Source organism: Puccinia triticina, chromosome 5A (assembly GCF_026914185.1).
Source record: "Puccinia triticina chromosome 5A, complete sequence".
In the NCBI taxonomy this organism is placed as follows: domain Eukaryota; kingdom Fungi; phylum Basidiomycota; class Pucciniomycetes; order Pucciniales; family Pucciniaceae; genus Puccinia; species Puccinia triticina.
Genome location: NC_070562.1, coordinates 6,456,817 through 6,527,953, shown reverse-complemented (window position 1 = coordinate 6,527,953; position 71,137 = coordinate 6,456,817). Strand labels below are relative to the sequence as shown.

Genomic DNA, 71,137 nt, shown 5'->3' with positions numbered 1-71,137 from the left:
GTTTCACAAGGTTGGATTTTGTCCCAGCGCCCTTTTTGTAGACTTTTGCGCACCATCGGCATTTGAACATCTGTTTTTACCCCTGAAAGAAAAGGCACATTTGAGATAAAGTTTTTAATGTGATTAAAGATAAGTTAAACATGAAATCATACCTGATCATCTTCCTTTGCATGAAATGGGGCCTCAAAGTAGTCGAGGATGTCATTGAATTGAGTTGATTTTTTTTGGTAGGACTTCCGAACCTTTGAATTCTCGGCATCAGAATCTTGAGTGTAATCCATTGGATCATCAACAGTGTTATGTGAGTCAGAATCATCATTGGTAGTGACATTTTGAAATTTTCCGCTTCCACTTGGTTGATGATTTGCGCTTCTTTTTGGCTGAAGATGTAGTATTGGTCTTTTTGCGGGTTTGCGATTGAGATGGTTGGGAAGGGGTGTTCTGAGTTTGAATATCGCCAGAAGGGTTGGACTTGGAGTGAATAATTGGATCTGAGCTAGAATGTTTGGTAGGAGTAGCTGGTACCAAGACAGATCGGCCGGATTGGATGTTGGATTGAACAAAGTTTGAATCAGAACGGATGGGGGTTCTGATACAAGTAGAGCAACGGGAGGGTGCTTGAGATGGAGTTTGATGTGGTGTCACAGATGGTCTTGCCATTTTTGAGAACTTGACGGATGGGGTGATGAAGGGAAGGGTGGTGGAGGGTGGTGGTAGTAGTACTGGTAGTGGTAGGGTACACGATTGGCAGTCACTGGAGTGGTAACGTAGCTACATTATCACATCCACACCCCAAACACCGGTGATAAAAAATACACCCTGATGTGTACTGATATGTCAGCTGGATTTTATTGCGCTGCCTGAAACAGACCGGCAAAATCCGGGTATTGAATTGGGCACCAAATACATAAACTAGATATACAAAGTATTGTATTGGGATAATGATAAAATACAGATCCAATGTATTGGGTGGTATTAAAATACGATACGGCTCAATACTGATACCTGTAACGTATCACTTTCACCGTTGCTTCTTTGGAGGGAATTTCCAGCAGAAATTCTTTTTGGAATTTCCAACTTGTGTGTATCCAACAACAAGGTTGGACAGATGGATATCCATCCCCACAAGCGCAGTCGTTTAGAGGATGCTACTGGCCAAGCTGTTTGGTAGCAAAAAGAAATGCTGGCTGCGGGGGGACCAGCATCTTGACACCTGGGTGTGTCCATCATGATGGCAGACTGGGGTAAAAATTGGTCAAGGATTCCAATTCTGGAATCAAAAAAGGGTGGAAATGAGTATAAGTCAGTGATTGAGCTCACCTTCCCGTGATATAGGTGCCCTGCATATACCAATGATGTAGGCATAGATATCCAAATGCCCAACCTTGATACATACTTCTTTGCATACAAGGTTGGAAAATCCCACTGGAAATTCCAGCAAAAATTCCTTTCAAAGGAACCAAGCTTTTTTGAAATGGCTGTAGTCTGGCAACAACTCATCTGCCACCACCAACCCCCCTGGCCACTATCACTTCTGCGCTTGGACAACTACACACCCCCCATTCAACCTTCAACCAACGGTGAAACTTGTATTGTATCAAAATAGATGTATTTTGGATGTATTGGTTATCAGATACAATACATGGTTTTCCAAAACTGTGTATTTGGGTGCCCAATACAATACAATACAATATACCATGTATCAGGGGAAATACATGCTGTATTGTATTGAAATACATGTATTTGTGATGTATCTGATATCTGATACAATACACAATTTTCCCAAAACTATGTATTGCCAATACAGATACAAACACACATATCATATCAGTTTCACCATTGCTTCAACCCACTTATTAGTTTTACTCTTAACATGTATAAAAACTCTTCAATTTTCAATACTTGTTACCCAATTGAATCAACCTGAAAAATGGTTGCACCCCATCCACCCCACAAACCCACATCACAACTCATTGTCCCTAGTTGTTAAGTAAAGATTTCATCAGGTACCTCTTTGCGGGTACCTTGTGTCCGTGGGCAGGTACCCGCCAGCAGGCAGCAGGTACCTGTTTGCGGGTACAGGTGCGGGTGCGGGTGCCTGGCCTGATGAGCTACAGGTACCTCCCAAAATACCCCCCCCGGGCACCGGTGACCCTGGAACATGTCACATGTATGTATGTGGCCCCCAGGGCCCAGATATCCACAGCACCCACCCACTCTGTCCGGACTCCGCACCAAATCATAATACACACCTTCGCCATGGGGAACAGTAGAAAGCACCGCAAGGAGACCAAATCATCACTATCCAGTTCCCCAGCCCCATCTAAAGAAACTGTCAACAAGGATCGCAATCGAGGAGGACACAATATTGGCAACGATTCCAACGTTGAACATCTGCCTACAGGTTCCGAACATGTCGCAAACGTGCTCACGGACGAACAAGAGCTCAGTAAGCCACTCGCTCATCTAGTATACACATTCTATAAGCATAATTTGATTTTTGTCTGCCTTTGAATGTTCCAGGAAAGGCGCGACGGGTTCATAAGAATCAACTCAGCGGGTGCTATGCATTTTTTGATCCCCCTATACTTGCCGACCAAAAGGACAAAAATGGTCGCCCAATGATCGCTTATCCGTGTAAGACGTCAGTTGGTTTTTTATTTTTGTTTTTCTCCTTAAAATCTTTGTGAATGTATCTAACTCTATTGGTGTACCTTTTCCTAGCTGTGGCAGCAAGATCCACCGACCAATTTACGAGACATCGCCAACAAACCTAGCAAAACATGTTGCCAGTTGCACCAAGAGGGAACGTGAGTCACAAGGGAATCAGAAACTTGGCGCCATGGGGGTATCAGGAACGGGTGATATTGACCCACGCGAGGTGAATACATCATTTGATTTTTTCATTCTTCCTTTCATCGACTAAAGTCAATTATCTGGTAGGTCCCCCAGCTTTGTGCCATTTGGTGTGCACAAGCAGCGCGACCATTTACTTCGCTCGGAGAAACATCACATCTTGGACTCTTACATCCCATGGTCGTCAAGAATCTTCCAGCGCACAGAACAGTCTTGAATGACATTGCAAAGCTATATACGGCTGTACAAGAGTCACTAATTGAATCATTCAAGGTAAGCTTGATCTCTTGTGCCTGCTCTCGGATTTGATTTGATCAAAATGACTCGTAACCTTTGTCTTTTCAGCATCATAAGGGTGCCATGTACCTCGGGCTTGACGCTTGGCAGTCTCCCAATGGATTCAACATCTTAGGAACAGTTCTATATCGGTTGGTTGAAGAAGACAAAGGTGGCTTGCACTTGGATGCCGTGCCGCTTGACTTTGTAAGGTTGCAGAAGAGCCACACTGGCATTTACTTGGCCGAGACCGTCCAGCTTATTGTCGAAAAGTTTGGCCTGAAGGACAAGGTAAGTTCTCAAGACTCACACATCTATATACTCATCCTCTTCTGTGTAATTTCACTGATTGATAATTCTACTAATTTAGATTCATGGAATTGTCACGGACAATGCATCAAACAACCGCACTATGATCAAAGAGATCAAAACTTACTGGTGGCCTCGCTTCAAAGGTGAAACCCAATGGGTTCGTTGTTTTTCTCATGTACTCAATTTGATTGCCCAGATCATCCTGAGACCCTTCAGAAGCCACAAGAGAAAGAAGAATGTCAATCCAGTCTTAAACTCTGATAGCGAGGCATCAGACGAGGAGGAAGAAGAACCTGAGGATCGAGATGATCAGATCCAACTGTAAGTTTTTCTTATCCGCTGATAATCCTTCAGTGATTTCTAAACTGAAGGGACTGGTCACCGGTTTGATAGCTTGACCGACAACTATCCAGATGGCAACGAAGACAACGACCATGATGAGGATGATAGTTCAATTGTCAACGATTCGGTACTGGCGGCCGAGCTCATTGATGATGAGGAGGTGGAACTTGAGGATGACGATGTAAATGACTTAAGTGAGGAAGAGCATGATGATCGATACACATCCAAATCATGCAAGAAAACGTTAGCCAAGGTAAGCCCATCTTTCTAGTTTCTGCTAACAAATCAGCCAATCACTTATATTTATTCAAATTGTTTAAATTTAGTTTTGAGCGATTTCTAGGAAGCTGAACAAGTCACCAAATTCAAAGGCTAACTGGATGACTTCCCGTGGGCTAAAAAGCCAGAGCTTTCAGGCCAGGTTAAACCTTACTGGCTGGTGAGCACTTGATCTCAATCACTTTTCACCAGCCAGTAAGATTTAGATCTGTGAAATTTTGGTCTGTACGGGGGGCGTAGATCCTACGGGAAGTCTTCCACTTTGTGGAGATATGCCAAGATCTGGAGTGCTTGAGGCCGCATAACGTTGGCTGTGACGTCTGTACTAGGTGGAATTCAACCATGACTCAATTGGCTAGTATTGTGCGATGCTCAGAAGCAATGTAAGTTCATCTTTTGCTGCTCGCATTTCCAACCCAAGGAATTGATAAGTGTGCCTTTGAAGCCTTGAGTGGCAAAAAGACAGAAGGCATGGCCTATCTCGAGAATACCACATCAATGATGATGATATTTCCTTAGCTGCCGACCTTGTTGAGGTACTTGAACCATTTTATGAAATTACGCTGCAAGTATCAGTCCGTGGGGCCGCTCGAATATCGGACATTGTTATCTTTATCGACCAAATCACCTGTCATCTCTCTACCGTCATCTCTGATAAGAAAAAGTACCCGCCAGCTTTGCGGAATGCATGCCGTGCCGGTCTCCAGCTCACGAATAAATATTACACACTGACTGACAACTCGCCTTTGGACCGAGTTGCTATGGGTATGTTTTGATTTCATTTTCTCATCATGAATCATGTAGACTGACTGTAATTCATCAGTCCTTCATCCGTCTTTCAAAGACGAATACTTTAAGCTAGCGAAGTGGAAACCAGAGTGGATTCAGGAATCCATCCGACTCACGCGTGAGATGTGGGAAGCCCACTACAGGCCTTCACCTCAGGCAACTAATTCCCAACCCCCAAATCCTCCTCCAAAGGTAACTGAAACAACAAAAAATAAACTGTGTAACTAGTCTCATGCTAATCATTGATTTGAAAATCACAGCAGCCGCATGCAGGTATAGTCGCAGGTTTGGTTGGCGCCTCTGAAGCGCGTGGAGGTAGCGTCCCTACAGATCCGCTCTCTATGTGGCTTGCTGGAGGGTTGAGTTTAAATGAACTAGGAGGGCCGGTGAACCCCCTCAAATGGTGGATGCGACAACGACGCGCAGGTAACACTCATGGGGGTCTGTCCCAGATGGCCCTGGATGTTCTTAGTTGTCCAGGTAAGATTTTTCATCTTTCATCACTTTCTGATTGCAATACTCATTGATTTAATCATATACATATTAGCAACAACTGTTGACGTGGAGCGTGCTTTCAGCTTTGGAAGGGATTATGTATCTCTCCAAAGGCATTGACTTAGTGCGTCCTCAGTTACGAGAGGAATGGCTGTTGAATTTTACGCGAAGAACGGGGCAATACAGAGTGGTGTCTTACGTAAATGGAAGACCGATAAGAGGAACAATGCAAAGTTCAAGGGCAAGGGCAAGGGAAGATCAACAGGAAACTGAATTAAAGAAGGATGATAGTTTCTTACTTATTATCTTGAAATGAATTGTTGGCTGGCATTTTTGCCTCAAAAAATGCCAAACACCCGCGGGTACCTCCCCCAGGTACCCGGGTACCTGCTCCCTGCCCCTCAGGGGGGTGCGGGTGCCAAGGATTGGTGGTTTTTTTGGGGAGGTACCCGCACCTGTGGCGGGTACCCGGGTAACAAGTGACATCTTTATTGTTAAGATTACCACACCATCTAAAGAACTTGGCCAAGTAGCAGCCCCACCCCTTGCGCTACCGCTTTTTGGGTTGTATGAAAAGCAGAAACCCGCTAATTTCAGTGGTAGCGCAGTGGTGGTCCCGCTGTGCTACCACTATTTGGCACGCAGCAGTTGCACTCTCACTGCCACTGCAAAGCAGCAGACAGTTTTACAATCTGGACTGGAGAGAAAACCAGGGTCAACCCACATGATAATTTTTTTTGCAGCTTAAGTGTTGGGGTGGTGGCACCAACAATCCAGTAACACCACATCCAAATTGCTCCTATCTCTCTTGACTAGAACCATAAGCCGGAGCATTTACTCCCTCATCCTCCACCAACAAGACAAGGCATTCCTATATTGAAATAGATCAAATTATTGTTCTTTTTGTTTAGGAAAATCTCCAGGCTGGCGGCTGAGCCACAAAAAATTGTATCACCAGAGCTGGATTTTGCATTTCTCATCAATGATAAGTTTTGTGGAATTGATTGCAGTCAAGTCCCCTTTCTTTCATTCATGTGATTTTTCTTCAAGATCCTCAAACCAAGATCCTATAGACCTCTGGTCAATGACAACTTCAATTATCCATCAGATCATCCAAAATTGATAAAACAATCCAATAAACATGTGTGAAGAAGGATTTGTGAAAGTATTTCTGCTCCATCACTCAGAATTTCTGGAAAATACTGCAAATTTCCATTGTAGATATCTGGGCCAAATACTATTATTCATTATTGCAAGAACCTGTACCATGATTTGTGGAACAGTGGCTGAGATATTTGCTATCTGAGGTGCCATTTTTGGGCCAAAAATATTGACTCCTGTAGGTAGGCCACACCAAACTTTTAGAGGCCACACAACTGAGGAAACGATGAGACGTGGGTACCTGGGGCGAAGCACAAGACCAAACTGCCCGCTACATGACCGGAAGGTCCCAGCCGGCTTCTGCACTCGCAGGCAGGTACAGCATGTCACCAGGCCACAACAGAAACATGAGAGGCATTTTTTATGTAGGCTTGTAGCATTCCTGGCCCTCTTAGCCAAGGGCGCTACAGCCTCAAGATTCAAGGCCCCGTTTGGCTGCCACGTTACACGTCATAAATGGTCAAATCTATGACGCGCGATCCCCGGGGGTTTCAAAGTTTTGGTGGCAACGGGGGGCGAACTTTGGGTCGCGGCGTCATAAATTCAACAATTTATGACGTATAACGCGGCAGCCAAAGTTTTCTCAGCCGGGCTTCCGTGTATAAAGAAACAGGACAAAAATCGGTTAATGTCCGCGACTGGTTGATGAGTGCAAGAGAGATGTAAGATTGCATGTGAGAGAGACAAGGAATACAAGAAGATAGATATGATAAAAAGAGATAAAGAGAAACAGACCTATAAAGAAACAGGACAAAAATCGGTTAATGTCCGCGACTGGTTGATGAGTGCAAGAGAGATGAGGAAATCATCAACCAGCCGCGGGTTAGACTATATATACACAAAGTTATGGACTACTGAGATATGATAAAAGATGAAACGTAGATGAGAAAAAATAGATGAGAAACAAAGTAGATGAGAAGATAGAAGTATAGATGTAGATCTAAACAAAGTTCGCTATGTTGTTAACCCATAAACTCTACAGCCCTCCCCAACATAAAGAACTTTAACTGGCCACAAAAATAATAAAGAAAAAAAAAGAAAAAAAACAAAAAAATCAAGAGAGAAAAAAATAAAAAATGGCAGAGGGATAGAGAGAGAGGAAAAAAACGGAAGGGAATCAGGCAGGGGAGTCCGTGAAGTCACGGATGTTGAGATCAGAACAGCTGGCTAGATTTTTCGCGGCGCCGAGTCGTTTGGTGAATATGTCGGCGAGTTGGAATTTGTTGGAGATCCAGACGAGTTTGACTTGATATTTCCTGACGAAGTCGTTGACGAAGTAAAATGCTCGTTGAAGGTATCCGGTTTTCTTGCGGGAGGCGTTATCCGTTGCGACCAACACGGCTGCTTGGTTGTCGCACAAAATCTCGTAGTTTCCTACGGGACAGGTGTCGTCCAGTATCAACTTGATGTTGGCCAGGGTTTGGGTAGCAATGGAGAGCGCCACGTATTCGGCAGCGCAGGTCGACATTGCCACGACCATCTGTCTCTTGGACCCCCAGGTGATGGGGTTACCGTAGTGCTGGAGAAAGTAACTGGTCGTGGATCGCTCATGTTCACCGCCCCAACCTGCATCGACAAACAGGCGGACGGCGTTGTGGCCGGGGGAAAACGTGATTGATTGTCGGGGATGTTTCCTGACATACCCTACAAGGTGGTCGAGAGCCTCCCAGTGTTCCCGAGATGGTCGGCTGCTGTACCTACAAGGTGGTCGAGAGCCTCCCAGTGTTCCCGAGATGGTCGGCTGCTGTACCGTGCCAGTAGATTGACTGCGTAGGCAATATCAGGGCGAGTCCCGCATGCTAAGTACATGAGTGACCCGAGCACAGATCGGAATGCAGTGGGATCTACTGGATCCTCGGTTGATGAAACGAGGGGTTTGTCTGGCAGCGTGGTGTTCTGATGGACTGTTCGTCGTTGATAGTCAGTCGCGATCTGCCGTGCTAAGAGGTGCTGTTCCAGGAGGATTGAGTCCGACAGGTGGCGGACGTTTATCCCGACAATTTGGTCTACGTCCGTCTTCCATTTTACTTCCAGGTGCTCAGTAAGTTGTCGTCGGAGTGTTTCCAGAGTGGTCGGGGAATTACTGGCCACCAAGCCGTCGTCGACGTGCATCCAAATGAATATCGAGACATCGTCCTTCCGGTAGACATACAAGGACGACTCGACCTGTGACGCCTCAAAACCGATCCGTCCAAGAATATTTTTGAAGTGCAACCACCAGCAGCGACCCGCCTGTTTTGTACCGTACAACGCTTTCTTTAGGCGAAGGACCTTTCCTTTCAGTTCTGGGCGCAGTTCCGTAGGTGGCTTGACGTATACCTCCTCGTCAATGGGGCTATGGAGATAAGCGGAACTAACGTCGAACGAGTGGACCGTGAAGTGGTGTTGGATTGAGATGGAGATGAGGAGGCGAAGTGTTGCTAGGGAATCAGTCGGAGCAAAAGTGTCGCCGCAATCGATACCGGGTCGTTGGTTGAAACCGCGAGCTACATATCGGGCCTTGAATTTCACTATGGTTCCTTGCGTGTCACGTTTGAGCGCGAAAACCCAACGTGCTCCAATGACTCGAATGCCCTTTTGGGGTTCTGTTACTTCCCATACGGCCAATTTCTTGAGTTGGGACAATTCCTGCTCGGCAGCCGTGCGCCATGATGAAGACTGAGGGCTGGCTAGGGCGGTGTGGATGGAAGTAGGGATGTCGATATCGGATTGCATGGTGATGGAGTCAGCCGCTTCTTGCTGAACAGCTGCCTCAGTTTCGGTGTCTTCGTTTCCGAGGGTAAGATTGTTGATGATGAATTGAAGGTTGTTTTTTGAGGTGGGGATCGGGGGCAGTGGGAGTCGTTGAAAATCCGGGAATACCGCGTTGGCTGACTGGATGAAAGCGTTGAGAGCCTTGTTATAGAATATCCACCCTTTTTCAGAAGGTGGATATCCCACAAGGAAGCACTTGTCCGCCCTTGTATCGAATTTGCCGGACCGTTTTTCAGTAGGTTTGAACACGAGCGCCCGAGCTCCGAACGGATAGATGTAATCTGGGACTGGTGTTTTGCCGTAGAGGATTTCGATGGGGGTCTTGGGGGAAATGCGAGAATGTGGAAGGCGGTTGTGGATGTATACCGCGACTTGCTGAGCGTAGCTCCAGAATTTCATAGGGAGAGTTCCCTGCTGGAGCATGACTCTCGACATGTCGTTGATCGTGCGGTTTACTCTTTCGGCTTCGCCGTTTTCTTCGGGGTGATAGGGGGACGAATGTGTCAGTGTGACACCACGATCTTCCAGGATTCGGGCAAGTTTCTTTGACAGGAATTCGCCGCCATTATTGCATCGGAGGAAACGAGGATACTTTCCAAGTCGAGTTTTGATAGCGTCAAGCCAGACTTTCAGTCGTTCCGTCACGTCGGATTTGTTCTTGAGCGGGGCCAGGAGTGTGTACATTGATGCGTGGTCTCGGAGAGTAAGAGAAAATTGGTTGCCGTGTATGTCGTCTTCGAATGGACCCATTACGTCTGAGACCAGTAAATCCAGGACCTCATTCTTTGGAATGGAAGATGGGGGTAAGAATCGTTTGCCGGTGGCCTTCGATGCGACGCACTTTTCGCAGAAAAATGGTCGCCAGTCTTTGACAAACTCGGTTCCCAGGAATTGATCCAGGAAAATTTTCACCATTTCATCGCTTGCATGTCCGAGTCGTTCGTGCCATCGTACAGCTTCCATGCTCGGTTGATTTGTCATCGATGCGAGGGTGATTTTGTTTGGGGGATTTTTCGGGGTTGGGGATCTGGTGATGAGGTTCCAACATAGGTTTGAGAAAGTGGTTTGGAATACTCGATCGTTGTGTATGAGTGACATTGAGCAGTCTTTGTCGAAAACCGGACGGAAGCCATAAGTGACGAGGAAGCCGAGAGATAGAATTACATAAGGAATTGTCGGATTGTGGTAGACATTCTTTATCCGAATCGTTCCGTTAGGAGTGGGTATCTTCAGACTACCGATACCCGTAAGTGTCATGGCGGTTTTCCGAGAAGCCAGAAGTACAGGGACGGGGTTGGTTAGTCTCCGTTCAAACGTGAAGAAAGGAGAGTTACCGCTTACGCATGCGGAAGCTCCAGAGTCCACCAATACCGTGTCATCGTGTGGCGCCGTATTATCGATGGCTCGCACTCTGACCGGTGCTGGTTTGGATGTGGCTTGGGCATTCGCAGCGGGAGTGGTGTTTGTCGAAAATTTTCCCACGTTCAATTTGCCATCCTGGATGTCGCAAGCCAGGGTCCGGCAATTCGAGGCCCAATGTCCTGAGCGACTACAGTAGTTGCATTCGGCACCTTTTTCCGCCATCTGAGTTGGAGTAGGGGCCGTATTCTTGAATGCTAAAGCGTTTGCGAGGGCCTTGGTGCCAAAGGTGTTTGTTCGTGGGGCCTGGGTCTGCCGTTGAGGTCAGCTAGTTTGTCGATTACTTGGTTGGCTGGCTTGCATATGATTTATAAGGATTGGGTTGTCAGAGGTTCCAGTGTGAAGCTCTCCCTCGACTTGGGTGATTTGTGCGCACACCCTGTCGAGTGTAGGGATTGTGGTTGATGTGTTGAGGCGGTGGTTGAGATTGTTCCTGAACGCGTTTTCATCGACGTCGACCAGAGGTCGAATGACTGACTGTAAGATTAGGCCAAAAAATTCTTCGGTCGTGATCTTCTTTTGTTGAAATTCCAAGTAGAATTCTTGGAATTGCGCGAGGAGTTCGTCGTTGGATGGTTGCCGTTCGGACAAATAGAAATCCCGCAGTTGGTTGATCAAGGCCAGTTTGTTCTGGCGGTCGTTTTGCTTGCACCGTGCTTCAAGCTTCTCAAAAATGGCCTTCGGCTGGCGGAGTGAGTTGACGATCCCCTGCAGCTTCTTCTCAACAGATCCTCGGAGCAATATCACCACTGCTGGTTCTTGTTCGTCATCGACCAGGATCCAATTTGTTGGTTTCGACAGAAAGTTTTCACGTCTGAACACAAAGTCGAGTGTCGTGTTGACTTGTCGTTCCCATGCCGAGTAGTTTTTGCCGGTGAATTTTAGGTATTCGACGTCCGAGTGTATCGAGCGGTGCAACGCCATGGGGTCCTTCATAAACTGCTTTTGATGCAGGGAGTATGTCGGTGCCGAAATGACGGTCGATGGTTCTTGCTTAAAGTGCGGTGGTTTTTCTCGATTCGTTTTGACATGGTCAGTGATTTTATTGACGGCGTCGATGATGCTGTCAATTTTCCCTTCAAGCTTAGTTTGTTTGAAGTCGAGTCCACCGATCAGATCGCGAGTCTCGTGATTGCTGAGCTGGAGTGCTCGGAAGTTCGAGTCGGCATTGCTGAATTGCTTAACAATGTGATCGTTTGTCAGGTCCTCGGCGTTGTTTTGGCTGATGGATGCTAGGTTTGCCAACGGGGAGCTGGATCTCTCTGGTGGTGCAGTCGATTTTCCTTTTGAGGTTGAGCCCTGGCGTTTGGACATGGTTAGCGGTGGCTTGAGCTGGCTTTTAACCTATAAAGAAACAGGACAAAAATCGGTTAATGTCCGCGACTGGTTGATGAGTGCAAGAGAGATGTAAGTTTGCATGTGAGAGAGAAAAGGAATACAAGAAGATAGATATGATAAAAAGAGATAAAGAGAAACAGACCTATAAAGAAACAGGACAAAAATCGGTTAATGTCCGCGACTGGTTGATGAGTGCAAGAGAGATGAGGAAATCATCAACCAGCCGCGGGTTAGACTATATATACACAAAGTTATGGACTACTGAGATATGATAAAAGATGAAACGTAGATGAGAAAAAATAGATGAGAAACAAAGTAGATGAGAAGATAGAAGTATAGATGTAGATCTAAACAAAGTTCGCTATGTTGTTAACCCATAAACTCTACACCGTGCACACTACCGGTGGTGCATACAAGGTTACCTTTCACTTTCAACATGTGTGAATCTCCTCGTCCCGCTTGGCAAAGGAAGGCGTTAAAACTTTCGTCAATCTGTTTTCTCGCTGAATCTCATGATTTTGACATTGTGCATGTCGGATTGCACGTGTGACCCTGTGTTCGTGGTTACATGACTTGAGAAAAATTACGCACAGCAGGGCGCAAAATGAAGAAAGTTCCGGCTGGCCGTTGGATTTCCACTTGGAGCTTTACAAAGATTTATCCCTCATGACGCGCATTTTAATTGGCACTCGTACGTTTTTGCACACATAATTGAAGTCGAGTACTCTCGAAAACGCCGGAAGATGGGAATGAGAGTAGACTGGAGCTGGGAGAGTCGTCTATGAAGTGCTCCAGGAAAATAATCAATCATCAGCATAAATAGCCACCTGGCCTTGAAGCTTTTCTTCTCCAAGCAACTACCTGTTGCAGCAGATCCATCAAACATCACTTACTCTACCGATCTATCATACAATTGTGCAAGGCAGTCTCTCGCCAATCCAATACCCTCTTCTTCTTTTTGACGACGAAAAGGTAAGCCCTTGTTCATCACTTGATACATCCACATTGATATCTGATCCTCTGCAATGACAACTTTTCACGTAGTCCACATTCACACCGACGGCGAGTTCAGAAAGCATGGTCCAGTTCGTCCGAACCTATCGTCTTCTCGCTCTCCTTTCGATCATCGCCCTGCTACATGGGTCTTGCGTTGCCCGGCTACCAATGCGGACGCCATCGTGGGGCCTCAAAGCAACCCCACCTTGTACTCTTCCACCTTGCCCCGCACGTGGATCCGATGGAAGACCTGGAAGCCCTCCAAAAACTAACCGTGGCCCCAAAACTGACCGCCGGCCCAAACCTAACAGCAGCCCAAAACATATCCGTGGTCCAAAACCTGGCGTCCGTCAAGGAGGTGGCCCTCGACGTGGCCCCCCTTAATATCACAATGCCATCTCAATCAAGCACGGATGATATATGTGGCCTTGAATTTCACATCATGATGTTTTATTTATTATCGTGTTTTTTTATTTATTATCGTGTTTTTTTATTTATTATCGTGTTTTTTTATTTATTATCGTGTTTTTTTATCTTCCTCACTCATTTAGTTATCCCTTGATCTCAATACTTTCACCACGTTATTTTGTTCTTGTCTCCAATTCTTTATCGCTTGATTGATCTCGTTAAATTTATACTGAAGCTGAGGGGAAATACTTGGTTGGTTGGCGTTGAGAAGTTGAAACACAATCAGGTGCTCATATGAGTTTAGACACCGGATGGTTAATTAGGTTCTCATGTGAGTTTAGACACAAGATGGTTAATGATCAGGATTCAGGCGCTCCTGTGAGCTTGAACACTGGATGGTCGACAACTGTTTTGAAAACATTTTCAAAATCATTCCGTTGTGGTTTGGAAAATAATCCCAAAACCAGTTAAAATGGTTTTGAAAGCTGTTTGGGTACCCTTTCTTTCACGACACGATTTTTGGAACCTTTTTACATACTAACAGAATTGGTTCCCCAACCAGATTTAAACCAATTTGGTTCCAGAAACCACAATTCAACCACTTTGTTTTTCAAAACTACCTTGACAATGCACCTCGAGCTTAACACTGCTTAACACAAGCATTTCAGTGAGAGACCAAAGGGCCACAGGCAGGGTTTATGGTGTCCAGAGTTACACAAGATTTTGAACATCATAGTTGATGGCACCACCCCTAGGTGCGCACCGATGTGCGGGCGCGCACCTTGGCCGAAAATGAGGGGGCGCCCTTGCGCCAGCCAAAGGCGCGCCCCCATGGGTGCACACTTTCTCAAAAGTGGCGCCGTCGACGGTGATCAAGCCCTGCGCAATGCGACCGGGGAAGAGGCCACCAAGTTCGTCCTGGGCGCTGACGAACGAGGGACACATCCTGCGACGGGCGCTTCGCACCAGGACTCGAGGATCTTCAATAGTAAGTTCAGCATTTGTTAGGCTCGTAATATTCCTGGCCTTTCCTGGCACGCCCGGCAAGGCGTCTCAGGACTCATACAGCTCATAGGTTTACGTACCCACCTGTCACTTATGTGTGAACTTTGCCGTCCGCGGGCGGTTGGACTGGCAAAGGATTTGACAGCTACCCGCGTGACAAAGGAAGGCGTTAAGACTTGGTTCGACTGCATCTTTTTTGAATGCTGAATCTTTGGTCTCGTGTTCGTGGTCACTTGACTTGGGAAAAATTGCTCACAGCCGGGCGTTAAATGAAGAAAGTTGTGGCTGGTAGCCGCATTTCCACTTGGAGCTTTGAAAATTCTCCCTTCCAAGGTGCATTTTACTTGGCATACGTACGTTTTTGCACACGGAATTAAATTCGGCTGCTAGCGATGGGAGCGAAGGGAAATAATAGTGCCGAAAGAGCCATGGGTACTATGTATATTCATTAAAGTGCCCCAAGTAAATCAAGATCAGCATACATAAATAGCCGTCTGGCCTTGAAGCTTTTGTCCTCCGACCACCCTTACCTAAAATCCAGTAAGCTCGCGCGAGGCGGTCTCTCGCCATTTCAGTATTATTTTGTTGACGACGAAAGGTAAATCCTTATTCGACACTTGACACAATCTCGTTGATATCTGATCCTTTGCTGACAGTTTATCACGCAGTCCATCCCTGCGGTCTTTCTACTCTAGGCAGTTCTTGATCTAATCGACTGGTCACATCCGCACCTACCGCCGAGTTGATAAAAACATGGACAATCGTCTTTTGGCTCTCCTTTCGATCATCGCCCTGCTACATGGGTCTTGCGCTGCACGGTTTGGGTGGCGAAGCCCGGCATGGGGACTCGAAGAAACCCCATCTTGTATCCTTCCTCCTTGCTCCGAGCGTGGCTCCCGTGGAAAAACTGACCGTCCCCGAAAGCCTGACCGTAGTCCAAAAACTGACCGCCGCCCCAAGTCCAAACTCAAACATAAAGACGGCCCTATCAAACCCAAACACAAACCTGATTCCCATGGAGGAGATAAACCCCAACATGGCCCCCATTAATTTTCCAATTGCATTCCAATTAAGCATGGTGCTATATCTGACCTTGATCTCGTGACTGCTTGTTTATACTCCACCCCACTCATCTATATATATTTACCTTGATGCGTAATACTTCAACCACTTTCTTCTGTTCTTGTCTTCAATATTTCATAACTCGGGCTTTGGGTTGATCTCGTTGCATAATTACTGAAACTGGAAAGAAAAAAAATATTGTTAGTTTGCGCTGAGAAGCTGAACCGTAATCGGGTCATGTCATGAGGCACGGATGGCCAACTAACTGTTAGCCAACCATCCAGCTGCCCTAGGTCATAAACTCCGGCACACACATACCATTGAGCCTTGGTCTACTTTGCACGCCAGCCGAGTCGCTCCAGAATTCTGCGTGTATCAAATTACTCGGAGCAGCTGGCACCAGCAGAGGCTTGTTCAGTTATCTGCACACGTGATAGTGCGCCGCTGCCGAAGCTCGGGATGACATAGTCAGGCTGAGAGTCCCTTGAAAAGAATTTTGGTGACGGTTAGGCGCACCTGAAATCAGGTCCTTGATTGTTCGACTTTCCTGGTTTATTTTACTCCACTGGGAGCAGCATGAAATTCCCTCTGTAGCTTTGTAAAAAGACTCTAGTCCCAGGGAGATGCTTGTCAATACCTTTGAAGTTTTGAGTGGAATGTTGTTAGTAGTTTTCGACCTTCCCGAGGCAAGTAGACCTTGACGAAAAACGTGTGAGACACCGAGATACCCAGTAGCACAACCCCCGAGTAACATTCCGCCGCTGCTATGTGCGGGATGTCTCAAGTGTCTCAAAGGCTCCCTCCATGCTCCGCTAGTATTCACAGATCTACCAGACACCGTCATGCTTGATCGGTCAAACAAACTGGACAGTGCTGGGCATATTTGGACAGGTGCTGTCCAAGTAGTCTTGCAGCGGGGGTAGAGTCGTCGGACAAATCTGTCCGACTCCTTCTCCGCCCGCCGAGTCCAACCATTCCTTGCCGGCGGTGCTAGGTGCTAGGTTGAGGGAAGGATCTTGTGGATAAAGGAAGTGCAAGCGATGCTCCATGGCCATAATCTACCGTTCTCTCATGCTTCCTTGGCTCAGCAACTCGGTAACGTCTTTTACTCTGCCTTTCCACTGGTATATCTACATGTAACGAGGATATACATACAGGAAGGCATGGAAAGAAAATCTTTGATATGTAGATGGATCAGAGTGTGACCTCTTTCATGGATAGATATATGTGGGCGAGAAAGGAATAATAGAAGGTTCTGCACAATCTTTTGTCCAAGAACCGGCAAGCTCTTTCGAGACTTTCGAGAAGGATAATGGAAAAGAAAAGAGCACAACTCTTGAGGATAAAGCTCACAAAATACAAACATCATTTTTCAAGCGTTTGTTACATCCACCATGTCACGTGTTTCTTATGACAGAAAACAGATGGAGGAAGTTTTCAATTTAGAGGATTGATGACACATGGTTGAATCCGAAAGATTTGATGAAGCCGACTGAGTAGTCTGCACATTGTTTAAAATTGTACGCAAATCCGTCCTATCAAGAATTTACCAAAAAGCCCAGAGCAGGAATAAAAGTATAAAAAAAAACAAAGGTAAGTGTTAACTTGGTTAGCAGGATGAGGTAAAGTGACGATAAGCTATAGAAAGTAAAATAGTTACGTTTGCTCCATAGTCTTTGCACACGCATTTCCCATTTTACGCAAAGCTTTGTCAGAATTCACACCTTATAGAGCTGGCAGGGAGTGCCTCAAAGGTGTCAGCAGACTTCAAGAAACTTACATGGGTCTTTCACAATATCACCATCGCCATATTCACCGAATAACTTGACTTGATTCCAGTAGACCACGAGAGAAAGGAAGACCAGAGGCAAATGTCAGTGAATCGAGGAATTCGAGCGTTGATTGACAGGGACGGAGAGCACGATGAGGCGAATGGTAATGATCCAAATGCTGACCTTGGGCTTTAGACTGAGGAGGTTGCATCTCGCGCAGGTTTCGAAGGTTCGACGTATCCATTGCTAGGATGTAATCGAAGGTATCAAAGTCGGAGAGTTGGACTTGTTGGGCGACCGAGTTGACTGGCACGTTATGTCTCTTACAAACGGCAACAGTTCTTCAAGGGTATTGGAAGATCATCGACCCGATTCATGTTTGCCGAGACAAAAGTCAATAAGAAGAATAAAAATAGTGAATGTGGGTATTGGGGTAAGACTGCAGGATCCTCACCTAGGATCAGGTTCTTCGTCGACATGGTACCTGCAGGGACACGATTATAATTAAACACTTGTTAATCAGTACATATCCCGAGTTTATTTGCTGTGCATCTAATTATAGAAGTGGCGATTGTTCACTGACGCAGCTGTGCCAGCACTCGCAATCGTTTCAAACCGGTGTTGAAGCCCGTTGAGTGCGACTAGATGGGCAAAAACCGCCTCTGCCATGGGAGATCGACAGATGTTTCCTAACAAGATCACAAAGCATCAACAACAGGCGTTTATCCCGAAACGCTGAAATGGAGCTGTTATGTGCGTACCCAGACAGACAAATAAAACCGATACTTTCCTATGAGTAGTGCTCATTTTATCCGTTTACTTATTCAAGACTTCTGGAGATGACAAGGTGTACTTTGCAGAAGTTCGGTATGCAATCCGTGGGACTAAGCTTCTTGATGGAAACGATGGCAATGGGGATTGTCGCTTCAAAATTCGAGTTGTAGGAAGGTGTTTCACTGAGACTCACTCGAAGGTCGGTTCAGCTGGAGAGCATCAATCAGGCTTCCAAGTGCTCAGGTTAAATGGTGAGCCGAGGCCCAGGTGACCGGTCGATCGAGGCTGTGAAGGTCTTCAGATCCGATTGCGTATGTATGCGGTGAGGCCGATTGAGGTCCGGGGTACATAGATAACCTTGTTAGGCTCAACAGTGCAGAAGAATGTTTCCGGCTTCCTTTGGCCAGCGAGAACAAAACTGAACAAAACCAAGAACGTGGGGTGCATGGTGCATACATATTTACAGCTCGGAGCATCATCGGATACACATCTACACATCCACATATCCGCACGAAACTTCTCCGCCCATGGCTTTCTCCGCGCTCGCCCGCCGAGTGTCCCTGCGTGCATCCTCAATATGGCACTCGCGAGTCTCCAACGAACCATCGAATGAACTGACTTTATGTCGAGCAATTCCTCAACAATTGTGATGATTGGGAAGCACTCAGTGAGCCTGCTTCCCTCCCTCCTCCGGGTTCTGTCCGGCCGGTGTGCTGAGCTCTCAACAGCACTGGGAGAATCTTTGGCTGCTCGTTCGAGAAACGTTCCTCGCAGACTCTACGTCCACGCTTTGAATCAAGACACCTTTCAATCAGGCATATCCCTTCTGTCCAAGGTGTTGAGTCTGCCGGTCTTCAAGGAGCAATATGTACTCGCGATTCTTGAAGGGTCCTAGAGGATCAATATCCCTAACAATTTCTATTTCTCAAATCTACTTGACTGCAGCGGTTTCCTTCCATCCGAGCACTCAAGAGAGTGGGGTGCGTGTATGCTGGTGTGGATCGCGCACAGCTGCAGTGTTCTAGGGGCGAGCAGATCTCCCCCGTCTAGTCAGGCCAAAGGATGAGACTGAGGGACGCGACTCGCGAGAGTTGAACTATGCAAATGTTCAAGAACAAAACCTCTCCGGAACAGAATACATAGCTCATCACAACAGATCTCCACAAGGGATCTGCTGATCGTGAGGAGCCAGGGACTATTGAGAGCATCCTTTGAACTGGTACACAGTTGCTCTCCCGGGATGAGGATCGGAGTGCTCTCCAAGCAAGCCAATGGAACACCAAGGCCGGGTGAGGTAAAACACACACCAGCCAAGCTGACGCTGGGAAGTACTTAATGCGACCTTCCATCGCTCCGGTTATCAGTCCATCAGGCCGCCACATCCACCAGTCCCAGACACAACCTGAAGTTTGCCAGTCAAACTATATCGACCTCTGCATTCGAAAACACCTTCCAGCAACGTGCCTAGAACTTTTGAAAAGCTCCGACACCACATATACCTGCACTGCTGAAGCTACTCTCCGGATTTTTATCACCCTTTTATTTATTTCTCCCTGCAACTAGCATTCTCAACATGCCTTTCAAACGTCTATCTGTGTCTGCTCTGATTGTCGTCCTGGCCTTCGCGAATGTAGCGCTCGGAACGCCGATTCCTAACCACCTCAACGGCGCTCCACATGATGCGCACTACGCTGCTTCATCCCACGAATCCATGGGCTTGGCTCAACACCAGGAACGCTCTTTGAGGCTTGTGGCCCGAGACCAGGATGCCAGCAGTGTGAGCTTGTCTACTTTCCGCCTGCGCGACTGGACGATGTACCCTGACACTAATACTGTCGTTCGACCTCTTTCAGAAGGCAAAGGAAGCTGGCGCCGGAGCTGCCAAACAAGCCGATGGACAAGTAGCTAATAAGGACAACGTGAGTTTTGATTTGAATTTCTGATCTTGCAACTGAAAGATTTCGAAGCGGCAGCTGACAAACCTGCCTCCATGGAATTGCTCTTCATTTTACTGTTCCAGAAAAAGGAGAATGGCGCAGACCAGAATAGTCACCCGGCCCAAGAGAGCAAACCGCAGGACGCTAAGGTTGGTTTACGCACCTTTGTTTCATTTTGTATTTTGTATATTTTGCCTTTTGCTAACTGGGGTTTTCTCAAACAGCCTGCCGGAGCCGATGCCAAAGACAGCGCCAAAGCGGGCATGGACGCCAAGCCAGCCGACAAACGCATCGAACCTAAAGTCGGCCAACCGAACACTGAGGATCAAGGTTCAGAGCATCCTGAGCCAAAGGAGCAGCACGGCCCAGGCCCCAAGGATCAGAAAGCGGCCGAAAACCAGCCATCCCAGCAACCGCCTCAAAGCAAGGCGAGCGCAGATCCGAAATCAACTCAGCCTCCTGCCCAAGAAAAGGACAACGCGGTCAAGCAATCGACTCAACCTGCCGATAAGCAGGCCGAGAGCCATGGTGCCGGCCAATCAGCTCCTGGCGACGCCTCTCACCCCGACGCCAAAGGAAACCCGGCCCCGGCTCCTGCAAGCCATCCGCCGACGGACAAGGCGGCCCCACCGACTGCCGAAAACCACCCAGGTGCGGCGGAAGCCAAGAACGGCCCAGCTCCTGAGAAAGCGGCCCCGGACGCCAAGACGGCACCGCCTGCCGCCCCGGAGAGCAAGTCACCCACCGAAGCAAAAGCAGGCTCCCCTTCTCCTGCAGGCAAGCCTTCCGACGCTAAAGCCACCACCCCGCAACCCGCTAATACCCCGGCCAATGAGGCCAAAGCCAGCCCTCCCGCTGCTGAGAAAACAGCCCCGGAAACTAAAAATGGTCCGCCGAATGCCGAGAACAAGCCTGCCGAAAACAAGAACGCCCCGTCAGCTGCAAACAAGCCCCCCACCGATGCCAAAGCCGCCCCGCCATCTACCGAAAACAAGCCCGCTACCGATGCCAAAGCCGCCCCGCCATCTACCGAAAACAAGCCCGCTACCGATGCCAAAGCCGCCCCAGCAAATCCTGCGTCCACCTCCAACGCCGAAGCTAAAGCGACCCCTCCAGCCCCTGAGAACAAGCCAAACCCGGACGCCAAGAACGCGCCTTCAACTGCAAACAAGCCGGCAAACGGCGACGCCAAAGCTGCCCCACCAGCGCCTGAAAGCAAGCCGAACCCGGACGCCAAAGCCGCCCCGCCCACTCCCGAAAACAAGCCAGCTACCGATGCCAAAGTGACCCCGCCAAATCCTGCTTCCACCTCCAATGCCGAAGCCAAAGCGACCCCTCCAGCTCCTGAGAACAAGCCAAACCCGGACGCCAAGAACGCGCCTTCAACTGCGAACAAGCCGGCGAACGGCGACGCCAAAGCTGCTCCGCCAGCACCCGAAAGCAAGCCAAACCCGGACGCCAAAGCCGCCCCTCCAACTGCCGAAAGCAAGCCCGCCATGGACGCCAAGGCAGCCCCAGCAAGTCCTGCGTCCACCCCCAACACTGAAGCTAAAGCGACCCCTCCAGCCCCTGAGAACAAGCCAAACCCAGACGCCAAGAACGCGCCTTCAACTGCGAACAAGCCGGCGACCGGAGACGCCAAAGCTGCCCCACCAGCGCCTGAAAGCAAGCCCGCCGCGGACGCCAAAGCCGCCCCTCCAACTCCCGAAAACAAGCCCGCTAACGATGCCAAAGCCGCCCCAGCAAGTCCTGCAGCCACCCCCAACGCCGAAGCTAAAGCAACCCCTCCAGTTCCTGAGAACAAGCCCAACCCGGACGCCAAGAAAGCAACTTCAACTGCGAACAAGCCGGCGACTGGAGACGCCAAAGCTGCACCACCAGCCCCTGAAAGCAAGCCCGCCGCGGACGCCAAAGCCGGACCTGCTGCTCCCGAGGCAAAGGCAAACAACGTCGACCCCAAGGCGGCCCCCTCTCCGGCCCACCCACAGACCGCCGCCCCGCAGCCCGAAAACAGCCACAATGCCGACCCCAAGGCCGCCCCCCAACCCATGGCTATCCAGCCCAACAACGCCCCCGCTGGGCCTGCGGCCGCTCAAACCCACTGAGATCCGAGCATTTGATTTTTTCCCCCTTCTTCATCTATTTATCTCCTGCTCATCTTGTGTAAGATTTAACTAGCATGTCTCTTGAAAAACCGTGTGTAATCTCTCTGTCTCTCTGCGTATTCGCCAGCCTGCTTTGTGTCTCTATGTTCTCAAATTGTCGCCTCGTTGTATCTTCCAGTCTGCATTTCTCCTTTTTCTTTCTGTTCAAGCAAAAAATCCCAAAACTTTTCTGACTCGTCTGCATTGCTCGTGTGGCACCGTCAACAAGTTTTCGTCCTCACACTGATTCGTCGTGTTGTAGTGATTATATTGCCTTAATTCGTCGCGTTGCAGCAGTCGCCTGTTCCAAGAATTGATTTGTCGAGCTCAGGACCGTTGACAGCTACCCATCCATCTCTGAGTGGTTTGAGCAGTCCCCATTCTCGGCTGGTCGGGAGTTGCAGCCACATTGAACGTGCCCCTCCAATTTCACAGCAGTAGTTATTTCCGGGCAACCCTTCCTGTGCAAGCACTTGTGCAGTAGAAGTGCGATCAGCCTCCCCCTCTGATGGTCCCAATGGGGTCTTTTTCGACATGAACTGCCTAACACTATGTGCCTGAAACTATTTCGGACTCCATAAACACCCAGAGCTGAACAAAACAACAACTGGCTTGAACTTAACTCAAGTCCCTCAAGCCCACCCCTATTACTCCCAATACCCTGTAGACTTTTGATTCTCAATGTTCTTGCGATCAGATGGTACATTATATGCATAGAGTTGTTTCATTCCTTTTTGCATATATGGTGATAGTCACATAGTGGTCCCGCGTCCGTTCTGAGTTTTAAACCTACTTGATTTGTTTATATACTGCTACTATCAGCCGGTGTCCTCTTGTAGAGAACAGTCAGGACAAAGGTATAGTAATATATGTTATAATACTATAAACTGGATACAAAGTGATAGAGAAGAAAGGAAAGAAAAGAAAGATTCTACAAGTCCTTTGACTCTGATTTTTTATTTATTTATAATACATTCTAGGCTTACTTAGACTGATGTAGCTGGATTTACCTATCCTCTCCTGATAGAGAAACTATTGGAGGCTCTTTCTCAGATAGGTATGAGAATTGATTGGTTTGCTCCCAGCTAAAGAGTGCAGTTGGGTCATTCCCAATAAACCCAGAAGTAATGATGTTTGTTATGTATGTTTCAAAACATGTTTGATAATGATGAGAGAAGGGTAGAAGTAGAGAAAATGATGATTCCGGTATAGTGATTAGAACTGGAGCTTCAATCAAGTGTAAAAGCTTCACTTACAAGGAAAGGATTCTTCAGTGTTATCTCTAACAAGTACAATTGCGGTAAACAGTCAATTCATAATGCAAGTTGAAAAGGAAATCTCAGTAAAATTTATATCTTGCTTTCTCAATAAGGGTAATTACTAAAGCTTAGTCTAGAGAGTCTAATGGTTAAGTAATAGTATGTGGTAGTTAATAATAGAGTCTTTCAGAGTAGTAACTTTACCTTTTTCCAGATATTGAAGAGATTTTGATGATGAAAATCTTAATAGCCTTCAATTTCTTCTGGGGGAAGAGAAAGAGAATTCCTTTAAACAAGTTACCCTTATCTCATTTTATCTCTTTGTAGACTTTGGTGATGCTCTAGTTATCCCACAGGATCTTAGTATGATGAAATAAATGGGACTGAAGCAGCAGACACGAGTATGGTGAGTGTGTTGGAAAGGATATTGATTTCATATGAGACAACTATACAGAGAAATATAGAGAGATGAAACTTACCTGAAGCAGCAGACACGAGTATGGTGAGTGTGTTGGAAAGGATGAGGAAAGCCTTTCCAACGTCTGCTACTCCAGGTTATGTAGTCAAGCAGAAACAAAGAAACAATGTGACAGGCGTGTGACATGAGATGAGCGGATGAGAAATGAAGATCGAAGCAGACAACCAGATGAGCCAACCTCAACACCCCCCCTTGCTGAGAATCTGAGATGAGAGAAAAAAATGAAAACATGAGGAAAGAAACTGTAGTGACAACAAAAAAAACTAAACGATACCAAACATAAGGCGGTGCTTTTCGAGGAGCAGACGGGATAGCGGTTTTGTTAACATATCAGCCAGCATGTCATGTGTCGAGACGTGAAGAATCTTGATTTTGGAGTCTTTGACGCACTCGCGCACAAAATGATATCGCGCATCAATGTGCTTGGTTCTCGAGTGATGTTCAGGGTTGTTGGCCAGAGCCTCTGCACCTTCGTTGTCGACGTGGAGAGGAATTGCTTGCTTTGGACGAAGGCACAGTTCAGTTAGGACGTTGCGGAACCAGAGACCCTCTTTACACGAATCCGAGAGAGCTTTGTACTCTGCCTCGGTGCTGGAAAGAGAAACAGTCGCCTGTTTGCGAGATTTCCACGAGACTGATCCATCACCAAGACGGTAAGTGTAAGCCGAAGTAGACCTGCGATCCTCCCTGTCTTCAGCCCAGTCGGCGTCAGAAAAACCCCCGAAAACGAGGGAGCCGCCAAGACGGAGACGGAGATTTTTGGTAGCAGCGAGGTAACGGAGAATTCGAACAGCAGCCGTCCAGTGAGAGTCGGAGGGGTCCTTCAGGAACTGAGAAAGCCTGTTCACGGCGAACGAGACATCCGGTCTGGTGCATTGCGCAACCCACAGAAGAGACCCGATCAATTGGTTGTACGGACCGGATGAGATGGGATCTCCGGGCTTGCGCCGGCGGAGATCTTTGAAAAACGAGTCCGTAGGTGTCGATACGTTGAGGGAATCTCCAGGAATAAAACGAGAGATCATATCGTCGATATAGTGCGATTGGGAAAGATAGATCAGACGGTTTTCAAGGTCCCTGGTGATTTTGATAGATAGAAAATGATGCAGGTCCTTGTCAGCCCCAATTTTAAATCGAGAGCCCAGGGAAGTTATGAGCCCATCTACATGAGCCGGCTCGCCCACTACCGTGAGATCGTCCACGTGAACTGTCACCGCACACACGAGCTTCTTGCCGGTTATGCGGAAGTAAAGCGTGGGATCGTATTTCGATTGAGACATGCCAAGATCCACGAGAGCAGAATTGAGTTCTTGATTCCACTGACGGGGAGATTGTTTCAGACCGTATAAAGATCTGGTCACCTCGCATACATAGTCCGGGTGCGCGGAATCTTCGAAACCGATTGGTTGCTCCATGTAGATCGGCTCGTCGAGGTGACCGTTTAGGAACGCGGTTTTGAAGTCAACCTGGCGGCCTTTCCAGCTCCGGGCGGCGAGGAGAGTGCAGATGAGACGAAATGTCTCCATTCGAAGTGTGGGCGAAAAAACCTCATTGTAGTCTAGACCTCGAATTTGGGAGTAGCCCATGGCGACCAACCGCGCTTTCAGTTTCTGAATAGATTTGTCCGGTCTGCGTTTGACCTTAAAAACCCATTTTGATTTTATGATACGACGTTTCACCGGACGCGGTACCAATTTCCACGTGTTCATCCCTAGAAGAGAAGAGAATTCTTCGTTAGCAGCCTTTAGCCATTTGTCCTTGTGTGGGGACCGCTGAAGCTGGAGGTCTTGGGAGTGTCAACTTCTTCAGGAGCAGTCGCTGATTTTGACCACTGCCCGTAGCGATCCGGGGCTTTCCTGGATCTGTTGGACCGTCGTACCGGTGGAGGCGAGGGGACGCGGGGCGGGGGAGGCGGAGGAGGGTTCGCCACTTGAGGGACACGAGGGGAGTTTTCCGTAGTCGGGAGAACGGGAGGCAGCACCGGTGGAGAGGACCTGTGGAGCGGTGAAGGTGGGCGAACCTTAGGAGGAGCCCGTGCGACAGGGGAAAGCAGAGGAGGAGATGGGAGAAGAGATGGAGGAGATGCAGGGCGAAGAAATGGCGACGGAAGGGGGATCGGCGACGGGGCAGACTTACCGTCCGATGCATCTGTGTCATTTGACGAGGAGACAGGCGACGGGGTCCGATCTCGAACTCTGTTCAGAGGTGCATGCATGGATGCAGTCAGCCGTCGGTCAAAGCGGGGTTGGAGAGGTATGTTTAAGGGTGGGGAATCAAGGATGGATGGAATGGATGGAGCAGGGACGGTGGGCGCCGCTGGAGGGGTGGAAGGTACCGTGGAAGCAGTAGGTGGCAACAACGGGGCGCGGTGGTCAGGAGAAGGCCAGGGTAGTTCGACCGTGACCGTAGGAGACGGACCTACAGTTCGAAGGTCGTATGGGAAGACAGAGTCATCGAAAAGGACATCGCGGGTTTTGACTGCTTGACGGCGCTCCAAATCCCACACGCGATATCCGTTTCCATCCGGGAGATAGGAGAGGAACAACGCCGCTCGAGCTTTCGGATCAAGCTTCTTGCGATTCGCCTTGGGCACCTTGTACCAAGTTAGACAGCCGAAGGGATGTAAGTATTCAACAGCGACGGAATCATGACCCAGAAGAGAATGAGGTGAGTGGAAACCAGAAGGGGTGGAGAAAGGGATGGAGTTGATGGAATGAAGAATGTGGCAAAGAGCGTCTGCCCAAAACGACTTAGGAAGTTTGGAACTGATCAAAAGACATCTGATCAAGTTGCCAATTGTCCTGTTCGCACGTTCCGCAACACCGTTGAGCTCAGGGGAGTGGGGAGGACCCGGAGAGTGATTGATGCCAGAATCAAGAAGAAACGTCTCAAATGCTTTGGAGAGGTACTCTCCGCCATTGTCCGATCGTAACGCACGAATGATAAATCGCCCATCCTTTTTGAAGGACGCTTTGAAGAGTTTGAAACAGCGAAAAACATCGCTTTTGCATTTCAATGGCATGACGGAAAGAGACTTTGAAAAATCGTCTATGAAAGTAACAAAGTATTTGTATCCCTCTCGGGATGCGACTTCGAAAGATCCTACATCCGAATGGATGAGTTCTCCGGGGACTTTAGAGCGATAAGGAGAGCGAGAGGTGAAAGGTGACCTGTGCATCTTCGATTGAATACAGACAGGGCATTTGCGGACATCGGCCTCATTCATGGATGATGGTTTGATCCGGTGGAGCTTGAGAAGGCGGCGTAGGGACTTCAGACCTATGTGTGATAGTCGTTGATGGTAACCGAAAAGAGAATTATCAGCCAGTTGTCCAGGAACCAGGGAGGCGGAATGAGACGTAACCTCGGCGGAAGGGAGGTAGAACAAATTTCCCTTTCGGTAGCCCTGGCCGACGACGTTTCCGGTGACCTCAAAGTCATTCGAGTGATAGATGTCACAGGAATCCGGGGTGAAGACTACTCGCAAAGAAGCGTCGCACAATCCAGCCACGGAAAGAAGGGGTTCGTGAAGAGTGGGGACGACCAGGGTTCTGATGGCTTTGGAAACGGCCAGAGGAAGGGTAGAGTAACCTTTGTGAGTGGCCGACACGACAGAGTTGTCTGCAAGGCGGACCGGAGTAGATGTGACCCTGAGTTGAGTGACATCGTCGGAGTATGGGGTCATGCTCATCGAGCACCCGGAGTCGATGTTGGCATTGACCGACGTTTGGAGGGCTGTGACGGGAGTGAGGAAGTCGGTAGCCGTGCCAGCGTACGCGGATTCGGATTGGTCTGACTCGTAGGATGAGTCACTGCCGAGTTCAACGACAGTGGTGAGACCGGCCTTGGCAGCCGGTTTGGGTGTTGGACGGTTTCGTCCAGAGGTGGGACGTTTGTCCCTGGAAGAGCCTTTGTCAGAGTCCGAGCGACTACTTTGATCGGTGTTAGACCTGCGGCCGCGTTGGTGATCATTCAAGACCCTAGCCGCACTTTTACAGGCCGATAGCTCATGACCCTTAATGCGACAGAATGAGCAGAATAGAGACTCGTTGAAGGGAGGTCGGGTCCTGGTGTTCGAAGAGGTTCTCGATTGGGCAGCCGAGACGGAGACGGCGCCTTCGACTCGAGCTTTGCGACGAAGGGACTCTGCCTTGAGAGCTGCGACAATGCGAGCCGAGGTAACGTTCTCCTCGTTCATCATGGCGGACACACAGTGCAGCCAGTCGACGGGGAGAGATCCCAAGAGGGCAGCTGCATGGATGTCGTCCACAGTGAGAGGTTTCTCGGCGGTGACGAGGGAGTTGAGTCGCTCGGCGCATACCGCCATCTCCTTGATGTGGGAGTCGATGTCATCTTCAGTCAAACAAAGAAGGACTAGCTTGCGGAGCCAGTAGATTCGGCCTCCCGCGGTGGAGTCCAGATGAGCCTCGTGAAGAGCGTCCCACATCCCTTTTGCATCGTCGGGATACGCTTGGATAAGACGAAGGTTGTCTTGGTGAATGGTTCGGACGATGAAGGAACAAACGTCGGCGTTGTCCTTGGCCCATTTGGCGTTACGATCTTCGGGCTTGACTTCCTTGAGGAGATAGCCGAGACTGATAGAGTTCAGGTGGACTTTGACGACGAAACTCCATTTGAGATAATTGGAGTCGGCCTCCGGAGCCTGAAGCTGAGGAATTCCAGTGACCCGAAGTGACGAGTTGTCCGACGAGTCTGGAACGTTGAATTGAGCTTGTTCGGCCATGATGACCGAGTTCGTTTCGTAGAGTGTAACGAAGAGGGGTTTTTGATCCTTATGTTGGGGGGAACACACTATTTTCCGAGTGTTTTACGTGCTGGAGGTTGCGCTTGACTAGGAAGAGCAACTGGGACTCATAACCTGATGAAATAAATGGGACTGAAGCAGCAGACACGAGTATGGTGAGTGTGTTGGAAAGGATATTGATTTCATATGAGACAACTATACAGAGAAATATAGAGAGATGAAACTTACCTGAAGCAGCAGACACGAGTATGGTGAGTGTGTTGGAAAGGATGAGGAAAGCCTTTCCAACGTCTGCTACTCCAGGTTATGTAGTCAAGCGGAAACAAAGAAACAATGTGACAGGCGTGTGACATGAGATGAGCGGATGAGAAATGAAGATCGAAGCAGACAACCAGATGAGCCAACCTCAACATAGTATTCTTGTTTTTTAGGGGCTTTCAGTTTTTTTATGATTTTGTGTTTACAGTTATATAAGTAAAATTACAGGTTCTATTCTTATTGCACATTACATTGGAAAATCTTGCCGCGCCAGCGCCTTAGATCTAATCATTATTTATCTAAATTTCTTGCGCTTGTGCACCAGATTTTATAATACTATTTCTCTGATCTTGCCGCGCTTGGGCTCAAGTTTGTAACACTAATTTGTTGCTTAATTTGGAACCCTTTTGGACACTTAAGATGTCTTAAGGCTTGACAGCTACTGTAGTCATTGTATTCACCAGGGGGGATTTTGATGCACTCTCCAGAGAGTGCCATACTGTACCCTTTTTCTGTAACTGTGCTGGATGCCTTTGATGAAAGTAGTGTAAGAAGTAATGAAAAATTCTGGAACTAATCCACAAATGATCTGAAACTGATCCTGGATTCATGCATAAATTATCCAGAAATCATGCAGGAGTCAACTGGAACACAACTGGAATGCAGTTGAAACCACTAAGACACAATGGCCACAATCAAATCATAATTCCATTTGAACTGTTTATTGATTGAGATGAATTCTTGGGGTTCAATTCATATTATTTACATGCACATGAAAGTGGTCATTGTTTTCAATTTGCTAATTTAACCCTCATGTGCGCGCGTAAAAGGTTGTCACAAATTTCAGGTTGGGCCTCCCGCAGATCAACAACATGTACACCCCTGTTAGAATTATGTGAAAGGCCCATCTGAATTGGCATATTTCCCTAAAGAAGGCCAGTATTATCTAGAATTGAGCCAAAAAAGGATGAAAGTAGGGAGAAAATATGAGTCAAGTTAAGCTTGGAGGTTTGTGATCCCAGATTTCAGCTAGACATCCTGGCTTCTTAACATATATGAGCTTGTGAGTTGTTTTTGTGTTTTTGTGTTTTCCAATGTCTCCATGCACATGCATGTGATTTTTTTCCACTTTGCCAATGTCACCTTTGTGTACGCGCGTACATTAGGGTGACAGATCACTGGAGGGGCCTTTCACAGCTCCATTACAAGTAAAACCCGGTCAGAAAGCCATGAAAGCCCCCGCAAGTCACATTTACATTGTGTGAAACCCCTTTGACATAGAGAAATTGATCAGCAGAAATTCACCATAAATGAGTAATAATTGGGCATTGATTAACTATGATTTCATTACAGGTTGTAATTAAGTTATCATTAGAAAATTGAATGGTTCTATTCAACATTGCACAAGGTCCTGTGACAATTTGGCATAAATTCTGACACACTTCCCATTGACTTCTGAAGAATTTATCAATCATTTCCTAATCCACATCTGACTCACATCAGACCCAGAACAACATAAAATTAGACTCTGGCACTCTCTGGAGAGTGCGTCAAAGTCTCCCCTGGTGATTGGTTCTCTAACCAAATCAACATTTGCTCATCATCTCACTCTGTTAAGCTGACCACTCTGTTAAGCTGACCACCTTCAACACTGTCTAAGTCTGTTTCTGTTTCAAGCTTTTCACTTGCACATTTCCTGGTCTCATCATTACTGCTCATCTTCTAGGTTTGTCTTCTGTGCTGTTGTCACCACAATTATCCGCTTGTGTCTAACAGCCACCTCATCCTCCAAAGACTTTTTGTCTTATACTTCCACCATTGATATCAGGAGTGTCTTAGCTTATTTTAACTCACTTCAAACTACTCTGTATTAATCCCCTGGCAGTAAATTTTGTGGAGCTGAAACCAGGTGACTACTTTTTTCCTGGTGTATATACTCCTGAAAGTGGCTGGCAAGCTTTTTTTCCCGCAGATAGCACTCCACACCCAGACTGGACCTCAAACCAGAACACTATCACTGGCATTGCTACTGCTACGGGGTGTTTTCAAACTTAACCCAAGTCCCTCGCTGCTGCGGGCGTCTGGCCTTTCAAAGCAACCCTCTGATAGCCCTTGGCAGGAGGGACTTGCGCACTATTGCCCCTTTTTGGTGTGCCATAGAAATGGCCACACGCACCCGGGTACCCGTATGGGTGCGGGTACCCGGGAAATATTTTTGGTAAACTCCCACACCCACACCCGCACCCGCACCTGCCAGGCAGGTACTTGCAGGTGTGGCCCATTTTTGCTCAGAAGAATATGTATGTATGTGGTCACTGACCACATATAAACATTACCTTATAACAAGCGAGGGGCAACCTGTCCGTTTGCGTGCAAAGGGACAGGACAGAGCCAATGTTTTGTCCTTTCTGTTTGCGTGCAAACGGACAGAGGTCCTGTGACACTGTTTCAGACTTGTCACAGGTCCGTTGTTTGCATACATATCTGATTGCCCTCACCACCTCAGATCCTTCTGGTACCGCTGGTACCCGCGGTAAGTACCGCCGGCACCAGCTGGGCGGTGCCAGGTGCCCATTTTGGCCCAAAAAAAACCCGGTACCCTGGATGATTGTCTGCAGCTGCGGACAAGTCTGGCCACTGCGGCACAAGGTCTCGGAGTTTGCGGCCCAAGTCACAAGCTCACAAACTCTGAGACAGGCAGGTACCCGGACAGGTACCCACTAATTTTTTCCTGGAAAAATTGTCTGCAGCTGAGGACAAGTCTGGCCACTGCGGCACAAGGTCTTGGAGTTTGCGGCCCAAGTCACAAGCTCACAAACTCTGAGACAGGCAGGTACCTGGACGGGTACCCACTAATTTTTTCCTGGAAAAATTGTCTGCAGCTGAGGACAAGTCTGGCCACTGCGGCACAAGGTCTTGGAGTTTGCGGCCCAAGTCACAAGCTCACAAACTCTGAGACAGGCAGGTACCCGGACAGGTACCCACTAATTGTTTCCTGGAAAAATTGTCTGCAGCTGAGGACAAGTCTGGCCACTGCGGCACAAGGTCTTGGAGTTTGCGGCCCAAGTCACAAGCTCACAAACTCTGAGACAGGCAGGTACCCGGACAGGTACCCACTAATTGTTTCCTGGAAAAATTGTCTGCAGCTGAGGAGGGTACCTGCTAAGTTTTTCCTGGCAAAACACAACACCCGCACCTGCACCCGCACCCGCCGAGCGGGTACCCGCTCACGCAGCGGGTACCCGCCCACGGGTGTTGGGTACCCGCCGATGGGTACCCGTGGCCATCTCTAGTGTGCCAAGAATCTGAGATTGGCTGGGAGGAATATTCAAACCTCTATAATTCCTTGCCACAACAACATTTTTTGGAATAAAATTGCTGAGGTTGAAGGCTAGCATATGCCTGGCAGCCCTTCCAACCTACATAATTTGATTCATTTCACAAAACTCCTTCCACTCCGTAAAAAATTCTCAATAACACTGCAACATTGGATTTTGCACTGAATGGGTCTGTGCTCACCAACTCAGATTTCATAGTTCTTTCTATACTTACACATGTTGAATATCATTTGAACTGGAAAAAATGTTACTATTTTCTCTTGCACCTCCTTCTTCCAACAAGCTAATAATTACACAGAAGGTTACAGGAGATGACCAGTAAAACTGATGTGAAAGCTAGCTTTCAGATGCCTGCAAGGGTGTGCAAGCTAGCTTTCAGATGCCTGCAAGGGTGTGCAAGCTAGCTTTCAGATGCCTGCAAGGGTGTGCAAGCTAGCTTTCAGATGCCTGCAAGGGTGTGCAAGCTAGCTTTCAGATGCCTGCAAGGGTGTGCAAGCTAGCTTTCTATATACATAGTGCACCCAAAACCCAATCTTGCTGTGCAAGTTTGGGGAGGTAGGGTCTAAGTCCCTCCTGATGGAGGCTTGCTTTGTGAGTTCAGCACCGAAGTCTCAAGGGACTCGGTTAAGTTTGGGGTGTTTTCCACTCCACAAACATCTCCAACAGAGGGCCAAAGGCCCATGAAGCTAGGATATTTGACAGTGTGTATTACCACCCCAACAATGGGAGTTTGATAACACTACCCCACATTCATTCTTCAACACAGCTGGCAAGCCTCTTTCCTTCCTAGAACAGTGCACCACCATTATTAGTGCCACTGAGACATTGTGGTTGCCCTCCACACAGCTGGTGGCGGCAGGAAAAACCGCAGCAGTGGCCCAGACTGCCAAGGCCCTCAGCAATTGAGCCATTCCTCAAAAAAATTGGAGGAATGCTATCCTTTTCTGGGCCTGCTGTATCTCCGCTTTCCAACACATCCTTCAAACATTTTTTCCCCTCCGAGGGGCCCGGCCAACCAGGGATGAAGCACTGAGGGAAAAGGGAAATGGCAAAGATGAAGCTATGCCTATGTACCATTTTGTGTAACATACCGCACAAAAAAGGTATCAGGTTATACAAAAACTGATGCCAACGAGAACACGCGCATCAAGGCTTTCCTGCCACGCGAGAAGGGGGGTCCGCTCGGAGGGACATTGACGCTGGGTCTCTCACAGCGGATTTTTGGGAAAAGCTGGGTTTTGGAGGTATCCAAGTCCGAGAATCCCGCGAATCTGGATGAGTCGGCGTGGGCAGGGGCTCTCCGCAGGCCAAGCGTAGTATAGGCGCACAGGATCAGGCAGCCGAAGCGAGCAGGCCCGGAAGCTGAGGGTGTGATCCGAGCGTCGACGATGGCCAGCTTGCCCGCTCATCGGGCCAGTGAGGCCTGGCTGTCTGGGCCCAGGTTTGGTTTCGCCGCCCTCTCGGGAAGGTGTACTGCCGGCCAGGTCGTCGTCGTCGCTTGATCGCCCGCTCAGAGAGAGGATGGGTTGAGGTTGGCATAGTGGGGTGGGTGTGATGTGAGTCGGGGCGGCTCGGCCGATGCGGGCCGCGAGCCACGCCCACGCCCAACCACATCAGTCACACCCCCGACCGACCTCTGAGCCGCCCGGCCTCGCCGTAATACCGCCCTTAATCGAAATGAGCGTCTTGTTCGAAGTTGAGCCCTCCTACCACTACCACCACCACCATCATCGTCCAGAAACTGACCGATGTCTTCGTAGACGAGTCTGGGAGACCTGGTGCTCGACTTGGACGTCGACCGCTGCCCGAAGACGAGCGAGAACTTCCTCAAGCTCTGCAAGACCTACTACTACAACTTCTGCTCGTTCTTCAACGGTGAGTGAGTTTCAGCCTAGACTGGGAAGACAAGGAGCGAAGGTTTTTGTGAACTTCGGCTTCGTTTTTTTTTCTTAGTGCAGAAAGACTTCATTGCCCAGACGGGGGACCCGACGGATCTGGGCACAGGGGGGGAGTCGATCTGGGCGCGACTTCCGCCGAGCGGCTCGGCTGGTGATGAGCATGGAAGGCGACACTTCAAGGCGGAGTTGGGGGCGCAGAAGGAGCACCACAAGACGCTGAACCATAGCCGACGGGGGACGCTGGGGATGGCGGTATCGGAGGGGAAGAGCGGGAGCCAGTTCTATCTGACGCTGGCGGATGGGCTGAGCGAGCTGGACGGGAAGCATGTGGTGTTCGGGAGACTGGTGGAGGGGTTCGAGGTGCTGGAGCAGATCAACGAGGCCTTAGTGGACGAGCAGGGCCGGCCGTTGCGGGAGATCCGACTGCGGCACGTGGTGGTGCTCGACGACCCGTTCCCGGACCCCGTCGGACTGGAGATCCCGGCCGACTCGCCGCCTCCTCCAGAGGCCGCCGAGCGGGGGAAACATCTTCGGGTGGCCGACGACGAGGAGCTGGACGAGGATCTGGAGCCGAGTGAGGTGGAGGAGCGTCGACGGGAGCGCGAGGCCCGCGCGCAGGCTCTGACGCTCGAGATGGTCGGCGACCTCCCGTTCGCCGAGGTCGCCCCGCCCGAAAACATCCTCTTCGTCTGCAAGCTCAACGCCATCACCCGCTCCGAAGACCTCGAGCTCATCTTCTCCCGCTTCGGCCCCATCCTCTCCTGCGAAGTCATCAAAGACCCCAAGACCCAGGATTCTCTGCAGTACGCATTCATCGAGTTCGACCAGCGGGAGGACGCGGAACGGGCCTACTTCAAGATGGACGGCGTGCTCATCGACGACCGCCGGATCCACGTCGACTTCTCCCAATCAGTCTCCAAGCTGTACGTCCATCTCTCTCTCTATCATCATAATCCGCTGGGGTCTGAAGAGCTTGGCGAGTAGACATTCCGACTGGATCTTCAAGCGCACCGGCACCCGCGTCAAGCCTGGCCAGCGCTATGCACAGCGCCCCCGCAAGCCGCCCGGGCCGGGGCCGTCCCAAGCCGGGCAGTACCCGATGGCCTTCGACGAGGCTGAGATCGCTGGCCGGTCCGGCCGCCGCGCCGATGATCGAAGACGGGACGACCGGAGACATGACGATCGGAGACATGACGAGCGGAGACAGGACGAGAGGAGACATGATGACCGGAGACATGATGACCGGAGACATGATGATCGGAGACAGGACGACCGGAGACATGATGATGGTCGCAGACACGCTCAGGCCGGCAGGGCCCATCGGCCCGACCCGCGTGCCCGGGATGCTGAGCACGAGCGGCGCAGGCGGCGGTCGCGCAGCCCTGTGACTGTGGGGGCCCGCCGGTAGTGATGGATGCTGTACGCGGTGTTCTCCGTCTGGGGTTGTTGTGTGCAATGTTAATAAGGGCCTGTACCACAGCCGCTCAAAAAACTGTTTTTCGTGGGTATTGGCTTTTCTTGCAGGAAGCAGTTTCCCCTCAAAAGACGTGTACCACAGCACCTGTTTTCCAGCCGACAAGCCCCTTCGGAAATTGCCAATTTCCAGAAACAGGTCTGTCCCTGTTTTCTCAAGCAATTTCCATACTTGCTGCTCACACACCCCCAGTATATGCCTCAAACACATGAATTGAGACACAATCCTCAGTGCAATCTCATTGATCCAGTGGTTCACATGACCAGCAGCTCACCTGCTCCCCCCTCCGCTACACCTAACGCTCTACCATACCTGCTTTGAGTTTGGCTTTGCCTGCTCCAGTATGTCAAGCACCAAAGAAAGATCCAAGAAACCAAACTACCAACGGGCCTCCCTCCTACAGTTGATTGAAACAGAATTTGCAGCTGGTAAACAAACTGGTAGTGGTGGTTTAAAGAGGGAGGCATGGCAAATTGTTGTCCAAAAACTCAACCTCAAGCATGGGTTAAATCTTGGCACCAACCAATGCAAGAACCAAAAAAAGTAATCTTTGAACACCTTTCATTGACTTCAAGTTTCTCCGTGACCAAAGCAGCTTTGGATTGGATGACAAGCGTAAAAATGGTCATCACCAAGAAAACATTTGGGGAAGAGTTGCTTATGAGTAATCCTTGAAATGTTGAGAGTAATTCTGGACTAGTGCATATTGAATATGCATTGTTGTGTCTGTGCGGGGAACGTACAGCCATTCTCAAAAAGCTTGCGGGCTCAAGGCTGAAAAAAGATTTTTTTTATTTCAGCCAAAGGCCTGTACAGCTTCACTGTACAGGCAGTCAAAATCCCTTTGGGCGGCTGTTTGGCTTGATGAGGGTGCCGCGCTGGCCACAGGGCAGGGGAGGGGGATGTGGCAAAGGGTCCGATCAGTGTAAAATTGGTCCAGGATTCCAATGGTCCAACCCTTGAGCAGACCAGAGCACGGTGGTATTCAACACATTTTTTGGGCCCGTCAAATACTGATTCGTCAAATATTTGAGTATTCGGAGATATTTGACAGAAAAACCTCCAAAATAAATTAAAAACACCAAACAAATTACATTTTTTTTGTTTTTGACTTCCTTTGGCTCATTTATGGCCCATACATTTTTGAGGAGGTCATCCTTCAAAAATATCATGGTGCCAAAGACACTTGCAATGTTGCCCGAGGCATATCTCATAATGGCGGACGCACTATTCAGAGTGCTGGACACACTTTTGATAGTGGCGGACGCACTTTTCATAGTTGCGGACACACTTTTAATAGTGGCGGACGCAGCTTAGCGCGCACTCTTTTGTGCCCTGCGTGCTTAGCGTTACTAATTAGCGCAATTGCGCATATCTGTGCTAATGCTACGCTAAAAGCTAAAATAGCTTTGCGCCCTGTGCGCGTAGCGTCAGCGCAAATGGGCGCAATTGCGCTAACGCTGCGCTAAAAATAGCGCATTTGCGCTGCGCTACGCTACGCTAACAGCTATGGTTAGCGTAGCTGACCCACTTTTGGGCCATTTCAAACTCATCTGAGGCCTTTGGGCCCCAGGAAAGCTTGCATTGGCCCTCTACGCGCCCCTTTGAGCCATTATTTGAGCTTAAATTTGCCCAGGCATTATTTGACTCGAATTGAATTCGAATACAAATACTCAAATCAATTTGATTTGATGTGCTATGGTCTGCCCTTGAGGCCCCAAAGTTAAAAACAAAGAAAGTAGTGATTTTCTTACAATCACATTAATGTATGCAGCCTGTCATACAGGGGCTATACAGGCTTTGAGGCTGAAAATAGCAGTCCAAAATTTGGGCCTACCCAACCGCAAGCTTTTCGAGAATGGCTGTACTTCAGAATTCAAGTTTCACTCTCTGGTTTTTTTTCACTCACTTTGTTCCCAGTCTTGAGTTGTTTGGTTTGCTTGCAGTCAATACTTGACAGCTCTGTTTATGAAGCTTAGGGCAAAAACCCGTCAAAATTAAGGGTTTTGGCGCCTAGCACTATAACTGTGCTGATGTAAACACTAGTAATGTAAATTACTAAGCTTGTTACGTGGTAATTTAGCCACTACAAGGGTTTTTAAACACTCTTTTAAAAAGAGGAGGATTTATTATGTAATTAATAATATATAATTATTAATTACAGGGAATATATTTGGCGTAAAAAGTAGGTGGTAAGCGCTTAAGCTGATTGGCTGCTTGTCAGAGGCGGAGGTCTCACGGCAACTACTTTTAAGGATAAAGCTTGTAAATATGGTAATAAGGGATTTTTGATATTTAAAAGTTTAATCCAGTGGATTTTACGTGCTGGGGATAGTTTAAAGGAAAAAAAGGGCTACAGTAGTAGCAGAGGAGAATATTCACGGCAAACTTACAGTTTATGGGCGGTGAATGGTCTGGGGGATCTTTTCCTGAGGGCCAAATAGGCCTCTATTTATAGAGGGGACTTCAGTGGGCATAAACACTGAGTCCTTTTCTCCCTATGGGAGTATCCAGGGGTGTAGCCGTGAAAAAGGGCTTGGCTGTGGGTAATTTAATTGTATTGTAATAGACTAATTTCCCTGACTCTGTCACATGACATGTTTATAACCAATTGTCATGTGAAAGAGCTTCAGTAGAAGTCTACATAATACTTTCACGGGGTATTTTCACACGAGTAATATTACTCATTAATATACAACAGTTTAATTTTATGTACATTGTTTGTTTTACTAAATTTATGTATGTAATATTATTTTTGGGCGCTTTCTGGGGCCAATTCTTATTTATACAATTAGTACATGAAGGAATAGGAATAAGGGGGTACTTTAAGTGGGTGACCCCCCTTAATTTATGATGAGGAATCTGATTCTGCAATAATAATTTAATAATAATTATTATTTACTAAGTTATTGCAGTCTTTTGGATACTTGATGTATCTCCAAGGCTGACAATACTTCAAGGCACCAAGTCAAGAGTCAAATCAAGTGAGGATAAGAAGAACATGTACAAGGTAAAGATCAAATATCAAATAACCACTCAACTTACTCAAACTTTGTACCAATAATCAATTATCTAGGCCCCGTTTGGCACCAATATAATTGGTGAAAAAATCACGGGTGAAATAATCCGTGACATTTTGATTATTTCACCTGAAATAAAATGTAATTGAATATATTGCTGGCGTTTGTCACATTGGTATAAACCCAGCCAGCCAACCACCCACCTCTCAATCAACCAAGAAAGCGAATGGACAAACTCGCCCTCCACTTGATGACCACCCACCCGGTCATTGTGTATAGCCTATGACCCACTTCACCCACTCAATGACCCAGTCGGTCATAGAGTGGATGTATTGTAGTCCACCCAATGAACAGGACGGTTTGAGGGGACTTATACATATCCACTCAATGGCCCAATTCGTCATCGAGTGGAGTATGTTCCACTCGACAACCGACCGGGTCACTGAGTGGATACCTACTCCACTTGATGACCAACCGGGCCATCGAGTGGAGTATTCATCCACTCAATGACCAACCAGGCTATTGAGTGGATAAGTCCATTCAATGACCCGGTTGGTCATCAAGGGTCATCGAGCAAGTCGAGTGTTATATAATCCACTCAATGACCAACTGGGCCATTGAGTGGATATATGAGTCCACTCATTGAGTGGATACATTGAGCCAGTGGAGTGTTGTATGATGTATCCACTCAATGAGGTTGATAATCGAGGTTGGGAGTTGCAAGGGTGGGTCTGATTTCGCTGCCGATATATCGGCATGTAGGAACTGTAATTATAAATTATTTCATGTTTTGAATATGTCAGTTTGCCAAACGCCATCAGCATTTTACCGATATAATTGTGAAATATTTGTGAAATATATCACTGATTATGTTGGTGCCAAACGGGGCCCTAGTCAAGTCACCAAAGGTCAACTTGTTTCAGGAGGAGCTAACTCAACCACATACTCAAGGGTTACATTATGTTTGTATATTTTATTGTTTTGCATGTCTGGTTAGATAAGCTACTAAATCTTGTGCTTCTTTAGTGTTTTGTGTTCTAGTCTTGTTTATCTCAAGTGTTGTTGCCGTTGTTCAGTTTCCTGTATAGATAGCATCTTTTCTCTTTGTGTTTTTCTTTGATTCTCATCTCATTGATTGTGTGATTTACAGCTCATCAAATTTGTTTTCATTCATTTCTATTAGCTTGTTTTCTACTACTACTGGCTGAAATAAATATCAATTCTAAACAAAGAGTGATTTGCAGATCATCACAGAAGAGGATTTGCCAAACCAAAGGATAAGCCCTTTCTGTTATACAATATTGTTCTGAGTCATGTCTTTGATGGGACAGTGGCCACCAGCAAAAAATGCTGAGTTTCACAGGTTTTAGGTTGTATTCTTTCACACATTTACTTTTATTTTCCTCTTTCTGTGACATCTGAGTTGTAGTATACATAGCTCTGTAGCAGCAGGCGCAGAAGAACTTTCCTCATCCTTCCTCAACCATTCTCATCTCAAAACTGCATTGTGTTTTGCTGCTCCAGCTCATTCACTGGAACAAAAAAGTGGGCACACTGCTCCCTCTGCTGACAACCAATGTGATCAAAATCACACCAGCAGCCACAAGAAAGATTGTGATGGAGGAAAATGGCAATGATGATCCTGATGTTCAGTCCCCAGCCCCTTTTATTGACCTGCAGGGACCACATAATTTAGATGAAAAATACACTAAATGTAGTGTAGTTTTTGCGTCCTTGCAGATATTATTTTTTACTTTTTCCAGCACAAAGTTGAAAAAACTGCTTGTCCAAAAACACAATTGCTTCATAAGTCTCTCCTTTGGGAGGTGGCCAACACAACATCCTATCCCAGCAATCCACTTAGCGTTGGATTGAATTGGATTATCTTGGCAACCCAATCCACACGTATCAGATTTCATTGGGTCACCAATGCAATACATATACATTGTATCAGAGCCCAAACCAATCCAATACCAATTTGATAATGATATGTGTATTGTGTGTAGAGACTGTAAAATGAAGATGTGTCTGGTGAGAGCCAAACTCACGACCTCAGCTATGTTGAGACACATACTAGAGTGCTGCCTTTACCAACTAGGCTACAGACGCTTGTGGCTGCCAGCTGGGTGGTTGGTTGGTAGTGCTCATGGGTCAATCTGACAGCCCTCCATACTGTGGTGATACATCATGGTAGCAGACTAACAGACAACTCAACATTGTATTGGTTTCACTGTTGGTTCAGTGTTTGATCATTATAAACAATATTAAATTCCACAATCTGTCCTCCTCAAGACCCCTGATATAGAAGTCACAAAACGTTTCTGAATCCCCTCAACTACACCAACAAATCAGCAGTAAAAAGTCTGTAGTGTCTTGTTGCAATACTAAAATGCCACACTTTTTTCTGTCAGCAAAGCAAAACTACCAAAGAACGTATCCACCTTGAGAAAAGGAGAAAAATGTAGGGCAATCTTCTTGCCACCAAAAACACCCAATTCACTCATGCCAAAAAGCTGGCTTAGGTCCCAAGCCACTCCTTTGGAAGCTTGCTTTGCAATGTCTCAACAGAGCTCCAATTGAGGCTTGTGTTAAGCTAGTGATATTGTAAGGTTCAACAAATGAGGGAAAGATAGTTTGACCAAGCAATATGGGCAGTTTAAGGTATTTAAAAGAACAAAGGTTAAGACCAAGCCTTTTCTCAATCCTTTAACTCAAATTTCTATAGGTAAGTAAAGGTATACATATGATTATAGTTTAATCTCATTACACTTTGGAAGGAGCACCTCCTGTCAATCTACAGCCCCCTGCAGAACCAGATCTGCAGCCAGGAAAATTTAAGTTTTACAGCACATGCTGTCCCAGGGGCTGCAGATCTGGTTCTGCAGGGTTTGTAGATTGCAATGGGAAGTCCTCCAGTAATAGCCTGGTTTGCATTGAAATTTGCACACTATTTTCATCACATACAGCATTAAAATTTTACAGATTTTTAAAATTTTCAGATTCATATAACATCACTAATTCTGATGATTGAAAAGTTTGTGATACAATGCAACACAATTAGCCTTAAAGTTGCCAAGAAGCTACAATTTCTCCCCCCAATAGCTGTAGCCATACCGGGTAAAATATGGAGTGGCATAGAAAATTGGAGGTGTAATATTTCCTTTTTGCAAATTTGACCAGTCCCTCAAAGCAAGCTTTTTGGGAGACGTGCAACCTGTATGCTTCTCATGACCCCAATTTGCCCGGGGTGATAGTGCATATATTCACTTTGTGTGTGCCCGCCACGGTATTATTCCAAGCGGGTATAGTGGTGTGGGCTATAGACTATGCGGGACAGGTATGTAAGCTGTGAAAGCTCTGTGAATGCCACACAAAATGAAGGTGAAAGCTCAAAAGGGTATGTATGTAATTCATGCTATGTAGATGAGTGAGGAAAAGAAAGACAACAGCCCAGCAGGGTCTACATATTTATACCCTACGGCTATCATGAGGAAACAACTGTAAGTGGGTGCTCCCTCAGGGAGAGCCCTGAGGGGCTCAAGGTGTAACAATCAGAACAGAAGATAACCCAAAAGGTAACTAAGGAACAAGTCAGGATACAAGTGTTCAAAGTTGAAATCATAAAATTTTCAATACATAAAATCATAAAATCATAAAACTTTCAAGTGATGATTTCACATGTACCATTCTAGAAATGTTGCTCTAATTTGAGTGTTTGGGTGCAACTTATTTTTTTCAGCTTATAATTTTATGATTTTATGGTGTTATGATTTTATGCAAGTCAACTTTGAACACCCTAACTGAAATGGAAATGGGCCCAAAGACCAAACAAAGAAACAACCAGGGGAAATGGAAGAGAATTGTGTGGCACCCTTGTTGTCTTGAGGCGGAGGCGCACATGTCGTGATGGCCATTAGCACCCAAGCCCGGTGCGAGGGCTCCAGATGGAAGTGTCGCAGGGCTGAAGTCCTGAAACGTTCAAAAGGCCCAAGCCCGTTGGGAGGGCAAGGGTCGGGTGAACCTAGGAGCCGGCGTCCGGGTGTCACGAGCCCGGCTTCACGGGCAAGTGCAAGGTTTCCGTGACATCCCTATCATCGCCGCTGTGAATCACCGACCGGAGCCCGCCCGAGCCGACGAAGGACAAGAATAGCAGAAATGGACCCGGAATCTTGGAGAACCCAATCCCGTACTGTTGGTGTGCTTGGAGCCACTGGTCAGTATCTTATCTGGGCGATTTTAGAAGGAATGGATTAAACCCTCGAGTTGCTGACTTTTTTCTTCTCCTCGAATGCCCTGCATGGCAAAAAACAAAAACGAACGCATGAAGGGACGGTCGGGCAACGATTTATTGTTCTGTTGTCGAAGCATCCCAACTTCAAGTTGGTCGCCTTGGGTGCATCATCGCGGTCTGCAGGGAAAGCGTACTCCCTCTCAGCTCGATGGAAACAAGCTGTCCCGATACCCGAGAGCGTCAAAGACATGATTGTCCAAGAATGTTCTCCCGAACATTTCAAAGGCTGCGACATCATCTTCAGCGGTTTGGATGCCGATGTGGCGGGAGATATCGGTTCGTCTTTCCGCTTTTGGCTCGGTTCTGGTCTTATGTATATGTTTTTGAGATCCCATTTACCCCATCTTGCCGCACCGAAGAGTCCCGATTTAGAGCGCACGACTTGGCCGTTTTTTCAAACGCAAAAAACTACCGTCGGGACCCGCTGTGTCCATTGATCGTGCCACTAGTAAACTCGAACCACTTAGGGATCGTAGATCACCAAAGGAAGACACATGTCGACCCGATGACAAAGCTACCTTCGCCTCTAAAGAAGGGATTTATCGTCACCAATGCGAATTGTTCGACTACGGGCTTGGTAGTCCCCTTGAAAGCACTAGAAGCAAGCTTTGGGCCGATCGACAAGGTCATCGTCACAACCCTCCAGGCGATATCCGGTGGAGGCTATCCCGGGGTGCCTTCACTGGACGTCCTGGACAATGTGGTCCCGTTCATTTCTGGAGAAGAAGAGAAGATTGAATGGGAGTGTCTCAAGATCCTCGGAACACTAGACGACGCGTCTAACCCGACTTCAATCGTCCTACGGAGCGAGACAGCGACCGACCGCTCGTTGACAGAGATCCAGCAGACGTCGACGGGCCCAATGAAGATCAGTGCCACCACCACTAGAGTCCCTGTGCTTGATGGCCACACCGCCACCGTCTCACTCTCCTTCAAAAACCAGCCGCCTCCTTCTCCTGAAGACTGTGTCAGAGCTCTAAGAGCCTATCGTTCAGCTCCTCAGACCTTCAATTGCCCCTCTGCTCCGGTGCATTCTATCTTTGTGCATGATGAAGAGGATCGGCCTCAGCCCCGTCTGGACCGATACTTCCAGGACGGTGCCGGAGTCAGCGTGGGCAGAGTCAGAGAAGTAACTCGTCCTTCTTTCCCTAAAAAACATATCGACAACTGTTGTTAACATCAAAACAAATGTTTTCTTGCCTTGCTGTAGTGCCCCGTCTTGGACATCAAGTTCATCGTGCTTTCGAATAACGTCAGTATTGGTGCTGCGACCAGTAGCATCATGAATGCCGAATTAGCTGTTGCTCAGAACGTTGTGTGAGAGAGGAGCTCCGTATGATCATCAGCTTCCCTCCTCACAAAAACGACACCGTTTGAAATATGGAAATATTCTACATACTATTAAACCAACATTTCTTTTTCTCTGCATCACATTGACTACTTGATGACAGGTGTCTAGTTAGATAGCCAGTTGCACGTGCCGTAAGTGGTGATCAATGACCATCCCATTGATTGCAAGCAAGAGCTTACGTGACAGGGTGACGTTATCCCTGTGGAAAAACAGCTGAATCTCGGCCATCATCAAACAAGTCCTAATTTCAAACCCCCCTCCCTGTTCAACGGCAACCGTCAAGATCTGTACCCATAAGAAACACACTCCCCCACCTGAAGCGGGGACATCCTCACCACACATGAGAACAGCTTGGACGGGCCTGGAAATGAACACTGTGTAGTGGAATCGGTCCAGAGCGTTGCGTGATTGATAGATTTTGAAAGCAAGTGCCCCCCAGATGTGCTGGAATTTGAGTCTCTCTGCTCATATTCTTGATTAATCATCATTTACAAGATGTCAACCTGCACCTCTTGAGCACAGTCCTGCTAATTTTAGACAAGCAACAAGATCTGAAACAGTAGTGGAGGACTTCCCGTCATTTTTGAATAAATCTGGAATTTCAGATTTCGCAGGGAAATCTGGAATTTGGGACTCTGGATTGCTTCGGGGATCTTCGGGGAACTAGATTTCCCTGCAAAATCTGAAATCTGGCGGCTCAGATCAGATTGACAGGAAGTCCTCCAGTCTTTAAATAGCTCTGGAGGATCTTGGACAAGTTAGTTCTGAGATTGAGTTGATTCATCAAGACTTGTAGTTCTTGTGCTAATTTTAGTTGTATTCTTGCACATTAAATTTATATCTTCCAGGTCTTTCAAGCTCTTTCAATTTTATCTACTCCACAAATACCCCGCCATTTTTCCACTAGCTCATTGCTCTGTCAGATCATTGCAGTCTCCACATCAAAAACTCTTTTACTCATGGTTCAGAACTACCTCAGGCTCTTGTCAACCCCAAAGTCCCTTGATTTTCTATGTACTGTGTTGCTAAAACCGACAAGAAAATTGGGTCCAGACACGCATGACTTCCAGGGACCCTTCACCTGTTTTTTGGGCTGTGGCATCCAACATGAGGGAGGGTTCTAGGGTACCATTGGCCCCACGCAATCAATTCAATTTCATGAAAGAAAGAAAAGATATATCAAGACATCTACATCTACATACACAGTTGAAACCTCCCCCTGCATACACCAAAAAGGAGATTAATAAAAAGAGGGTGACAAGGCTTAATACAACATGGAAACAAAGAAGCTTGTTGACAAGGCGGGCAGGCAAGTGTTGAGTGTAATTCAGGAATAGTGCATGTTGAATATGCATTGTTGTGTTTGTGCGGGAACGTACGGGCGCTTTTAAGTTTCATCTCTGAAAATTTTCCTCACTCACTTCGGTACCGCTCTCAAGTTGTCGGGATTGTGGGCAATCAATACTTCAAGACATCGAGTCAAGAGTCAAGTCAAGCAGCACCAGAAGAACATCACAAGGTAAAGATTAAACATCAATACATTAAACGTGTCAATCAACTTACACTTCTCATTGATACTCAATCATCTAGTCAAGTCACCAAAAGGTCAACTTGTTCAGGAGGAGCTACTCAACAACATACTCTAGGTTAATATTATGTTTGTGTATTGTCTTATTTGGTTTTGATTAGAGTAACTACTAAAACTTGTTTTCTCTTTAGTGTGTTCTGTTCTAGTCTTGTTTTATCTCAAGTGTTGTTTATGTTGTTCAGTTTCCAGTATAGATAGGATCTTTGCTCAGTGTATTATTTCTTTGTTGATTGTGTGATTCTCAACTTATCATATTTGTTTCATTCATTACTTTGTTTTAGTCCATTTATCTACTACTACTGGATGAATATAAATAGGGTCTTGGAAAAACGACTTCCAACTTTTGGGAAAACGACTCCCATACATCAGCGCGAATGTTTTTGGACCAGCGCTCGACGTTGACGTAGACCCTTTTTTTGGGAGTCGTTGACCCAAAATGATTTTTTTTTTGGGAGTTGTTGTGCTAATTTTTTGTATTATTTGTTATTACTAGAGGCCAAAGCGGCTGCGCCGCTGCAGGAATGAGATTCACCTTTTTATTTTTTCTTATTTGTAGGTTTTTCTCTTATAAATTTTCAGCAGTGAAATAGCATATCCAAAATTATCCAAAAGAGAATGCTTGAGAGAAATGAACACCAGGATAATACTCCTCCAATTCCAGAAAACCAACCAGTAACATGTTTTTTGTTGTACTCCATGAAATAATGTTTTGTTGTAATAGTTTGACTGGATCAATCAGCAGCCTATCATGTATATTGATTATTGGAGGACTTCCTGTCAATCTGTAAAGTCAGATCTGAGCCACCAGATATCAAATTTTGCAGGGAAATCTGGGTCCCCAAAGATCCCCAAAGTGATCCAGAGTTCCAGATTCCAGATTTCCCTGCAAAATCTGAAATTCCAGATCTGTTCAAAAGTGACGGGAAGTCCTCCATTGTAACATTATTTTCTTTTTCTTTGCCAAATTCTCTTTCACAGCTTGAGAGATTCAGACACTACAAGAAAAAGTTGTGCAACTGCAAGCAGTTGAAATGCAAGAGCGCTGGGGAAGGTTGCTGTGCTACTCAAGCCTTTGTTGAAGCTTGTGTTGAACAATCTTCAATGCACAGTCACTGTGCATGGTGCACAGTGACTGTGCAACAAAAGACTGTTGAGTGCTTGGGTGGAGTTAGAACAAGGGCTACACGGAAGCATCTCGCATGTCAACTGCCGTCAGTTGTGTGAGTTTTTCTTGTAGTGAGATCCACTCAATTTGAAATAAGCTCACCAATTTACCTAGATAGCAGTTAAAAAACCATTTTCCTTGCAGACACCAATTGTTGCTTTTCCCCTGAGATCCAAAAATCATGGGAAAATGAATCTCAACAGATTGGATAACAGCTTTCATATATTCTGCTTTGTTTCCAACAAGACAATGAGGAGATAGACATCCTACTTTGTGTTTTAACGTTAATCACAAAGAAGAGATATAAAGAAATATGTATCCAATTTCACACAAGCATATTCCACTGCTCCAAATACTCCTTACCCTTGGTATCCCAAGCTTGGTTTCTAGCTGGTTTTAGAATTGCTTTTGTACCTTGTTTTCCAAACTTATTCTGAAGCTCAATGTTTTCCAAAGGCAAGCTTTGAATTTATTAGTGATTGGCCCTCTTTCAGAAATCCCACTATTATTTTCAACAAGATGAGAATAACATACATCAAGGAGATGATTTATGCATTTTTTGCACAAAGCTGTGGTATGGTCAATGGAAATTGAATACACAAATACAAAGAAGTGTATTCATCATGGAGAATGCACCCTTAGTTCCATAGATTAAACTCCTGAAATATGCAGCAATATTGTTTTGGTCAAGACTCCTATCTGTATAAGGAATCATAAATTTGGATGAGATTTCTGCAATTGACAAGTCAAGAGTAAAATGGGCACACCAGTAAATGGTTATGCATAGGAAATAATTATAGGACTCCCATGAATGACATGCCCACTTGAAAACACAGATCAAGTAACTGGCAGTAAACATGTTCATCATGAAAACTGCCTAAAATGAAGATAGAAAGTGTGCAGATAAGGATAAATCCTACTCTTATTATTTGTCTTGCAATGGAGGAAGAGAAACTGCCCCCTCTGAGATTGCTGGGATCCTCTATTATCATTTGGTCTCACTCTACACTCTCTTGACACAAATAGTGTTGTTTATCAGCATGTCTGTGATATTCCTAATGGAGCCTATGCCACAAGTGGCAAAGCTATCCTTGACAAAAATATTGAGTCAATTAACTTTTGTCTATAATCTGAAAGCCAAAATTCAAATTAAAAATGATTGATCAACGTTTGATTCTTATTTGCTGCTTATTATGATCATTGACAGTTCCACCCATATATTCATGGATGAGTGAATAGGACTGTGTTACAAACAAGTACAGGGGACACATGCTCATGAGGAGGGCTGTATTTAGTAAAAACCAAGGATAGGAAAATATAAAGAAAGAGACAGACGTACATCTATGTCTCTGTATGTTTGTATACCCAGTCAAAAATCTGTAAAACAAGATAGACCAGAATTGATTTCAGTCAGGTTTTCAAGTTCTGACAAAGGTATCGCTTGGAGGAAGCTAAAGCTCATCACATCCCACGGTGAGTAGAAGATGCTGGTCGCTAGCGCGAGAAGCGTGGTTGAAAGAAGAGACAATGGCGGGCGGGTGGGCAGCAAGACGGCAGACTCGGAGGACACAGAGCTGACGAGCTTGTGGATAGATAGGTGTGATTCAGCCAGCTCTTGCCACGCCTTAAAAGCCGTTCTCCCACCTCCAACGCTGTCGCCTCTTTCTCTCCCACTCACATTCAAGCTGATTGCCTCGGCCCACCATGCAGGAATCTCCTAGTTTGACTGCGCCGTTGAGTGTAGTTTGCTTAGGGAGGTCGAGGAGGAGGAGTGACACAAGGATGCGGCAGGGGTAGAGTGGGACAAGGAAGCATACAAGAACATGCACGCGAGGGGGAGGGGATCTTTTGTAGCGAGCGAGCTTGCTGGCATGGCCAGGGAGATGGGCAGGATTCAGATTGGCTTCAGCATATGATTGATCGCGAGGGGGGTTGCGGGTAACCGGCCGGCGTTGGCTGAGGTCTGGCGCATCAACACCGTTGAGGTGCGCCATCGGCCCAGCCCCCCAATTCTACCCTCCTTCCAAACTTCAGCCAATCGTCGGGGTCGAGGCAGTTGGAGAGGACAAGGGGGCAACAAGCAGGTCGTATGTGTCGAGCGGCTGGCTCTGGGTCCCGGCCCGAGCAGGCCGATGGCCGTAAGTGATTTTCTAGCACTCTCAAGAACTGGTACTGGCCACCGACTATCAAAAGAGTGTGTATCTCGATGGCCGGTACCCTTCATGACCGGTACCAGCCATTGAGCGAGTGCATGCATAGATCCCTTCAATGGCTGGTCAGACCTCAACCTCTCAATGACCAGTCAGACTGGTCATCAGGAGGTTTCTTCCTCTCGGCGACTGGTCTGATTGGTCATCAAGATTTTTTCCTCTCGATGACCCATTTGGCTGGTCAGCGAAGGAATTTACACATCTCAATGACCCATTGGGCTGGTCATCGAGGGGATTACACATCTCGATGACCCTAAACCGGTCAGGTCCAGGGTCATCAAGATGAATACACCTCTCAACCTGGCCTGTACATAGTTGGATGGGTGTGTACAGGCCAGTATTGTGCCTGCCCAGCAGGGCTCTGGCAACACAGGTGGTGTCATTCCGAAGGGTGTGGCATGCAGCTGGTGGGCCAGGTCGGATACTTAAACAGCATGGAGGAAGCTACTCGTCCCCCCAGGGGATCCGGTTTCGTCCCACCCCCTCCCTTTAAGGCTCCCTACTCACTTGAGTAGGCCCCTTCTTGGCTTCACAAAACAAAAAAAATTCAAACTTAATTAACAAAATTAACAAAACTCAAACACACCAAAAAATTTCAACTCTTGAAAAAAAAAAATCAAACAAAACAAAACAAAAACTTTGAACTCAAATAAAACCAAAAATTCACACTCAAACAAAATACAAACTTTCAACTACAACAAAGACATTTAAAAAACACAAATTTGAAACCTTTTATTCTTTTTTGCCTGCAATTTCAATAAGATGCAGCATGAAACCATGAAGTCAGTTTCTGTGAAACTGTGGTTTTAATAAACTTGGATTTTTAATATGTATAACTTTTTTTTACACGTACTAGAGACATAAAAATTTGAGAGCACAGAGATTTATGCATAAATTGTACCCCCTGAATTTCTTAGCAATAGTGTGTCATCAGAACATGAGATATAAGGGGTGCGTGTTGGGCTTAGTAGGAAAATGACCGCCAGCCATATAAGTTTTTTGTTACCCACCCAAAAGTTCCAAAACTTTCAGGAATCTTTCCATAATGCATATAGTTTTTGCTATCAAATTATTAGCAATAGTTTTCCATTGTAGAATGACATATAAGGGGTGCGTGTAGGGCTTAGTAGGAAAATGACCGCCAACCATATAACTTTTTTGTTACACACCCAAACAGTCCAAAACTTTCAGGAATATTTCCATGATGCATATATTTTGTGCTATAAAATTATTAGCAATAATGTTCCATTGTACAATGATGTATAAGGGGTGCGCGGAGGGCTTAGTAGGAAAATGACCACCAACCTCATATCTTTTTTGTTACAGAACCAAACAGTCTAAAAATTTCAGGAAACTTTCAATGTAGCATATTAAGCTTGCTATGAAATTCTTAGCCATGGGGTGTAATCAAAATAAGAGATATAAGGTGAGTGCGGATAAAGCCCGCCGCGCACACCCCATATCTCCTATTTTTATCACATCAAGTTGCTAAGAATCTCATATCAAAAATAATATGCTAAATGACAGATTTCCTGAAATTTTAGACTGTTTGGGTCTGTAACAAAAAAGATATGAGGTTGGTGGTCAGTTTCCTACTAAGCCCTCCGCGCACCCCTTATACATCATTGTACAATGGAACATTATTGCTAATAATTTTATAGCACAAAATATATGCATCATGGAAATATTCCTGAAAGTTTTGGACTGTTTGGGTGTGTAACAAAAAAGTTATATGGTTGGCGGTCATTTTCCTACTAAGCCCTACACGCACCCCTTATATGTCATTCTAAAATGGAAAACTATTGCTAATAATTTGATAGCAAAAACTATATGCATTATGGAAAGATTCCTGAAAGTTTTGGAACTTTTGGGTGGGTAACAAAAAACTTATATGGCTGGCGGTCATTTTCCTACTAAGCCCAACACGCACCCCTTATATCTCATGTTCTGATGACACACTATTGCTAAGAAATTCAGGGGGTACAATTTATGCATAAATCTCTGTGCTCTCAAATTTTTATGTCTCTAGTACGTGGAACAAAAAAGTTATACATATTAAAAATAATAAACAATAACACAAAAAATTAGCACAACAACTCCCAAAAAAAAATTATTTTGGGTCCACGACTCCCAAAAAACCCGTACCCAAAAAAAAGGGTCTAGGTCAAAGTCGAGCGTTGGTCGAAAAACAGTTGCGCCGACGTATGGGAGTTGTTTTCCCAAAAGTTGGGAGTTGTTTTTCCAAGACCCCATAAATAAAAGATTCCAAACAAAGAGTGATTCGTGTATCATCACAGCAAGAAGATATATATATACACTGAGAAAGGGACAGCAAAGAGACCTATAGAGAGGGGAGGTGGAAAGATGTATGTGGGGGGACAGCAAAGGAGTGGGTGTATAAAATGGATGGCAACACAGTAGCAACACAATCAACAACAGCAAAAAAAAGAGAGAGGTGTACACAAACACAAACACCATAATGATGATGATAATGACAAGAATACAGGGGCAACCAACCGGGTTATTTTTGGTCTTCACATACTTATACAACAACTTTTGCAAGAGTCTACACAACACACACTCAAAGCACACTCTGTTATAGGAGTGTGCCAATTTACAACACTGGAAAATTATTGTGCACACCAATCCACAAGTGTTCCAGGAGGTTACAGGTCACCCATTGCATTGGGCATCCCTGATCTAACAACACATTGGCTGCCATTTGGGTTGTTTTGCAACCAGGTCAAAAAAGCATTGGTGGGATGTCCCCCAATATGAAATTAGAGATGGCCAGTTGGTACCAAGCACCCGTCGGCGGGTACCGGCCACTGCCCACAGGTACCTGTCAGCGGGTCATGTGTATGGGTCCGGGTATGCAATTGGGGCTGAAAAAACACTGGGTACCCGCCATTGTCAGCCCCTTGATGGCTGGTCTGTGCCGGCCGTAAGGGATTCTTGGGTGTATCTACCCCCTCAATGACTGGCATCAACCAATTGCTGAGAGGGTACACAAACCTCTCAATTACTGGCACAGACTGGTCACTGAGAGGGTACAGAACTCTCTCAATGACCGGCGCAGACCATTTTCTGATACAGCACACAACCCTCTGAATGACCGGCACCAATTGTTTTCTGAGAGGGTACACAACCCTCTGATGACTGGTGCAGACCGGTCGCTGAGAGGGTACACAAATATCTCACTACCCTTGAAGCCGTCAAGCAGCTATGTAGCAAGGGTGAAAATTTGGGGGGTACCCCTCAACACTGCAAGAGCTATGCTTTGCTACAAAAAGTGGTGCTTTTCTGTAGCGTAGCGGGGCCCTGCTAATCCTCACAGGAAGTAGTGTTAGCAATAGTGGAAAAACACTATTTTAAGCAGCAGCAAAGCGCCAGCACCGCTACTGTAAATGAGAGCTGTTTTGCTACATTTCATCATGGGAGTTTCCTTGGTACTTGTGTGCAAGTGCCATCTCTGAACTCAGTCATAGATTTGGCTGGATCTCATTTAGAGGCTGGTTGGAAGGCAATTTCATGTCTGCCACAAAGTAAGTTCATAAGAACTGGAATCATACCAAATGTGTGGTGCAATGTCTGTGTAAATGTATGCCATGCCTATGCTGAAAACCAGGCCAATTCAATGGTAAGGTTTACTTGATCCTCAAGCTTAACCAAGGTTCTTCATATTTCAATTATCATGATTTTTGACCTCTTTGGAAACCCATACCCAGTAGGTTTCTCTGAAGCTTTTTTTGTATTTATTTTCAGGGCACACACCAAAAATCTGTGAGAAATTTTAATCTGTATTGCTAAGAAATAAGAACCAGGCTGGAGAGACAAGATCAGATCAGAGAAAAAAGAATAGAATAGAAAGAGAAAAGAATTTACCACCACAAGAGATATGACAATCTAAAGACAACCTGAGACAATATGGAAGAGACAGAGGAGTAGAACAAGGACACTGGCTAGGACAGATGGAAGTAAAGAAGGAGGGAAAGGGGGATCAGCCGAGGATGGGAAGACCGAGGATGTCATCGATCTTTTCTCACCAAATTGAGAATTGAGCCAATCTGAGTGTTTAGGTCTCGAACAATGTCGAGAGTCAAGCGATGTCAAAAGTGAGAGTGAGGTCTTGATCGATGTCGAGACTTGAGGGAGATTTGATGTCTTGAGCAATGTCAAGACTGGGGAGCGAGAGAGCCAGGGAGAGAGGGAGTGGTTGGATGAGCAGGCGGAAGAGCGGACTGAAGAACTTTGTCTGAGAAGAGTCCGCGGAAGCTATTGAGTCAGCCCTTTCACAGGGCAATCACGGCGAAAAATCAACAATCTGCCAGTTTTTTTTTTGATTTGTTTCTATTACACATGGTTAAAACTTTGGATGGAGTGTAGTGATACTGTGGGAGGTAGAGCTGGTCCCTAGTACCTGTTGGCGGGTACACGGGCGGATACCTGTGGAAGTGCGCAGGTATCCGCCGGGTGCGGGTGCAGGTATCCAGTCTGGGTCCAAATTCAGGCAGGTACCCCTGCACAAATCACCATTATGCACAGCTCTGCTTGCCCCTAGTGCCCATTGGCGGGTACTAGGTACCTGTGGGCAGGTACCCATGGAAGTATGCAGGTAACTGCCAGCAGGTGCTGGTGTCTATTCTGGGTCAAAATTCAGGCAGGTACCTAGACCCACCGCAGGTACCCGGGTGCAAAGTGTCAGCTCTAGTGGGAGGTCTGATTTTGATCTGGTACTAGAGAAAGCCCCAAGTACTCCTTTGCAAGTACTCGGCACCCGTGGGGGAGTACTTGTAGGCCTGCAACAAGTACTTGTTTACAGGTGCCGGGTGCGGGTGCGGGTGTCAGGTTTCTGGGCTAAAAAACAGGCAAGTACTTGGTACAAGTACTTGCTATACACCCGGAGCCAGAGATGATCTTGGTTGCACGGCAGTCAGACGTCCTGCCGCGGGACCATTGCCTTCCAAACACCCTAACCCTGCCGCCGCACCCGGGGGCCAATTGCCATCTGTACCGCAGGTGCAGCCCATATCCAACCACATATATCATCAACACCATGGCAGGTAACGGGAACAGCAAGAAGCGCCGCAAGCCATCACCCTCCTCTTCCGTCTCTAGTACCCCAGCTCAATCCAAGAAAACTTCCCACAAGAGAATACCCCAGGAAATCCAAGAAATCTCTGAACTCAACAATTCCGATGAACCTCAATCCAAGCAACATTCTCATAAGAGAAAAACCCGCGAAATTGTTGAACTCGATAATTCTGATGAAGAAGTAGTGCCTACTGACCAAGATAATGCAAATCCTGGGAGCACTCAAGGTTCAAAGACTCAGGAACTTACTGATGAACAAGAGCTGAGTGAGTAACATCCACCCTGAACTCATCATCTGAATCAATTGGATCAAAACACTGACCTCAGGCTCTCTGGATATCTGTTTTTTCTTAGGAAAGGCGCGGAGAGTCCATAAGAATCAACTCAGTTCTTGCTATGCTTATTACAACTCCCCGCACCTATCCGATCAGAAGGATAAAAATGGCCGCTTAATGATTGCTTACCAGTGTAAAACGTAGGTACTCATTCACTTATCAACCGTACTTGCTTGGACTATCACCTACCTAATTGCCCTTTCATTTTTCATACTACCTTTTTTTCAGCTGCGGCAACAACATTCACCGTCCAATTTATGATACTTCACCCAGCAATCTCTCCAAGCATGTCGCGACTTGCACAAAGAAGGCAAAGGAATCAAAATCGCAAAGCCTTGCAGCTCTGGGGATTTCTGGCACCGGCAATGTTGATGCGCAAGAGGTAATAGCAGCTTCTTCTTGGATCCCTTTCATGCATATGAAACTGATTTTCACAACACAATAGGTACCTCAGCTTTGTGCGATCTGGTGTGCAGAAGCAGCACACCCATTTTCAGCTCTTGGCGAACTTGCACACAAAGCAATTCTGCACCCAGTTGTCATACAAAATCTACCAAGAGCAAAGGCAGTATCTAAATATATTGGTTGATTATACACGGCTGTGCAGGAGTCTTTCATAGAAACTCTCAAGGTTGTTGATTTCTTCTTCCTTACCCGTTTCATTGGGCTGACTTTTTTTTTTATTTCAAGAATCACAAGGGTGCAATGTATTTAGGTCTTGATGCCTGGCAGTCCCCAAATGGGTTCGACATATTAGGAACCGTGATTTACCGCTTGGTCGAACTTGAAGGAGACGTTATTGGGTTTAAATTGGAGGCCATGCCTCTGGACTTAGTCAGACTCGAACAAAGTCACACAGGTGAGTATCTTGCTGAAACAGTCCAGACAATTGTTGAAAAGTTTGGGTTGAAGGACAAGGTAAGCACCATTATTCCATCTTTTTCTTTCTTTGGCTTCTAATCTATGTCTTATTTGATTGTTTTTCTCACAGATCTATGGTATTGTAACCAATAACGCTACCAACAACCAGAGAATGATCGATACAATTGGAAGTTTCCGTTGGCCTTGCTTTAAAGGTGAACCGCAATGGATATGGTGTTTTGCTCACATTTTAAATTTAATTGCTCAGGTCATCTTGCGACCTTTTGGAAGCCACAAGAAACAAACAAGACTTGCATCCCTTGTAGAAGAATCAGAAAATGACGAGGAATCCAACAATCCAGAGGCCCAAATACAATTGTATGTTTCTCATGTTCTTCTCATTGCAATTGGTGGCGGTAGTAATTGCTGAAATTATAAATCTTTGGGCACCTATCTAGGATGACAGAAGATGATAGTGAATCTGAAGATGAAACTGAGTTTGAGGACTCTGAAGGACCTCCTACAAATACCCTGCTGGCGGCAGAGCTTATTGACAACAAAGAGATTGAACTCGAGGATGAGGATGTCCAAGAGTTGAGTGATGAAGAGGACAAGGATTGATACACTTCCCAATCCTGCAAAGAAACACTTGCCAAGGTCAGCCACCCTTGTCTATCTACCTCGCTTTTTATTGGAACTAACATACAAACTGTTTTGATCAGTTTTGAGCTATTTCTCAGAAGCTAAAAAAGTCCCCAAATTCAAAGGCTCTTTTCATTGAGCTCTGTCAGGAACACGAGTGTTTGAAGCCACATAACATTCCCCAGGATGTGAGGACAAGGTGGAACGCAACTCTTTTGCAATTGGAAAGTATCATAAGATGCTTGGAAGCCATGTTAGTCTATATTTGTCTTGCCAGAAATACAAATAGCCCCTTGCTAATATCATCAATGTTTTGTTAGTATTGACTGGCAGAAAGATAGACGTCATGGCCCCTCCCGCAACTATCACATCAACAAGAGCAATCTTGATTTAGCCAGAGACCTTGTGGAGGTCCTCCAACCCTTCTACGTTATCACCCAGCAAGTCTCGACTGGCGGTGCTGGTAGGATATCTGGAATTGTGGTCTTCATCAACCAGATCACCGGTCACCTTTATTTGGTGATTTCTGATAAGCAAGAAAAATACCCGCCAGCTTTAAGGAACGCCTGTTGGGCAGGTCTTCAGCTAACAAATAAGTATTACACTCTCACCGACTGCTCCCCATTGTACCGAGTTGCCATGAGTAAGCTATTCTTTGTATTTCTTCCTCAAAGCACCATACTGACAGTCTTGTCTTGTTGCAGTTCTTCACCCTTCTTTCAAGGACAAGTATTTTAAACTAGCCAAGTGGAAGCCCGAGTGGATCAGCGAGGCAATTAGACTCACCCGCGAGATGTGGGATACTTATTATAAACCTGAAGCTCAGCCAACCACAAGCCAGCCACCCAGTCGACGAGCTTCCCAGGTAATGTTGTCCTGTTATTTCATGTTTTTTGTACCTTCAAGCTAACATGATATAAAATAGCCCACAACAGGTGTCCATGTGGGGTTGATCAAGGCTTCCGAATCCCGCGGAGGAACCAGCCTCACTGATCCTCTTCAAACTTGGCTCGCTGGAGGGTTGGCGCTGACCAAAGAAGGAAGGCCGGTCAATCCCCTCAAATGGTGGAAGCAACAACAAAGCGCTGGTAATACTCATGGAGGGCTGCTCCAGATGGCACTGGATGTGCTGAGCTGTCCAGGTGAGATATCATTCTCTAGAATCGCTAAACAAAAAAATTCATACTAATTGGCCTGCATCTTCAACAGCAACCACCGTTGACGTGGAGCCATTGTTTAGCTTTGGCAGGGACTATGTTTCTTTCAGGAGGCACAGGCTCAGCGCACAGTCAGTCACTAGGGGAATGACGGTGGCATTTTATTCAAGAAATGGTAAGATCAAGCAGGGGCTTCTGTACAAATGGAAGCTAAATAAAAGGAAAGACAAGAAAATGATGGAGAAATCAAGGCGAAGATAAATTAAAAGTAGAATACATGCTGATTACAATGTACATGCCTGCAATGAGACTCTGGTTCTTTTGCCGGAAAAAAAGTGCTCACACCCGCAAGTACTTGCGACAAGTACGCGCGTACTTGCCCCCTCCTGAGGCCGCGGGTGCGGGTGCCGGTGTGAGTGTCCAGGATTTGAGAAATTCCGGGCAAGTACTCGTACTTGTGGCAAGTACCCGGGTGCAAGGGGCTTTCACTATCTGCCACCATATCTCAACCGGGAATGGTGATCATTTCATGATATTGGGACCAGAATATCCATCCTTTTCCAAAGAATATTTTGGTATAGCTTTCATGTATGTAAATGCCCAAAAAGAGCTGCTATAGTCTGATTAGTCTCAAAATATTGCCTAATTGGGTATTTTTTGGCGTTTCTGCCACTGTATCTCAACCCAAAATGCAAATGATTTCATGATATTGATACCATTATGATAAGAATTGTTGAGAGATTAATTTGGGTCAGCTCTTGACCATGAAAATCCCAAAATGAGGCAGCTACAGTCTCATGAGTCTCAAAATATCACCAAATTGGGCTTTTCTTTCTGTTTCTGCCACCATATCTCAACCAGGAATGGTGATTATTTCATGATATTGGTACCAGAATATTTATTCATTTCCAAAGATTATTTTGGTATAGCTTTCATGTATGGTGTGGTATGCTTTATGGTTACCCATCTAGCCCATTTCAAAATTTCCTTTTTTCTCATATGTACACTCTCAAATCAACCAATACGGCAGCACCACTGGATTCTACGGCCAAAACTACACAGGACACCATGGACAACACAAATTACAACCCTCTGGATCAGAAGATACAACCCTTTCAAGACACCATCAGTCAGTTTCACGCACACAAACACCATACTCAGGTCATGTAATCCGTTACATGAACCACACTTAACCAGGACATGTAATCCGTTACATGGACCACCCTGACAGCTTGTCTACCCTTTACATATACTTTACCTCATCAGCTGCACTCATTTCATTGTGTTATGCACATGTCATGTAGTGTCATGCAGTGTTATGCACACTTGATGCAGGCTCATGCATTCTTATGCAGGTGCATGCAGACTAGTGTAATAGGGGCTACAGTCTGACAGTTGACAGATGACATCATGCAGGTGTCAAGATAGCAAAAAACCCCTCATGCAGCTTGCAGATGACATCAGTTGACAGGCCAGGCCAGCTAAAATATCTCACCTCCTATTTCTCACTAGCTAAATTTACTCATATGACATCATGACCTCATGTGACCTGTCAACCACAAGCCAAAATACCTCATTATAGCTTTCAGGGCAGCTAAAACCCCTCATTCTCTTGTTCCCCTGGAGCTAAAATGTCTCACTCTTTTCTATTTAAGGAGGCTCTCCTCCCCCCAGTTGTAATTTCTCTCAGCAAAACTACTTGCACTCAGGTTACCCCATAACAGTACAATACTTGCTCACTCTACAGTATTAGCCCCCACTATATTGTGGTTTTACCCTTATTACATAACAATTACATACATACAACAACACTATTACATTGCTCAATCATCATCAACCCCTCTGTCAGGGCGTTCCACAACCTCTTTGCGGCAACACATGGACCATATCAACTCACAACTCACTCAGCACCGGTTACATCACCCATATCCCCTAAGCCACTTGTTCAATGTAGGCTATCTTTTGATACACCTCCACTATCACTACATAAACCTTCCAATCGTAGATTGGGGGGCTTGTTTTAGTGTCTAGTGACCCACGAAAGGCAGAGGTAACCTCATTCATCCCTTTCCACACTCAGCAAAAGGTTCTCAGGAACACTTTTGAGCTTTACAATGGAAATGCCCAAAAGGAGCTGCTATAGTCTGATTAGTCTCAAAATATTGCCTAATTGGGTATTTTTTGGTGTTTCTGCCACTTTATCTCAACCAGTAATGGGAATGATTTCATGATATTGATACCATTATCATAAGAGCTTTTGAGAGATTAATTTGGGTCAGCTCTTGCCCATGAAAAACCCAAAATGTGGCAGCTACAGTCTCATGGGCCTCAAACAATCACCAAATTAGGTTTTTCTTTGTGTTTCTGCCACTATATCTCAACCAGGAATGGTGATCATTTCACAATATTGTTACCAGAATCCAAGTTTATTAAAGACACAGATTTTCCAGAACCCTAAAAAAAAAATCAAGGGTTTCCCCTGTAAACACACAAAATGAGAAAAAAAAATCTTGGGTTTCCCCATTGTACAGTGCCCAGAAGAAAGTTTTCATGAATTTTCTTTTGACTAGAACACATACGAACCATGCCTGTTAAGTTCTTATTTATTGGGAGGATGGACAGAAAGGTTTCAAAAGGATGAATATAAGTAATGTTTTTGGAAAAAATAAGTGCATACTAGCTGAAAATATTTTTTCATTAAATGATAATTTTGGAAAATCTTTGATACTATTCCAAAAAAACCATAAATAATTAGAATCAATAGACTGACATGTGACGTGAATGATAATAAATGAAAAAAATGAATCCCAAAATCCATCCTAAATTTTAGTTGGCAGTGAAAACACCCCAGACACTGTTTTTTTGTTACCTGCAGTGCAAATCTGAAATTTTGGATGTCCTTTCCCTGCCCGCAAAAATTTAGGACGGATTTTGGAATTCATTTTTTCCATTTATTATCATTCACGTCACATGTCAGTCTATTGATTCTGATTATTCATGGTTTTTTTGGAATAGTATTAAAGATTTTCCAAAATTATCATTTAATGAAAAAATATTTTCAGCTAGTATGCACTTATTTTTTCCAAAAACATTACTTATATTCATTCTTTTGGAACCTTTCTGTCCATCCTCCCAATAAATCAGAACTCAACAGGCATGGTTTGTATGTTTTCTAGTCAAAAGAAATTTCATGAAAACTTTCTTCTGGGCAGTGTACAAAAAGCCAATACAAAATCCACAACTTTTCCTCAATCAATATGAATCAAAAAAAAAAAAAAATGTAGCACTATAAACAAACTAGCCTTCCAAAATCAGCAGTGCTGTGCTCCCAGGCTCAACCTCCAGTCCGCGTCAAGCACACGGGTCAAAAAGGTTGGACATGAAGGCCCCCGGCCCGCAGCAAAGGCTACTGACCAGTGGGGGGCCCACTCTTTGCCCCTCAAACTCTGCACCCGCAACAGCAGAGGGGTTGAGGACGATGGGTAGCTGGAAGTGCAGCATCCCCAATCGCCCTGGGGAAAATACTATTGTATAACACCCTCCTATATATCAAACCACGGCCCGTCCACCTGCTCAAGCTGTCTCTCTCCGTTCCTTGATGCCACTCAGCAACTGTTTCTTTGTTCCACGACGCCACATTGCCCCCATGCCAACCAATTTCAATCTAGCCAAATATGCCAGTAACTACCTACAATCTTGCCGCGGCCTGCCCAACGGACACTTTCCACGCATAACAACCAGACAAGCCTTTGGGTGTGCCACACAACCTCATCTGGACCCATGGATAAGGCACTGCTAATACATATACACGCTCTGTTGGCGAGGTCCTATCCATCTAGCGCCCGGTGGTCTGAGCCTCCTTCACCTTGAGATCAGCTTCTGCGGCGGCTGGTCTGGAGCTCCAGGAGGGTTAAAGCCATCTCGACAGCATCCCTTGCAAGCCCATACAGACCTAATATTCATCATTGTGATCATCCGGAGCCGTCCCAATCATGCCCAGCTAACGCCGGCTTGCAAAGAGCGTTGGGCTCATGCACGTCTTGTCACTGCTCTACAACAACATCATCCACCAGGCCAAGAGCCGCATGCGCCACCCTTCCTTCTTGCCCGAGTTGGCCAGCAAGCCCGCTGTCATTGCCAGCAACTTCAGTATACACAATCCTCACCTTGAGATTTGATCAGCTAATTCTTGCTTGGCCGCCTTGCTTGGCTCTCACGTATGTCAGCTACTCACAAGTAATCATACTTTCCTTTTTTTCTCTGGTTTTCAAACAGTCTTGCGGGCTTGATATTCATCATCATGCTGATTACCAATGGTCTTCTCTGATGCTAGACTTGTGCAGCAAAGAACAAGTCATCGCGTATACAAATACGTCTCTTGTCCAATTTGGCTTGGTTGAGATATGTAGGCATTCAATCTTTCAAATCCAAGCAGCCAGAGCTTTGATGAAGTATTAGAAAAACTCAAACAAAGCATGAAAGCTTTGCGTAGTTGCGGAAAAAAAGCATGAAAGCTGCGCGTAGTGGCGGTTGGATCAACAGTGATAGCGGGAGCGAACTCGAGATTGCCTTGGGGCATTCTCCACATGATGGACAGGTGCTAGGCCACCACAGTTGGCAGTCGGAATGGAAGCATGCCTCGACCAATCAATAACCATCAACATTTGCTCTATATCAAGAATAGTGTCCCATGTCGGCAAGGAGATTTAGAAGACAAGGCGCACGCAAATCTGAATCCAATCACCGCACCACTTTCAGCCAACCTGTTGGATTTCTGTCTTTCCACTCATCCCTAAAACCCCTTCACTTTCTCCTCACACCATCTCCACCTACTTTATCCTCCTCTACGGGCTTGTTTTCAGATCAAAGATATTCTACACTTATGAGTCCACATATTATGGTCTGCTTGTATTTAGTGGTCATGTTTGCTCACCATACTAGCCTTGTTGACTTTGCTCCTTGCCTAGATTAGTTTGTCAAACTTTCCCAAATCCTTCTTATCCTCTTGTGTGCGCACTCTCTGCTGGGGATATTGATGTACCTTTTGACATGTTACAATGAGTTGAGAAGTTTCTTATTCATTATCATTTTTTATTCATTTTTCTCTCACCCACAAGTTGATGCCATGTACATAGTCTATATAACCATAGCCTAGTCCAGAGTAATCAACTTATTGGTTCTCTCCCTCCTTTTCCGCCCTTGAGCCGATCCAGTGAGAAAATCCTCCTCTCACTGTCCAGCATATTCTTGCCGCATCTCCGCCCCCTTTTTGGGTTCTCCGGTCGAAAACTCAACACAACCAAAAACCTATTAACCTACAATTTGTAGATGTTGCCCATCTAAAGACATATCCACTGATAGTTGTGTTGTTGAACAACCATTTGATCAATCACTTGACATCCTAGAACTCCCAAGAACCGCGTCATTTGCCACTTTTTGATACGCCAAACAGTCCCTACATTCCTCACACGCTTTCAACACCTTTCTCTGCCACAACCTGATCTGGATTGCCTCATGTGCGCCATCACTTCAAGTGGGATTATCTTCCTTTCTCCACCATTTTTGAAGGGACCCACCAGCCTGGTTGTCAGCCACATTTTGTGGAATTGTCATCTCCACCACACAACATCAATTTTGATGAGATTTATTGGCAGAACAGTTTGAATCAGTAGGAATTTGCTTTTCCCACAGAAGCATCCCCATTTCACAATGAAGCATGTCATGCTTTCCAAAGACCTGTTAATTCTCCTAGCAATTTCATCTTCACTACCCATAATGCTCGCCAAACAGTAAGCTATTTGCCGGTGCATTCCAAGTCCAATCTCCTTCTCAGCAAGGTATTGGATTAGGGTAAGTCAATCATGAGTTTACTTTGTCTCGCACAGTAGAGTTTTGATGTCTTTTGGGTATGAAGACACAACAGTTGTACAACTGCCACCAAACTTTCAAACTTTGAGGTCATCAAGCCCATCTCTATGGCAATCAGTTCAGGAGGAAGGCGGGATGTGTTCAGTATTGCTGGTTTCCGCCGCCTTGTCCGCCTTCGCCCTGCGAGCCGTAGCCGTCACCGTATCCGCCAGAGCCTGGGGGACCTTGAGGAGGGGGAGGGTAGTACTGTGGGAGGATGAGGAGAAACGATGATTAGATGAGGTAGCCAAGATATACAGAAAATCGGTGAGTGTACGCACGGCGTTGTCATAGCCGGGTTGGTTCTGGTAGCCGCCCATCTGGCCCGGGTATCCGCCTTCGGCGGGGCCAGCGGGGTAGCCGCCGTATCCGGCGCCGGCGTAGCCAGCAGCCCCGTAGCCGGGGCGGCCGCCACGCATGGCGCCGAACCCGCCACGGCCGGGGGCGCCGGTGCCAGGTCCGGAGCGAGAGCGGGGCTGCAAGAGGGGGCGGGCCTTGACGAGGGTAATGGGGTGGCCATTGACGACGATGGGCTGGTCGGCGCCGAGCTCCTGGAGCTTGACGAGCACCTTCTCGAGCGTCGCCACGTCCTCGAACTCCAGGTGGCCGGTACCCTTTAAGAACCCGCCGGGGAACTTGTGCAGCCGAATCGAGCGCGGCTGGACCCCCAGCGTCTCGTGCAGGGCCAGACGCAGACTCGCCTCATCCGCCTCTCCCTGCGTCGGGAAGCCTGACATGAACAGTTGGTTCGAGGCATCCGAAATCATCGGGCGCCGCTGCGAGATCGCCGCCACGATCTGCCGGCCCAGGAAGTCCAGTCCGTTGATCGCGGCCACGGCAGCCTCAGCTTCGGCTACGGTAGCATATTTGGCGAATCCGAAGCTGTGGTACGAAGGGAGAAGATTGGGCTGGTCAGAATCGGCCCCCGAGACGGGGGGGGGGATTGTGTGGGGAAAGGTGGCGGACCCTCTGATAGCACCATCACTGTTACGGACGACGTCGACCTTCTTGACGGGGGAATACTGTTTGATGAAGTCGGTCAAGGCCTCCTCGGTGACCGCGAAGGAGAGATTGCTGAGGTAGACGGCGGGGAGGTCAGCGGTGGCGAGGGGAGAGGCGGATTGGGCGGCGGCCGCAGGCTGGGCGGGGCTGGGCTCTTCCTCGAGACGCAAGGCGGAGGAGGCGATCGAGCGGACGGCGGTCGTTCCGAGGGAGCGGGCCGAGAGCGTCTTCAGCCCGGCGGCAACCGGGCGGGCGGCAGAGGGGGAGCTGGCTTTCAGAGCCCGCAGACTGGTCGAGACGAGTTGCTTGGCGAACATGGTGGTGCTTGGGTATCCGGTTCCTGGTGGGTGGCTTTTTCTCGGGGACGGCTGGATGAGGGGCGAGCAGAAGGCCGGGTAGGGTTAGGTTTCACTGCGAGGCTCGACCTGTGGGACACGCCTGTCACAGCTGAGTCATGTGACATCCTCGACACCGGAAACATCCCACTCGCCCTCCGCTGTCTTCCGAGCTTTGGCCCATGGCATCAGTCACCGACAAAACATGACACACTGCGCCAAAGTTGGGCTTATACAGATGCTCAAATATGACGTAAAACAAAAACTCAGAAAAGCACACAAAGTTCCATTAATGCTGTTGCTTGTTGGTGAAAAAGCAAACACAAACTTGATGGCTGCAACAATGCCCTTATTCAAATGTTTGAGCAGCTCTGATAGATCTAAATCATAAGATGCCGAGGGTTGATTCCCCTGAGTTACATTGAAGTTGCCAGGTTAGTAAAAGGTAAGCACTTGATTCTTCACGTGTATCAAGCTGCAAATACTTTGGCTTTTTTTTTCTTTCTTGAGTTGCATTCAAGCATGATGAGGAATCCCATCAAAGGGCGAGTCGCGCTGAAGGCTGAGCCTCTGAGTCGCGCCGAAGGCTGAGTTGCGTCGAAGGCTGAGTTGCGTCGAAGGCTGAGTTGTGTCGAAGGCTGAGTTGCGTCAAAGGGTGTGTTGCTCCTTGCACCACCAGTATCAAGATAATGGCTTGGTATGTATGGCCATCAACAGGAATGAAAGGCAGGCACAAGCTTGGTTCAATTCCAGAGGAAAAGATTCCCTCTTAGAATTCTACACGTTTGTCTCTCAACCAATCTCAGCTCTTCTAAGCTATTTTACATAATAAACTTGACCAACTCAATTATTCATAGAATGAGATTGATTGTGGTAAGATTCTACATTCCACTGAGAAAGATGAAAGAGCTGAAGTTGAACATGGCTTTTTTTGTCTTTAAAGCTTCTTCAGGTAGCTGTATTGGTTACTGCACCCCTGCCTCATGGGAAAGAACTTTGGGACGAGATTCCTAATCAATTGGGGTCCAGCACAAACAGGTTGGATGGCTGTCATTTAGATTCAGACGTTGGATCAAATGCCCTGCATGATCAACAAGAAGCATGTGAAATCTCTAGTGACTCTGTTCTTGGATCAAAAGTGCTATCTGATCAGGCTGAAAGCTCTGTGAGTGAATATGGATACAGTTTTTTTAATATTCATGATGGTAACAAAACTTATTTTTTATTATCATATCAATCATTTGATTTTCAGAGAGGAATGGATAATGAATTACCTGGGAATACCTTTCCTAGGTTGAGATCACAGCATGATCATCCAGGAGATTCTGTGAGTGACAGACCATTCAAAAATGCAACAGCAGTAGATTTAGTTTCTAACATGTGACCTATGTATACGTTTTGGAGAGCTCCAATGGAAATGAAAAAAACCAAGGCAACACTATTCATACATCAAAAGTTCAAACTTCTCAGCCTGGAAATTTGGTGAGTAATCTGGTTATTTGGGACACCCAGGAGGAAAATGAAAATTAAAAATATCCTATCTGTGTTATGGATTGTGAAGGTTTCCAATGGGAATGAAAATGCCGGTAATAGTCTTCTAGGGCCAGAGGTTCACAATGATCATGAAACTAATTTGGTGAGTAATACAGCTGTTTTGGACCACCCAGCAGGACAACAAAATTAAATAAAATTGTTTTTTTTGTCCGTTTTTAAAGGGTTTCAATGGGGAAGAAATGTCTGGAAATTCTGTTCTTAGGTCAACAGTGCTAATTAATGATCAACCAGAAGTTCTGGTGAGTAATCTTATTGGTTGAGGCCATCCAAGAAGGAAACAATATTGAAAAAAATGCCATGTGAATGATGGGTGGTAGATTTCCAATGTGGTTGATGGAATCCCCAGAGAAATTCCTTCCTCTCAAGAGATAGAAAAACATCTATCCTCATCATCCTCAAATGTACCAACTTCCAATGAAGACAAAAAGGCAAGTGACAAATTTGAGAACAGATTGAAAAAAGTCCGCCAGGAAGAAGAAGATCTATGTGCCATTTGTCTGGGAAGTTTGAATCAAAGATTAACCAAAAAAAGGACAACTTGCACACACTCATTCCATGTGGATTGTGTAGCTCCTTGGGAAGGAAAACATTACACATGCCCCACATGCAGAAAAGAAGACCCAGAGCTTCCAGTTTACAAGTCAACATTTGAAAAAGGACTTAAATTGCGTTTACAAGATTTTTTTGCTAGATACGATGTCCCTAGAGATGGATTTAATGTGAGTCATCTCAACTTGTTTGAAGTAAAGATGAATTTAATTCTGAAAGCTTGATTGAAACAGGATTTTGACCTTACATACATAAGATACACGGAACATGAATGGAATCAATTCCAAAATTCTTACCCTTTAATGTCTGATAGGATTATGGAAAATTTTAATGACAACTCACTGTTGCAATTCATAGAATAACTCTCCCTTAACCTGGATTCAAATTTGATTCTGCACACAGATTGAGAATTTCACTCAGTCCATAGAATTATAGGATACAATTCTGCACTTAATACTCTTGGAATTTTTGTTTAGTTTCCTCTTTTTGCATGAATTTCTCCTCTCAAACTTTATAACACTCAACTACCAATACAAATGCATATTTCCAGTCCCTAAAAATAATTCAATGGTTTGGGATAGAATACACATTGTTTTTAGAGATGGCCTCTTTTACATGTGTAACCACCACAGGTGCAGGTACCCGCCTGAAATTTCTCAATTTCTCAACATGCGCATCTGCACCCACACCTGTGAGGGCAATTACCCAGGTGCCAGGGGGCAAGTACCTGGGTGACAGGGGGCAGGTACCCACTCTGATATATGTACTCATTGCGCGTGAGAAATATCTCCTGATCAGCAATACTGTGAGCCTGAGTCTCTATAGTGACAACAGGACACAAGAAGTGGGGGGGCAATAGTTGGATTTCTTGGGATAAAGAAACTACAACTATAAGAGAAAAAAGAGAAAGAGAGAGAGAAACCAAGCAGGATAAGGAAAAAGAGAAGTACTAGGTTATTCTAGTGGGAATGCACTTCCACTGGCAATGCTACTCTTCTGAAGAGTGCTGCTAATCTGTGCTAGAAGTGCTACAGCTTCCTCTCAGGAGGGTATCTGGTTTGGATAAGCTTAATCCAGCCACAATTTTTTAGCTTCCTTCTGGATAGTCAAGGTTCTTAAAGGGAAACCTGAGGGACAGCCCTGAACCTAGATTTTGAGGCAAAGGCCAAATGATAATAAGGGACAGCCCTGTGATCAAGATAGAGGCAAATGCCTGAGGATTTGGAGGGACAGCCCTGTGATCAAGAAGGAGGCAAAACCAGAAGAAAGAGCAGATCAAGCAAGACACAGAGTTGTACCTCTGAGATAAACAAGGTTCAGTGAAAGAGGTTACTTACTGTCAATATCCTAGGCGCCTGTGACGGTAGGTATACTGGGAGTATAGTAGGCTCTTTGGTGGTGATCCTGGAGTTTATCTGGGTGGTGGTTCTGGTGTGCTGGAATATGTGGATCCTCCAGCTGCATGGGGGATCCTGACTTCGAAAATTTTCAAAGTTGGATGACATAATCACACATGTACATGTGGTTGGGAGCGCTCAGGCGCAACTACACGGCGCTGCTGCGCATGTGTGTCACAAACCACAAACTCTATGAAGGAGTAGAGATATTGTAAAGTGATCAGTGAACACTAGCTGGGTCAAAATTGCATGAGAAATCAGAATCTGAAGTCAAAACAAGGTTAAACCTTAAGCATGAAAAGATATAAGAGATTTGAGGTAGAAATAATGATAAAGGCAGACTTTAGGTCAGCTGCGCTGACTCTAAGGCTGACAAATACACCCGCTGAATGAGAGGGATTCCCCCCATCAGCAAGCTCATCAATGACCAGGAGGGATTCCCCTCAATTCCCAGGAGGGTTTCCCCCCATCAGCAAGATCATTGATGACCAGGTGGGATTCCCCCCATCAGAAATCTCATCAATGAATGGTGTGGAACTCCTAAAAGATCAGGAAAGAGCTGTGAGGGGAAATAGTCAGCACTAATAATGTAGAGGAGGCTACAGGTGCTGGTGAGGCTGCCCTCTTGACTAATGCTTATGAAGAGAAGGTTATACTAAGAAAAAGAAAAAGGTGTGGCTGATGATATCTTTGACTTAGATGGCTTTAACACTGATGTGTTTGAGGTTTATGTCAATCCTATAACTGAGTGAGAGTAGAGAAGTGAGAGATGAGGAGAATAAAAGGCAGAAGTCCTTGAAACACTGTGAGATGGGTCAATGGTCTGAAATTAAATGTAAAGAGATATATGCTGGGAGATATATTTCTAGGGTGATGAAATTTTATCTAAATTTGGTGTGAAAAGGTTTGCTATAGAGTGTATGTGGGGGGAAGGTGCATACAAGCAATGGTGGCTATCTGTGGGGCAAGGATGGACAACATTTGATGGAGAAGTAGGCTTGGGGTGATTAGGAAAGGATCATTTTTGACTGAACAAAGTGAAGCCGCGATGAAGATTGACTTCACCTTTGGCCGCAAGGACATCAGCGCCCTCGGTCACGCCTGTGCAGTGTGTACTTGACTTCCTTTGATGAGAGAGGATGTGAGGAATGGCCCTCAAATAGTCTGGGGGAAGCCAGACCCACCAGATCTATTGGATCAACCCGGATCTAGGGCCAAGGACGCGCTGTCTTGGTACTGGTCAAAGCATATACCTACTGCTGCTATGATGTGACTTTGCAAGGCCAAGAGTTGATACAATGGAGAGGTACTTGGGAGATAGCTGCTTTCTGCAGTGAGACTTGGGTGATGGGTGGATATGTAGTGTTTAGATTAGCATCTTGGTAGTTACCAATGTCGTTTGTTGTTGGCATTGTTACTATAAATATTTGGCAATAAGTGAGACTTGGTTATGAGCAAAGTTAGTAGCCCAACATTAATAGATAGCAGTCATAGAATACAACCCTTAGAATGCCACCAGAAAATATCAAGGGTATCGAGGGGGCGTACAAAGAGGTGACCCAGGCCCCACCGTCAGGGGTGATCGCCCTGGCAAACAGTGGTTCCTCAAGCATGCCAAGGTCGGACAGGATCAAACAGGGTGTTACTTTTGGGTCCTAAAACTTGGAAGGGGCTGCCTTGTCACCAACCAATGAGCATTTGGAAGAGCGCCCGCTGGCCAAGATAAGCTCGGCCTGGTTCTCAAAAGCGGCGGCCAGGTACAAGGAGGCCTTGGGACCTAGCCCAGGGAGGGCGAAGATGTGATTTTGAGATAAGAAAATGTGCCTAGGATGATGAAGTTTGAATCTGAGAAAACAGAGACAAACTGAAAAGACTTATGAACCCAGCAACACACTTAAGATGAAGAAGTTTGAATCTGAGCAAACAGCGACGACCTGACAAGACTTATGAACCCAGCAACACACCTGCAATGACGCAGGGGTTATTTGTGTTTGATTTTTATTGTTGGTGATGATAGTGAGGGACGCGCGCAAGAGAAATTTATGTTAGTCTCTTCCTCACAAGTAATATGATGTAAACCCGTATATATATTTCTTATGATGATGAAAAGAAAAACAATGATGAATGTGATGAAATGACAAAATAGCAAACCTAAGATGATGAAGTTTGAATCTGAGCAAACAGCGACGACCTGAAAAGACTTATGAACCCAGCAACACACCTGAAAAATAGGATTGAAAAGAATAACAAAAATAGAGAACAAGTATTAGATTCAATGGTAAATACATACTTGAGAGAATAAGAAAATCATACCTGCAATGACGCAGGGGTTATTTGTGTTTTATTTTTATTGTTGGTGATGATAGTGAGGGACACGCGCGCAAGAGATTTATGTCTATGTTGTAAAGGGGAAAACGAATGGGAGGAGTAGAATGGGGATGAGGAAAGTTTGCGGTTAGTTTGGGTGATCCGCAATCTTGATGATGTTAGTGAAGGTTGATTTTGCTTACTAGTCTCCTCCTCACAAGTAATATGATGTAAACGCATGAGGAAAAGACCAGCAAGGTTGGCCGCACAGGAGAATTCTTTTGATGGCGGTGGAAAAATGCGGTTAGGGTTGCAACCGGTAATTTTTCAGATGCTGGTGAGAATTGTATTCATTTGCTGCGTATTCATAATCAGATCCGGGGTATTCATCATCTAACAGAAGAGAACAAGTGTGACTTTTGCAGCGCAAACACGGCTTCTGGCGGCGCGTAGGGCGGAACGGCCATGTTCCCATGCTTGTCTAGGTTGTTTTCATTGTATATTGGCTTGCCAAGAAGCGCTTGGAGCATGTCTTCTAGCAAGATGATTTCTATTGGCTGATTGGTCAGTAATGCCTTCAAGCGTTGGACATCCAACATCAGAGTAAAGGCCCCTGCAGATTCCTTCTGGGAAGGGCTTGGTGAAGACTGTGCGTGTTTCTGTTTTAAGGTTGGCCACCACCACTGTTGTTTGCTGGTTTTGCATTCCCACTCAGTCCCGCCAGTTCAGGCTCAATCGTTAGTCAGAAGACTTGAGGGAAGTATACCAACAGTGGAATTGGAT

General features: G+C 46.3%; 9 protein-coding genes across 9 annotated transcripts; 6 read left to right on the top strand and 3 right to left on the bottom strand.

The window, feature by feature from the left end:
- Positions 1-76: 76 nt before the first annotated feature.
- Positions 77-660, bottom strand: PtA15_5A749 (uncharacterized protein; the record flags this gene model as incomplete). The annotated part of the gene is made up of 3 exons (XM_053169543.1): positions 77-82; positions 153-265; positions 330-660. 3 exons carry the CDS (start codon positions 658-660, stop codon positions 77-79), a joined length of 450 nt encoding a protein of 149 aa, XP_053020730.1.
- A 14,569-nt stretch (positions 661-15,229) lies between these two features.
- PtA15_5A748 (uncharacterized protein) lies at positions 15,230-15,535 on the top strand (the record flags this gene model as incomplete). The annotated part of the gene is made up of 1 exon (XM_053169542.1): positions 15,230-15,535. One exon carries the CDS (start codon positions 15,230-15,232, stop codon positions 15,533-15,535), a length of 306 nt encoding a protein of 101 aa, XP_053020729.1.
- A 1,399-nt stretch (positions 15,536-16,934) lies between these two features.
- Positions 16,935-18,071, bottom strand: PtA15_5A747 (uncharacterized protein; the record flags this gene model as incomplete). Its single annotated transcript, XM_053169541.1, has 7 exons — positions 16,935-17,027; positions 17,153-17,166; positions 17,273-17,320; positions 17,448-17,605; positions 17,719-17,748; positions 17,848-17,953; positions 18,026-18,071. The coding sequence occupies 7 exons, from the start codon at positions 18,069-18,071 to the stop codon at positions 16,935-16,937; spliced, it is 495 nt and encodes a 164-aa protein (XP_053020728.1).
- Positions 18,072-19,278: 1,207 nt separating this feature from the next.
- On the top strand, positions 19,279-19,506 carry PtA15_5A746 (uncharacterized protein; the record flags this gene model as incomplete). Its single annotated transcript, XM_053169540.1, has 2 exons — positions 19,279-19,327; positions 19,403-19,506. The coding sequence occupies 2 exons, from the start codon at positions 19,279-19,281 to the stop codon at positions 19,504-19,506; spliced, it is 153 nt and encodes a 50-aa protein (XP_053020727.1).
- Positions 19,507-19,611: 105 nt separating this feature from the next.
- PtA15_5A745 (uncharacterized protein) lies at positions 19,612-22,080 on the top strand (the record flags this gene model as incomplete). Its single annotated transcript, XM_053169539.1, has 4 exons — positions 19,612-19,815; positions 19,892-19,957; positions 20,059-20,124; positions 20,200-22,080. The coding sequence occupies 4 exons, from the start codon at positions 19,612-19,614 to the stop codon at positions 22,078-22,080; spliced, it is 2,217 nt and encodes a 738-aa protein (XP_053020726.1).
- Positions 22,081-33,795: 11,715 nt separating this feature from the next.
- Positions 33,796-35,523, top strand: PtA15_5A744 (uncharacterized protein; the record flags this gene model as incomplete). The annotated part of the gene is made up of 4 exons (XM_053169538.1): positions 33,796-33,912; positions 33,978-34,092; positions 34,171-35,038; positions 35,100-35,523. 4 exons carry the CDS (start codon positions 33,796-33,798, stop codon positions 35,521-35,523), a joined length of 1,524 nt encoding a protein of 507 aa, XP_053020725.1.
- Positions 35,524-42,764: 7,241 nt separating this feature from the next.
- On the top strand, positions 42,765-44,221 carry PtA15_5A743 (uncharacterized protein; the record flags this gene model as incomplete). Its single annotated transcript, XM_053169537.1, has 4 exons — positions 42,765-42,822; positions 42,937-43,176; positions 43,260-44,029; positions 44,111-44,221. The coding sequence occupies 4 exons, from the start codon at positions 42,765-42,767 to the stop codon at positions 44,219-44,221; spliced, it is 1,179 nt and encodes a 392-aa protein (XP_053020724.1).
- Positions 44,222-63,312: 19,091 nt separating this feature from the next.
- PtA15_5A742 (uncharacterized protein) lies at positions 63,313-64,529 on the bottom strand (the record flags this gene model as incomplete). The annotated part of the gene is made up of 3 exons (XM_053169536.1): positions 63,313-63,417; positions 63,492-64,092; positions 64,177-64,529. The coding sequence occupies 3 exons, from the start codon at positions 64,527-64,529 to the stop codon at positions 63,313-63,315; spliced, it is 1,059 nt and encodes a 352-aa protein (XP_053020723.1).
- Positions 64,530-69,095: 4,566 nt separating this feature from the next.
- Positions 69,096-69,320, top strand: PtA15_5A741 (uncharacterized protein; the record flags this gene model as incomplete). Its single annotated transcript, XM_053169535.1, has 2 exons — positions 69,096-69,141; positions 69,211-69,320. The coding sequence occupies 2 exons, from the start codon at positions 69,096-69,098 to the stop codon at positions 69,318-69,320; spliced, it is 156 nt and encodes a 51-aa protein (XP_053020722.1).
- Between the last annotated feature and the right edge of the window lie 1,817 nt (positions 69,321-71,137).